This window comes from Cucumis melo, chromosome 11, assembly GCF_025177605.1.
Source record: "Cucumis melo cultivar AY chromosome 11, USDA_Cmelo_AY_1.0, whole genome shotgun sequence".
Lineage (NCBI taxonomy): Eukaryota > Viridiplantae > Streptophyta > Magnoliopsida > Cucurbitales > Cucurbitaceae > Cucumis > Cucumis melo.
In genome coordinates this window covers 15,341,693-15,410,186 of record NC_066867.1, presented here as the reverse complement: position 1 = coordinate 15,410,186, position 68,494 = coordinate 15,341,693, and the positions used below count along the sequence as shown (strand labels likewise).

Below are 68,494 nucleotides of genomic sequence, written 5' to 3'. Positions count from 1 at the left end.
AAATAATAAATGTTAAACGATGACGAAAGACTTTAGATATAAATGATCATGTAAAGTATCTTCAACAATCATCACATATGTACATCTAATCACGTATGTAAGTATAAACGATCGAAAATGATTGTAATGATCTAACTCTTTATACTAAGCTAACGTCATTACTACTAAAGATAAATAAGACTTTCTTATCAAAATGGAAGATAACACTAAACTCTCATTGAAAACTTCGAATACTCATTTATAAATCATAAATAAATAAAAATGTATAGAAAATAGAAGCTAGAAAATAAAATCGTAGTTCGGGCCCTATCTAAGTTTTAAAGAAAAGTAAAATAAAATAATCCATATGTTTGAAAAATTAAATAATACGAAAATACACAAAATCAATACGGTGAAAGTAAAAGCGGAAACAATAAAAAGTTTTCCTATGGTAAGTCGCGGTCACTTCTTGTCATTCGCCAGGTTTTTTCTACCTCTACCTCTACCTCTGTCTGAAAAATTAAACATAGAAAGAGTTAGTATAACCATATACTCAATAAGGGACCTACTACTAGTCCCACTAGGTGTCTGTTAAGTTCCCATTAGGGTCTTGTAAATAAGTACCCCAAAACTGGCGTGTTCCCAAATGCACGCAATCTAGTGTTCCTGTAGGAACACATCTGGTCTTCGGTGAACCCAAAGAAACACCTAGAAGAAGCTGGTATTCGGTGAACTCGAAGGAACACCTAAGAGAAACTAGTTTTCAGTGAACCCGAAGGAACACCTAAGACAATTAGGCCGTAAGTGACCTTGTCGGATCACTCATAAAGTTAATATCATTACAGATTGGTGGTCCCATCGAATCACACAATCAAAAAAAGGCGGTGAATCTGAGGGGCATCCATATGTGTACGACCCTAATAGACAGTTAATAGAACACGCATTCATAACATGTTTATATCATAAACATCATAAACATGGTATGAATATTAATCATAACGTTCTTAATCATGTGATTAATATATCATGCAGCATCACCAACGTAAGTCAATCATCATCATCAACATAATATCTGTAACGACCCAACTTTCCGGACTAAGCTGAGGTCACTACCAAATACCAAAACTCGACCATTCACATAAAATTTAAAACGGACCAGTTACGATTCATTAAAAGCATTAGAAACATTACAAAAGACAGTTTCGGGCCCTATTTAAAATTAAATCATGAAAAGTCTCGAACAAAAACTCAAGTCATCAATCCCAAAAACACAAGTCAAATATTCTGACAAAATACATAGCGGAAGCGATAAGAAAACAGACGCGTCCATATGGCCTTCACGCGTCCTTCCTGCCTCTCGTCGGTCTGCCCCTCGCTGTGCCCTTACCTGAAAAAAAAGAGAAAAGGGTGAGTATAAACATACCCAGTAAGGGACCCACTACTGGGCCCGTTAGGGGACAACAGTTAACTTCCTATTCGGGGGTACCCTACATAACAGTCTAGTGGTCCCGTAGGACGCACATATCAGTCTAGTGCTCCCGAAGGATGCACATATCAGTCTAGTGCTCCCGGAGGATGCACACATCAGTCTAGTGCTCCCGAAGGACGCACATATCAGTCTAGTGCTCCCGAAGGATGCACATATCAGTCTAGTGCTCCCGGAGGATGCACACATCAGTCTAGTGCTCCCGAAGGATGCACACATCAGTCTAGTGCTCCCGAAGGACGCACATATAAGTAAGGCACACTACCCCATAGATGAAGCTAACCGTTACCCCTCGGTCTATACTCAATCGTCTACCACAGTCATACCACAATCATCAATCATTTACATTTCCCCTAAGGGCTTTACTGGCCAGGTAGTATAAGCTTAAACCATTACACCCTCAGTTGCTATACGCGTCAACTATTCGTATACCATTATGGAAGAACCCAAGTCTCAAACAGCTAAATAACCAACTGAACTCACTGTCCTTCCCCGTCTAATCCCATGATCATCGTCCATCAATCTAAAATTTCAATCTACAATTAGCGGTTGCAGTTCAGTTACATCAGACAGAAACATAATAACAGTACTTAACAGTCAACACAGATACACTTATTCAGTATAGTCACTAACGTATAATCCCCTGTGGATTACTACGTTTCCGGCCTCGACCCGAGGTCCAGTAGTAGGAAAACCCTTACCTGATACTCGGTTATGCCCCTCGATCGAATCCATGCTCAACGGATCAACCTAAACGAAAACACAAAGGTTTTAGTTGATGACTCTAGTAGAAGTCGTTTTAAAAGGTCCGAAACGACACCCGTTGACTTACCCAAGGAAAGGAAAGCTATCTCCAAACAAGCCTATTGCGAGACCCGAGAACTCAAACGTCAACCCTGTACTACCTTCAAGGGAGAAAAGTAGGGCCACAACTCATTCCCATATTCAAACTTTAACCGGATGTAGCAACATTAGGGAATTCATCGAAAACAATCCTTACCGAAGACTCACCGTGACCCGGAGCGGAGGAAGGAAGGCTTAGGTGGCTTGGTGAAACAAGGAACTCGGCTCGGCTTGAAGGCGTTCGGCTCGGCTCGGCTTGGCTTGGCTCCACCTCGGCTTGACTCGGCTTGACTCGGCTTGGCCTCGGCTCGGCTCGGCTCGGCTCGGCTTGACTCGGCTTGGCCTCGGCTCGGCTCGGCTTGACTCGGCTTGACTCGGCTTGGCCTCAGCTCGGCTCGGCTTGGGGCTCGGCTCAACACGGCTCGCGGCTCAGCTCACTCGGCTCGCGGCTCGGCTCACTCGGCTCGCGGCTCGGCTCACTCGGCTCGCGACTCAGCTCGCGGTTCGCGGCTCGGCTGGATCTGCTGGTGGCTCGCGGCTCGGCTGGGTTTGCTTGTGGCTCGTGGCTCGGCTGCAAATGGGTCTCGGGTCGGGTCAGCTTGGAACCGGGTCGGGTTTTGCAGCACAAAACGGGCAACACGAACGACGGCTCTCCGGCGTCCGACGACCGTGACGAACGGCAGCTGGAAGGCGTTCGACGACCGGCCCTGCTCCCACGCGGCGAACGATTGACGGAGGGCACACGCCGGTGGCTGGCGTTGTGAACCCGAGAGGAGATCGAAACGGACGGGTGCCGCGGCGGTGAGATCTCGACGAAGGAGACGAAGGCAGACGACTACCACACGGACGGAGACGGAGAGGAAGAGAGATGGTGGCGGAACGGTCTGGCGGAGAAGAGAATGAAGAGGAAGAGACGGCGGCGGCTGCGTGAGGACTGGGACGGAGAAGAAGAAGAAGTCGAGGGAAATGAGGGGGGAGACGCGCGCTAACTTAGGGTTTCTTCTTCTTTTTTTTTTTAAAATATATATATATATATATATATATATATATATATATATAAATTAAATAATAATAATAATTATTAATAATAAAATATTAATATAATAATAATATATTAAATGAAATTAATTAAAGTTTATATTAAAATATTACTATTAAATAATTAATTATTAAATAATAATATTTGTATTTTAAATAAATAAGAAATAATAAATAAAATTATTAATATAAAAAAAAATCCTAAATTCCCGAAAAATTCACATAAAATACTAAAATTTTACCTCGATCTTCGGGGCGTTACAATATCAGTCATAAACATAAGTCATTTACATCAACATATTATGCATCTTAGCTACATCAATGCATAATGGAAAATTATATGCAAGCTCTTAAATTCAGTTCGAAGGTTTAATAGGAGAATCTTTTACCTCGAGATTAGCTTAACTAAATTTATCCCTAACACCAATAGTCAATGCTTTCCAAACTGACAAGTCCTAAACATAGATGAAACTAAATTAATAAAATTCACATCCAACATCCAAGTATTTAATTAGGTTTTCAACTTACCCCAAGGCTAAGGTTGAAACCAAAACAACATTGAATAGAAACAATGCCACAGATAATTCCTTCCTCAAGTTAACCAAATACCTTCAAAGAACAATAATCCATCCTTAAAGAAAATTTAACTTGATCCCAATATTAATTTACTTCAACAAAAAATTTAAATATTTGATGGTCATACCAAAACCCACTCAAAAACTTACCAAAAGTACTAGATGGCTCTAATGGCTTAGGGAAAGGTAAAAAGCTCACTGACGGCTTGGCTTGAAGATGAGGAGGACAAATACGGCTTGACTCGCAGTTGGAGGAAACTGACTCGGGTGGCTTGGTGACTAGCTCGTACAGCTCAGGTTAGAGAGGATCAGCTCAAACGAAAAGAATAGATGGCTCAAGCATGGAAGGGAAACGGTTTGGATGGCTTGCGTGATAGGTAGCGGCTCGCACGTGACAAACTGGCTCGAACTCACTTGAAACAGAGGAGAACGGATGGAAGATGATCGAAGAATGGCTGACTAGAGATGGAGACGTAGGAGCACGATGCACGGTTGTGCTTTAAACGAAAGGAGGCTTCGTGATGGGACTCAAAGCTTGACAAAAGACGATTAGAGAATGGCTCACCTTCATCTGAGTTGGCGGCGAACGACAATATAACAGGAGAGTGAATGGTGTGCGGTAGAGATGGGTTGACGAAGATAATGGCGCTGGCAGGGTTTAAGGTTTTGGATTGAGGAAGAAGATGAATGAATAGTTATTGCACGCTTCACGAGGCCTTAAATAAACAGTAATAATAATAATAATATTTCCCTTTTTCTATTCCTTTTCCAAATAAAACAAATCAAATGAAATATTCCCTCTCCTCAATACCTCCCCTCTTCCCAAAACATCATGTATTTTTCATAAATAATTATATTATCATTAATATAATTATTTTCCTTTCCAAAAATTAATTATATATACCTTTATATATAACTAACCATAATTCCTTAAATCCCACCAAAACAATTAAATCAAATCATAACTCTCATACTTAAATCAAATAACATGAAATTCCCAAATCTTCAAATTAATTAAATATTCTTTGAATAAATATTTAATTAATCCTAATTTCCACAAAAAAAAAAACAATTCTTAAATTATTTCAAATTAACTCCCCAATAATTCCAACATAATTAAAATTCAACCAAGACAATTAAATTTAAAATTACCTTATTTTTTAGGCGTTACTATGATCATCGTACGCGATCGTGTAGACAAAGATACAATTGATACACGATCTTGTAGATTACCATAGATATAAATAATTAGATAGTAAATGCTAACCAATAACAAAAAACTTTAGATGTAGACGATCGTGTAGAATAGCTTCAATGATCGTTGTATATATGCTTGTTCCTATATATAAGTATAAATGATTGTTTAGAGAAACCAAGTCCAATCACTCGTAATTACAAAAATAACATCGAAATCAACGCGCTATAAAAAGGAGAAGGCACTTGCTCAGACTTCTCATCTTTTTTACAATCCTTCTTCTTCTTCACTTCATTTTCTTCGTGCATCTTCTTCGTCAATCGTTTATTTCCTCGTAACTTCTTCAACAAAACTTCTGAAATTCTTCTTCGTCTTGTTCTTCACTTTCCGTTCTCATCAATCTTCAAAAATTTGTTTTCGGTATTCTAGTCGTTGATCAATATTTTAGTTCCACAACCAAATCTATCTCTATCTATTTTGATCTATCTCCATCATTTATCTCTATCTATCACGATCTATCTCACATACAAAGAGGTCTGAATCTATATTCATTATATTTAATTAAATAATCATTCTTATTCTCTGTAACATAACCCTAACTGTTTTTTATATAAATAGATGGTGAGCAAGAAGCAAGCATCATCAATTTTCATATCAATGAAATCTAAAGGAAAGGCAGAAGAAAGAAAAAATAAGAAAGAAAAAGAAATGAAGGTAACAAACTAGAATGTGAATATCTGTCTGTATAGTATTCTATCTTTGTCTATATTTGTGTATTTGTGAATCTGTTAAAACTAGCCCTTGTTTGCAACATACTGTTTATTATATCTTTTCAACAGGTGAAACACCATCCAAATGACATTATTATGGAAGGTGAACAAAAAAGTCTTAGAATTACTTTGTACTATAGTTTTGAAACATTGAATCAGATCAAATCAAATCAAAAATAGACCAAACAATTCTTTCTTAAGTTTTGATGAACAACCCTTTTGACCAGTTCCTTAACATTAAAATGGCCAAAATACCAACATAATTCCTAAATTTTTTAATAAGGAAGCAATGCCATACAAAAAAAAACTCAATGTCCTTACTTTCAACTTCAATGGATATATAGCAGAATTTATGCTGAAATAATTTTTTTTGGTGTATGAATTAAAAGGCCACAAATTCCCAAGTTAAATTTAGGAGAAAGAAAAGAAAATGGTCTAAAGAATGACCTCTTCTCTCATGACGACTTTATAACAAGAAAAGATATAGAAAGAACTTTCAAAGTATTACGCAATGAGGAAGACTCATTAAAGGAAAAACTAGTTAACCTTTATATCTCAGAAGCGTTTTTAATAACCAAGCAACAACACAACCACATAGATCTCTAACATCTAGACATATTGGATCATGAAGAAACTTTCAAATACTATCCATGGGGGAGATTATCATACATCCTAACATATCAATTCTTCAAGAAAGCATCATACAAGCGACAACGATGTTGTATACCTTCAAGGATTTCCCCTAACTTTAGTCTATTGGACTTTTGAGACAATATCAAGACTTTTTAATTTAGATGTTGGATTTGGAAGAAAGCTTTGAATTCAAGGACCAACAATTGTGACATGGGAATGTTTGGAGTCAAGTGATTGGAGGACTCTAAACATGGAACATTTTTTAAACTGAGAATGTAAGTAAATTTAGAGCATGTTCTATATATGTCTATCTAGATAGACAATGAAATATTTCTATCCATGTCTATTTGGAATAGATGATGATAAAAATCTATTACTGTTTATCAATTTGCTACTTTTTCACTAATAATCTAACATTATTTTACTTGTAGTTCTCTATGACACCACTAGACTCAACAGAAGAAGAGTTTCAAACAATTTTGAAATACTTCAAAGATATTGAGGAGCAGAATAGAAAAGAACAGACAGAGCAACAAGAAAAAAAGAAGAGAAAGAAATAGAAACAAACAAAATCTTGAATGAAATAAGAGAAATCAGAAAAAAAAAATGAAGAAAAAATAAAAGTAGAGCAAATTTTATTAAGACAAAGACTATAAGAAATAAAAATGTTGACACTGATTATGGGAAGCTTGAATGTTCAGCTACTATCAGTCAAACTTCAACAACAAATAGAGAAAGAAAGTGCATATCCAAAAGTCGTGGAAAAAAAATAAACCACCTTCTTCTAGCCTTGGCTGTCTTGAGGAAGATGAAGAAGTTAATACAATAGTCAACTATGCAACAACATATTGCTATACAGTTAGTGTTTAATTCATTATCTACTCCTTTGTGTTATTTAAAATTGTTTAAATTCCAAGTAAAAAATATTGTGTTGTTTCTTTTTCTATGCATGGAATTGTTGTTTTTGAAACACAAAGTAGTTTGGAAACAATAGGAACTACAGATTTAGAAACACCCTAAACACAACTATTGCCATAAGTTTAATTCTTTTGCAAACAACAAATCTATCACACATTATCTGGTATAGACAAGGATAGAGGTCTATCTCTGTCTATCTGTCATAGTTAGAGATAGTTTTCTATATGATATTTTCTCAACGTTCTTACTTTACATACTTGTAGATAGATGAAGAAAAAAGAGAGAACAACAAAATCATAAATTTAGAAACATAAAAAACACAAGTGTTGAACAAGTTTAAATTTCTCTAGTATAATGTTGGTTTCATGATCATTTATATATGTTACACGACCATTTATTTATGTTACATGATCGTTAATTTATATTAGACGATCGTTTATATATTTTACACTATCGTTTATAGATCTTTAAACGATCATTTAGATTCTGTATATTACACAATTGTTTACATTTTCTTGCACAACTATTTTAACAGCACATTTTCTTGTTACATTCAGACGGGTGAAGTTCAAGATGGAGAAAAAGAAGAAGCTGAAGATGAACAAGAAGATAATCAAACATCGTATGAAAGTAATGAAGAAGAAAATAAGAGGAGAGAAAACTAAACAAAACAAAGCCAAAAGCAATTGGTAAATATTGTAATATTTCACTATCTCTGACAATTTAAAAAGAATAAATAATTATCATTGCCTACTATTCATTGTTCTTGTTATGAACTTCAACAATTTCTTGCAGCAAATTGTTGAAGAAAAGAAAAAAGAAAAAAAGGATGAGAAAGTTGAAGGTGAACAAAATCAAGAAGATACAAATACTGATAGTGAACAAATCTTGTTTACGACAAAAGAAAAAAAAAGTTGAATCAAGTTGTTGATGTTAATGATAATGAAACTGAAGAAGAGATTGACACTGATAGCAGTGAAGAAGATGCAACGAAAGAAGTGGAAACAAAAGGAAACAGAAGAAAATTAAGGAAAAGCAAAAGGAAAAAATGGTGGCGATGAAAAAAAGTCAAAGGTTTCAAACATAATATAGAGACAACCAATCTCAAAACAAGAAGAAAGAAAGAAGAATGTCAACTCAAGAATGCATTGATTCTGCTCCATCCTTTGGCCTAAATTTTTTTAAATATTTTAGAAACGATTTATAGTGTTTGTAAAGCTTCAAATCTGTAAATCTTAGCTTTTGAACATTTTTTTATTTTATACTTGAGTAATTTGTATTTCTTTCTACTCTTGATATCCTACACCATTGTGTAAAACGTATAACAGGATTGTTTACATTTATTATCACAATCGTTTAGATTCAAAACACTATCGTCTAAACGTATAACTACACCATACTACATGATTATTTAAATAATATTCTACATGATCGTGTAACTTGTATAACAACATCGTTTACATGTAAAATGTATAAAAACATCGTTTAAATAATATCCTACATGATCGTGTAAACGTATAACATGATCGTTTAATATTATATCCTACATGACCATGTAAACTGTATATCATCACCATTTACATGTAGAACGTATAACAACATCGTTTAAATAATATCCTACACGATCGTGTAAACGTATAACATGATCATTTAACATTATTAGCAGCATGATTGTTTAAAGTTGTAGAAGATCGATGGTGTTGATGAAACAGCAACAATCGTTTACATCTGTCGTGACGACCGTATGAAGAGATTAAGGCCATAACGATACCATGCAAAGAGTTTGGTGTTTTTGCGTGTTATAGATAATCAATTCTCATTTATTAGCCTTTCACCGATTACACAAAAAGAACTCTTCATTTTCGAATCATTCATCTTCATTTAAAACCCATGGTCTCAAACCATTACGTTTTGGGTTTCCAAACTTTTTCTCTCGAACATTAGCCTCTCTTAAAATGAGGTTCAAGATGCTACTATTTCAACCAAGAACAACAAGATCGAAAAGAAGAATGAAAAAGTGTGCATGATGCAAATGGATAGGAATGGACGGTAGGTTTAACAAAGGAAACTATAAAGGTGATTCCGAAAATGTTTATAAAAGACTATGGTAAGCTCTTACCTACTTCTTTCATTCTGAATCCTCTTCCAACTCCAGAAAATGGTGTTTCTAGTTGAAGTGTGTGCACGCCTTTTTTCGATGGGTTACACAAGCTTCCACATCCAAATGGAAATGGATGGAAGGTGGGTTTAAGAAAGGAAGATAAAGGACTCAAAACTCCTGTGTTCCTAGTTGAAATAATTATTTACCTTTTTTTATAATGCAATGTATACACACATTTTGTCCATGAACAGTTACATTTCAAGATCCAAATGGAAAGGAATAAACTTTGACAAAGGAAGATAACAACTCAAAAAATCTTGTGTTTTTGTTTCAAAAATTATAGTATATTTTACAAGCTTTCAAATCCAGATTCTGTATCAAACATTTACATGTTTTAAATATGTATTTTACAATATCGTTTACAATAAATGTATAAACACTTTTGAATATTTCTATATATTACACTTGTTGAACATTAACATGTGGCAACATATTGTAAAATAATCGTTTAAAATAATGAGCATAAACATTCGATTAGATCGTTTGAATTTTATTATCAAATCGTTTACTTACATAAACATTCATTTATAGAACACCACATGATCGTTTATGACTAATAAACCAATCGTTTAAATGTTATTAAATGATCGTTTACATGTAATGATAAGATCGTTTAGACCTACTCAAAGATCGTTTTGACATAACTGCACGATCGTTTAACATATATTACCATCATGTAAAACATATAACAGGATCATTTAAATTTACTAGCACGATCGTATAGCTTTAACAACACATCGTTTACATGTAAATCAAAGACCGTTTACATTACAATATATCACAACATCGTCTAGATCATTGCATGATCTTAATCAATTGTTTACCCTTATCTTGTAGTAATACACACTAACATGTTAATGAAAGTGATTTCAATTATAAAACTAAGGGATTAAGGCCGCATGGTAACTATGTGAAGAGTTTAGGTTTTGTGGGTGAAAAAGGTCAATATACGTGTTGTAAATAATCAATTCGCATTTATTAACCCGTCAACGAGTATAACGAAAAAAAAAACTCTTCCTTTTCCATCCCATCATCTTCCTTTGAAGCCCCTTCTGACAAACCATTGGATTTAGGGTTTTTAAACTTTTCCTCTCATTAACATGTAAATGTTTTCAATTAACTACATGATCGTTTAACTTCTATAAGAACATCGCATACATATTGTAAAACAATCGTTTAAAATAATGAACATAAATGTTCATTTACATTATGTTTAAAGATCATTTGGATTTTATTACCAGATCGTTTACTTACATAAACGATCATTTATTCAACACTCATGATCGTTTATGACTAACAACCTAATCATTTAGAGTTTCTATGTAATGACAAGATCGTTTAGACATACTAAAAGATCATTTTTGACATAACTACATGATCGTTTAACATATATTACCATCATGTAAAACGTATAACAGAATCATTTATCATTATTACCTTCGTTTAAGATGTAAAAGATGATCGCTTACACTTATAATCATGATCATTTAGATTCAACATCACTATTGTTTAAACGTATAACTATACTCGATTGTTTACATGTATCGACACGGTCGTTTAAAGTTGAAGAAGATCATTGGTTAAACACCAATGATCGTTTACGTCTATCGTCAAGATCGTATAAAGAGATTAAGGTTACGTGGAGACAATACAAAAAGTTTGGTGTTTTTGCGTGTTGTAGATAATCAATTGCCATTTATTAGCATTTCAACAATTAACACAATAAACTATTCGTTTTTCGATCCTTCATCTGCATTTAAAACCCATGCTCTCAAAACCATTAGGTTTAGTGTTTCCATAATTTTCTTCTCAAACATTTTCCTCTCTTAAAATGTGGTTCAAGATGCTACTATTTCAACCAAGAACAACAAGATCAAAAAGAAGAAGGAAAAAGCGTGCAACATGCAGATGAAAAGAAATGGACGGTGGATTTGACAAAGGAAACTATAATGGTGATCTTGAAAATGTCTAGAAAAGACTATGGTAAGCTCTTATGTCTTATGTTCTTGATTGAAATGCGTGTAAACTTTTTTGGATGGTGCGATGTATACACACACTTTGTCCATGAATATTTACGACAACGGGTTTGACAAAGGAAGAAAATGGCTCGAAAAATCCTGTGTTTCTACTTTAAAAACATCTAATGTTTTATAAGCTTCTAAATCTAGATTATGTGCATGAACATTTACATTTTAGGATGTCTATTTTACATGTTCTGTAATATTTACATATGATGATTTGACGAAAGCAGATAACATTTACATGTAATAACTTTTACAATAAATGTATAAGAACTTTTCAACATTTCTCTGTTTTATACTTGTTAATCATTTACATTTAATCGTTTGGGATTAACTACGAGATCGTTTAACTTGTATAACATTATCTCTTAGATGTTGTAAAACGATCGTTTAATAATTAACATTATCGATTAGATGTTGTAAAATGATTTTTAAAATAATTAACATTATCACTTAGATGTTGTAAACGATCGTTTAAAATGATCAACATTAGACATATTCAAAGATCGTTTTGACTTAAATAAACAATCGTGTAGATTAATTAGCATGATTGTTTTGATATTATTGGGAGATCTAATTGTTTACTTACTTAACGGTCATTTACTTTTAGCAACACGATCGTTTAGAGTGTATCGTTTACGGTCAATGATCAGATCGCTTAGATGTTTTAAAAGACCATTTTGACTTAATTATACGATCATTTAATATATATTGAATGATAAGTGTAAACAATCGTTTACAAAAACACCTGACATGTTAATGAATGTGATTCGACACTATAAAAAAGCACTTGAATTTACAATCTTGCCCCTTTGGTAAAAACGAGCCAAATACATACCGTCTTCTTCATTTTCAGTCACTTCATTTCAAACGCACTGTTTTCTTAGCTTTTCATCTCAAACATTTCCAATTCCCTTAATCCTTTCCTCTCAAACGTCCATTTTCCTCTTCAACATCAAAGGTATGTTTCTGTAACTCTCATTTTTTGTTGCTTAACTATGTTATGACTATTGTACTATCATGTTACACTTCATCTTTTTTATATTTCAAATCTGTACTTCTCAGTTGCTTTTTCTGTCAAACATTTCCAGTTCCCTTAAACTTTTATTGTTTAATGTTTCCACTTCTGTCTTTAACAATAAACAATAAAAGTCTTCTATATATTTGGGAATTTGTTCTCTCGTTAAGCTTTTACTCTCAAACGTTTCCAATTCCTTTAAATTTTTATTCTCAAAATTGTTAAATGTTTCCATTTATCATTACTTGTCAATTCATTTTGTTATTACTAGGTTACTATTTGGATTAAACGATTCGTTACGTCAAGTAAACGATATTTTAACGTAGACTAAATGATCATGTAGATTTGTCTAAACGATCGTGTACATATTTTACACGATGGTTTAGAGTTATCTAGATGATCGTGCACATAGTCTAAACAATGTTTAGCATTGTACAGATTACTTTTAGAGTTTAAGGTTTAGTGTTTTCTAAACGAATGTGTACATAACTAAAATATATTATGATCATTCTTTTTTAGGATGGTTGTACCTTGAGACAAATACTTTCCTGCCACCTGTCTCATGCCAAGTCCACAAGATTGGTACTCTTATTAAGGATAAACTGACCGAGGAACAGTTGCAAATGTTCTATAAAAAAAAATTTGGTCCATTACTGCATGTGAACATGGTTTCCAATGGCCAGTTGATCCATCATTTCTTGCTGAGACAGATACCTAAAGAAGCCAACGCAAATGGAACTTGTTTTCTATTTTCGGGTAAAATTTTCATTTCAACTAAAATGAGTTCAACATCATAACCAGTTTGTGGCCAACCGAAGTAACATTGGATAAAGATTATGACAATAAGCGGGTCCAAAGGCTTCTATTAGGATCACAGGATAAGAAGATAATAACATTCTTGGAAGTTGATAAAGTTTTCAAAAACATTTTGGTTTTACGAATGATGAAGACACTGTGAAGGTTGCCTTAGCCCTCTTTATCGAAACTGTGATGGTGGGGAAATGTAAGAAAACACAGTTCGATATAGATGTTTTAGGAGGAGTTGATGATGAAGAAGTTTTTAAGAACTTTGATTGTTCAACTTTCTTCTACACTCTTTTGCTCAACAATTTGAAGACAATTCTACAAGGAAAAAAGGAAGCATACGAGTTAAAGAGGGCACGGAGTTCCAAAGCAGTCGCATACTACAACATCAAAGGCTACATGCTTGCTTTTCAGGTGATTTTAGTTAAATACAAACTAAACATCAAACATTAACATATTTGTTTAAGTGCTATAAGTGTGGGCTTATGAAACACTCTCAATTGCAAGTGAACACCTACCCACAAAAAACAGTAAGGGATTAATCCCTAGAATATTGAGGTGGAGTTGTACACAAGCTCCATCCTACAAAATGTTGGACAAAAATATATTCAAAAACAAAAATGTAAGTACAAATTCTCAATGATCATTTAGAAAAATTGCACGATTGTTTGCATTGGGAACGTGATCTTGAGGAGGATGAATCAATGCAATATTGTAATAGCAGTGATACCAATACTTCTGCTAATGGTATGAACAATCAGTCATCGGATCACGATGACTTGAATAATTTGCGATCAAGCTCATCTCCACTACTTCAATCCAATGCAAATGTTGGTTGGGTTACTTCTACTGTACAACCATCACCACAAAGAAAAGAAAGATAAATAGTGGTTGACTAGCCTGAAACCAATCCAAACACCAACAACAAACATTCCAAATCCAATGACAAATCAGAACGAAGACACTACAAGAAATCTGGCCTTTAATGTCACTTGGCGACCGACATCTTTGCGAGCGTTATTAAAGGCCTTTAATATCGGTTGGGTTTTCATGTCGGTTTATAACCGACATCTTTGAAGGTGTTATTGATGGCCTTTAATGTCGGTGGATAACCGACATTAAAGATATCTTTAATGTTGCTTATGAGACATCTTTAATGTCGTTTTTCCACCTACATTAAAAATGTCTTTAATTTTTTTTAACCGACATTAAAGATGTCTTTAATGTCGTTTTTAAACTGACATTAAAGAAACATTTAATGTCGTATTTACACTAGTTTTTATGACGGAAAAACTGACATTATTTGACTCGAATTACGTCCAAAAATGTTCGTCATCGTATATTGTAAAAAAAAAAAACTGCTTGCACGCTGGCTATAGAATGCCTACTACTCAATGGCAAACCTTATAACTAGTTCACCTGCAATGCACACAAGAATACCTGAAATTCCAACATACACTTCCATATAGAACTACAACAAATACACATCATCCAACACCTACATATAATCACATATCAATAAACACAACTATATTCAACACTATAAGTCCAACTACTCCAAATCTTCCAATATATCCACTTATATATATAATCACATATATCAAACAACACATGCTGCCCTCCATGGCAAACCAATAATAAACACCTACAATGCATAAGATCCAACACTAAAATACCAGCACACTTTTTCACACTTCCATATAGTACTACAGCAAATACGATCATCCAACACTTAAAATATCAGCACACCTTTCCACACTTCTATATAGTACTACAACAAATACAATCATCCAACTCCTATATATAATCAAATATTTAAATAAACAACCAACAACTGTAAGTGAAAACTAAAAAATATAAAGATAATATATAAGATCGTGATTAATAACCAATGTATATGTACAACATAAAGTTCCTCCACTAACTAAAGTATACGTACAAACTATCTAACAAACAACAATTAGTACGGGACCACCTGCCCTTCCAAAAACTTTAGGACTGCCCGTCCCTACAAAAACTTAACTTAACTTGAGCAACTAGTAACTTAACTACAAAAATCAACTACTAACTTAACTCGACAAAAAAAAAACATTTAAAAGCTTACAGAATTTTGCTAACAAAAGCTGCTCATTTGGTTCGAATCTCGTCAATCTCCTCTTGCCTATATGCATTTTTGGTATTGAACTACACACAAAGAGAAAGATATGGAAAGTATGAGTTTAGATCATAAATTGTAATATGTAAAAAGTTAAAGTAGAAACTTACAAGGCTAGTAATAGAAGTACTAGAATTATGCACTATCTCATGTATGTACTTTTGCACGTAGTACCCACACCCTACAGAATCCAATTGACGAGGGCACTACATGTATATAAATTGAATACAAATTAACCTTATGTTTCATAAAAAATAATTACGTGTAAATGCAAATTACCTTTACAGGTCTCCATTTTGGAGTTGATCGATGGCGTTGTAGATCGTGTTTCGCTTGCCATGTCTTCAACCCTCTAAATATTTTGAAACATTAGAAGACAATAAAGTTAAATAAGAAGTGATAAAGTGAATACACTTACACATTTATGACTCCAGAATGTCTTCATTGACTTTACTCCGAAGAGAGTCCAAAACATAAACACAATTTTCACGAAGATAGATAACATGCAACATCCAATGAAAACTACAATAAACAACATCTTCAATGTGAGTACACATTTAAGCTCAATGAAAAAAATTAATGTGTTTTTCTTCTTTATTTACCCGGTATTATATGGAATTAGCACTTTCTGTTCCAAGTTAACTGCTTCTAGCTGGTTGGCTAAATTTCTGGATCGAAGATCACGATCCTTGATATGTGACGATATCTTTTATTGGTCAATGACAAAAAAATTCCTTGCACAATCACATTCATCCCAAAGATATCTAAGTAAAAGCAACCATAGCTAAAATATCAGCAAACTAACTACAACAGTGGTATTAGAGATAAAGATGAGTAAAAGTTGTCTTATACTTACGTAATATACGCTAGTATACACATATAGCCGATTTCAACCATGCAGCAGTAATGCAACAAATCTTCACGAGCTAAATAAATAAATTTGTCACTTCCAAATATTAGCTCGTTCATTGGGATGTGAATCATGTCTACATCCTTCATATTGTTCACGACATGTCTATTTAAAAGCTTAATAGTCCCGTTAACGTCAGTATAATTTGAAGAGTATACGACATCCTTCCTTGTTGAATGCTCCTACCACAACCAAGGTTCTAAATTCAAAATACATATACAAATAAAATCAAAACTTAAATAGTAAAAAAAGATACACACTTGTTTGTCATTAATCGTAGACACAAGCCGACGAGGTCATTCTATAATGTTACCCAATGCTTGATTTAAAGTCTCTATCTTTTCCTTCACTAGATTGGGTATAGTCAAATTTTCTCCCGTAATCACGTCTACTAGAACTTTAACATTGGGACATCCAATGTTATCCTCAACTATCGTGGCTACTGCAACAATATTATTAACGGATCCTACAGACAATTGGCATGGTGTACCCTTTACAAATATTAAAAACATAGTTAAGAACAATTGATCCTATATCGTCAAAAAACTACAAGTGACAACAAAGTCAATTACCTCCACTCCTTTGTTGCTAGGTGTGTTGACCAGATCCTCATCGGCATCAAGATCTATATGAATACTTCCAATGGATGACCTCGAGTGATTACTTCTCTTCTTGTCACTTTTGCATCTCAAGTCATCCTCTTCTTTATGACATATTTCAACTTGTGGAGTTTTCATTTTCTTCTTCCCTTTTACTGTGTTGAAATATTGTGATTGAGAGACAAAACCACCCACGCCTCTTACACGTCCACCGTGCTCCTTAGAACCCAATGTGTCAGTCAAGATGTCCTCATTTTTATATGTTGCAACTAATTCATCCTATAAAACAATACAAGTATTTTCATCATCAGTTAGGTTAACAAAAGATTATGTATTGTAATCATAAGTATACTTACAATCCGAGAGGCACAATCTCGAATAGCATCATCAAAATAATCATTATTTCTTCCTTTCCGTGCTTCTTTCCAAAGAGTTTAATGATAGGAAACATCATGCGTTATTTTCTACAACAAAAGATAGATATCTAATTAACAACAACATATTAAGATAAATTCTTGAATTTAATTAGAAATACTCACTAGTTCATCAACAAGATTAGCATATCCCTTACGAGACATGTGGTGATTGTATACGCATTTCGACCTTCTTTCCCTTTGAATACGACTATAATCCTATACAACGTATTAGTTTGTAGGTAGATATCAAAACAAAATTAAAGTGAAAATGTAAACTTATTTACCTCTCATTCTTCACTTAGTCTAGCATCCACAAACGATTCCCAATCTTCTTGATTTATACGAGAATAGATTTCAGGAGAAAACTGCAAGAGTGATGGTTAATCCTTAGACGGAAGTATATACTTCTGAGTTAACGTGGTCTTGAAAGTTCAGAACTTTCTTGATGCAGACATAAGTATAGAATGTTTAGCATTGGATTGTAAATCGAACGACATCTACACAAAAAAAAAAAAAAAGCAAAGCGTAGTTAAACTTAGAGTGTAAAGCAAACTACATTATATGAAAAACATAATAATAGAACTCATACCGATATACAATCGTAGATTTTATCTTTCAGCTCATTCGGAACTTCTTTCCAAGAGTTGTATGTGATAGGAATCTGTTATCGAATGCACACACCAATGTAACTTTGCATTTTCTTAGACGTGGCTCCAACAAGTTGCCCATGTTCATTAAATTAAATGGGAAACTTTTGCCCAGAATTTCTCACTGAAGCCAACTCAGACATAGTAGTTGGCCCACGTAGAACAAATGATTTCTTTCTTACTTCTGGAAGCATTTCTCTTTCATCCGCACGCTATCCTCCATCTATGAATCTGCAAAAAATGGAAATACATTAGTAAGCAAAGTCAACATATATAAGCATAACGATTATGTTACGAACTTAAAAATAAATACATTATAAAGCAAAGTAATGACATACCATAAATATAGCAGTTATATTACAAACTTTAAACATAAATACATTATAAAGCAAAGTAATAACATACCATAAGCATATCAATTATATTACGAACTCTAAACATAAATACATTTTAAAGCAAAGTTATGACACACCCTTCTCTACCCATCTACCCTCACAATCATGTCTAATATAAGTTGAATTTGTATCATCAGTCTCATTAGGTGTATCAACATTGGGCATCCTTTGAATGGTTTCATAACCACACTCTTGAAGCATATCTCATATTTCATCTTCAAAGAAATCTTCTTCAATAGTTCTTTTGTGGAGATGTTAAAACCACTGACCATTCAAGATTTGCAGAATCTTGGACATAGAATACTTGTTTTGCTTGAGTGGCTAAAATAAATGAGTCTGATTTATGCCCAATACATTTGAGATCTACGATGGTAAACCCAAGCTCGTCCACTTTGACTCCACTTCTATTGTCAACCCAATCACACTTAAATAAAATAAAAGATAATTGATGGTAATCAATCTCCCATATCTCTTATATTACACCATAAAACGTCATATCTGACATGACAGGGTTTTTGTCCTTAGAACTAGAAACTTGCATCGTAGTAGCGGTTATACTAACTCCACTATTTTGAACTCCTAATATCATCACGCCTTTTTGTGTGATAGTAATAACCATTAATCATGTAACTAGAATAAGTGGCCACATCTAGAGAAGGTCCGTGAGCTATCCATCTTAAAGAAGGCGTGATGGAATTTTTAGGTACTTCGAGAGCAAATGCAACCTACACAATATATTGGATTTAGTTAGATCCAAAACAAACATGAAAGAGTATGATTATAGTGATTACCCGTGTAGACAGCCACCGACTGAATGAGCGATCATGCTCTTCTTAAATCCATTTTTACTTCGAGTTTTACCAGAGTTAAGCTTACGCAAACTCTCCATATGTTGTCTGTCATAAATGACAAGTTATTAAGTAATTACATAACCACTTATATAGAATGAGAATAGATAGGGTTTAGCATGTACTCGACGTATGGTAGAACATCATTTACATTCTGAATGACATAAAGGTGAGCTTGATCTAACTGCTCCTTACTCGGTCTGATAAAAGAAGAAGCTGATAATGCTCTATCCACGTTTGAATCCCTTTTTATTACAAATGAGTTAAGTCCAGTAGAACTAACTTCAGCAATAAATTCAAAACAGAACTCTATAGCCTCTTCAACAATATAATTTTCTACCATACATCCTTCTCGTCGATTTCTGTTTTGCACATAAGTTTTTAGGACTTTCATATATCGTTCAAAAGGATACATCCACCTGTGAATAAAGTAAACGATCGTGTTAAGTTAGGTACACAATCGTTTGAACATGTTGATTGTATTAAATATTGTAAACAATCATGTTGATAGAGGTAAACGATCATATTGATATAGACAAACGATCATCTTTATATGGATAAACGATCGTGTTGATAGTGGTAAACGATCGTGTAATTCAATAAAAATTATCGTGAAAAACTTCAAACTATCGATCTTTATAATAAAATACATAATTTTTTCAGTAATTCTTAAATCTTCTAAACATTTGAAATGAAAAAACTTTAAAATTCTTACCAACAACAAAAAAACAAAAACGATATTCACCATGAAGTATAAAATTCTTAGTTCGATGTAAACGATCGTGAAAATCTTTAAACTAACACTCTTCATAATGAAATACATAATGTCTTAGAGTAGTACCTACATTCTATCTTCATATGGAAAGATAGAATTCTGAACGAAATTTTATAATTAACTAAACAGTTCACACGAAAACGATATTTAGAATACTCACCAAAACCAAGATCACTGAGACGATATTGGCGGAGTAATATAAACGATATTGATTTTCGAAGATGACGAAGAAGAGAAAAAATATTGTTGAAGATGATGAATATGAGAAAGAATGTTATCCAAGATGAGGAATAAGAGAAAGAATGATCAAGATGAAAAATATATAAAAGAGGACATGAATAACTCGAAAACAAAGTGAAAAAATCGGGAAGAAGAAGTATCAAACTTGAAAAATCATTATAAAACAATAAGACTAAATATGGAATTCTGAAAAAATAATAAACTTGTTATACGAGTCGTAAATATTTTCTAATTTTGTTATATTTATGAAAATTTTCATATTTTTTTTTAAGTATTTGAAACTCCTCTAAAAATTCATTAAAATTAGATGGCCCAATATATGAACACGGGCATCGCGGCCCAATTCAGGCCCAATATCCGAAGAGCTTAGAAATGGAAAATTCAGATCAGGAAGTGGAAGCCACCGGCAGTAATTCTTGATTATGCAGAACCACAACTATCTTCTCTTCACTCAAATCTGTGCATGAGATACGAAGCTTGGAATCTTCTCCGTTGGCCTCCCAGATCTCTAACGTGTCCATGCTCTAATGGAGTATCGAAGGATCAAGGATCAGGTCTGATTTGCTCTTCTTTCTGTTTTCTCCAATATCTCCTGTATTTCCTCTGATCTCAATTACAGATCCCCATTTCTTAATTTCCCCTTACTCATTATTGTTGAAGCAGTGCTTATTGTTTGAACACTGAAAGCATTCCATCAGCATTTCAAATTTGGTTGTGAATTGTATGAATATATATTTGTAGGAGAAAGATGGCAATGGGGACGGCAGTGGGGTTGTTGTTGCTGTGGCGGATGACATAGAGAGCTTGCGCGCCGGGAAACCAATTTCAGGTGGTATTTTATCGTGCGGCTCTCTTTGGGTAATCTATCTTTGTTCGAATCGAGAGTCTTCGCATTGTAGTTTGATTTCGGTTTACACTTCTTGTGGTTCTAATGTGTTCCTCGATAACTGCAGGGAGTAATGTGGCAAAATTGGGAGCAAATGCTTTTGATCGTTCCAAGTGGCAACAGAAGTATGATTTTGAAATATGAGGAAACACCTTAGATTTCGATAAAGTCTTCATTTGTTTCCCTTTGGGATAGATTTTAATTTATTTCTTTTTCCAATTAATTTTGTTCAATCAGGTCCATAGTTACGCTTGCACTAACAGTTCTTACTAGTTCACAAGCAATACTCATCGTGTGGTCCAAGAGAGCCGGAAAATATGAATACAGTGTTACAACTGCAAATTTCATGGTGAGTAAAACCAGACACTGATTTTTTGGTTATTATTTCTTTACTAAATGGGTTGTTGTGGCGTATTCATGAATAGTATCCTTTGGCTTTGGTAATAGGTGGAGACTTTGAAGTGTGTTTTGTCGCTTGCAGCTTTGAGTCGAATCTGGGGAAGTGAAGGGGTGACTGAAGATAACAGGTAATTTCGCCAGCTTCCTTTTCTCCTCTGTTATGGTAATTAGATTTAGTTCATAGAAGAGTTGATGCGATATTTTCTTTCCATTTCAAATTAACACATACTGGACAAAAATCAAACGGTCAGATGTACTGGGTAGATTAACAGGCCATCAAGAGCTATAGTTTCTCTTTTATGAAAGGAAACATCTTTTGTATTCCATATGAAGGGATCTTGGTTGTACATCTTTTGAAAGGGTCTCTTTTGTACATCCTTGCATATTTCATTTATTTAATGAAATCGTTTCTGATACCAAAAAAAAAAAGAAAAAGAAAAAAAAAAGAAAAGAAAAGAAAAAAAAGAATAAGAACTGGGTGGATGAAGAAAATGCAGAAGAATTCAAGAATTCAAACTTGAAACAGTTTAGTTATTAGAATTAATCTTTTAGGACAACGTCTTTATCGTTCAGTATTCTTTACTTTTGTGGTTTGATGGGCTAGACAAGAAATGTGAGTCGAGAGGTGGTGGAATAATTCTCAATTTAACTGATCTCAAATTAGATCTCAGCGGGATGGCTATGACCAATTGTGCCGTTTATATTACTATTTATTTACTGTTTTTGGCCAACATGCTTTTGGGTAACATTCAGTTTAGTGACATAGTGAGCATTCTACACTTTTCTTCTCATTTGTTCTACAAATTTGGCTAGGTTGAGCACAACTTATGATGAGGTTATTGTATATCCTATTCCTGCAGCACTTTACCTTGTCAAGAATTTGCTCCAGGTTTGTTTTTGCCCTTTTTAAAGCTGTCCCCTCAGTCTTTTTCACCATTAAAATTCAATGGCCTTGTTTATGCAAGTGTATTCACTTTTATTGTTTATATGTGGCAGTATTACATTTTTGCTTATGTGGATGCACCGGGTTATCAGATATTGAAGAATTTTAATATCATCAGCACTGGTATTTTATACAGAATTATACTTAAGAAAAAGTAAGTCCCATTACTTAGAGTTAAATTCTTTTAGTTGTAGAAAAGAATAATTGACTGCCAAGCTTCGAAGTTACTATTGCATAGCAAGTTTGCTCATACAGCAAATGGAAAAGAATTACTTGAAAGAAAAATTGTGAACTAGGGAAATACGTTTATTTTTCATCTACACATTTTCTCAACCCCACCCCAATGATCCTTTCATGAATGATGAGCTAATTCAGGCACCACGACTGGGTGAGTAAGAAAAATTGCATTTTAAGCTGAATAGGAATGACTGCTGGAAGAGCCTCTAAAGTTGCCAAATCTTCTCAATAGCTTGAATTACAGTTATTGAGGAATATTTATTTGGATTAAGTTTTAACAGGAATCACATTTCAGGTTAAGTGAGATTCAGTGGGCAGCATTTATTCTACTATGTGCTGGGTGCACTACTGCACAATTAAATTCAAAGTAAGAGTTCTTTTCCAACTGTTCTATTGCTTACCATTGAGTTGCAATTATTTGGATCTCTTCCTAGTTCCTATTATATATTCAGGATGCTTCTCGCAACCAGAAATGCCATGATATTTCTTCTGAAATGATATTTCCTCAGAACTAACTTTTTTTGCATTTTCAGTTCCTAACTCAATTCCTCTGTGATGACTGTATCTATCAATTAATAGATACTTGTTCCAAGTTTTATTTTGTGATTATAATTATTGAATGCATTATATATTTACATTTTCTTTGCAGCTCCGATCATGTTCTTCAGACACCTTTTCAAGGTTGGCTGATGGCTATAGTGAGTTCCTATTCTGTAATGCTTTATGAGAGAAGTGTGGTGTGTGTTTTGTGGGAAGAGTGACTTATGTCTTAATGGTGGTTTGTTTTTGTAGATCATGGCACTCTTGAGTGGATTTGCTGGAGTGTACACTGAGGTGAATTACTTGTGTTCAATTTTAATACTGTCACCATTTTTTGAATCATACAGCTACCATTTGTTAAAATTGAAAGGCTCCCCACCCCCGAGCAAGAACTTTCATTATATTAAATATGAAATGTTTCATCGATACTTTGATAGAGAAACCTCTGTAGACTTTGTGCTGGTTTCAGTTTGAAAGCCATGGGACAATTCTATTTAAGTTAATTTCTGATCAGTGCTTTTTTCATTATGCTTAAAATTTTCTTCCGTAGGCTATAATCAAGAAACGCCCTTCAAGGAATGTAAATGTACAAAACTTCTGGTTATATGTGTTTGGCATGGCGTTCAATGCTATTGCCATGATGATTCAAGATTTTGATGCAATTGCGAACAAGTAAGTTTTCGCTTGTGCACATTTTTTTCTCTCTATTTTTCTCTCCATGATTTGAAGAACATTAATTTATGATTTTGATTTGGATGCAATTTCTTTTTTGTTTGGAAAAATGGGCTATTTTCTAGTAATCCATACCCAGAAAATCTTAAATTTTGTTTGCCACCTGAATATTTTGTTCAACTATGCTTTTGTCAGGGGGTTCTTTCATGGTTACTCATTTATTACGGTTCTCATGATCCTCAATCATGCCCTCAGGTATTAAACAATTGCACTCTAAGAATTATTACCATCAATAGTAGATCTTATCTTAGGTTGACTTTATGGAAGTCTTCGTTATTCAGTCAATTAAGTCTTGTGGGTTTGTGCGATAGTGTGGAAATATACACTACAAACAAAAATAGCACCAAGTCTATTTTCTTAATTTTCTTATATTTAGAAAAATATGGTGACAGTATTTGTTTTTCCAGTGGTATTGCTGTATCTATGGTGTTGAAGTATGCAGATAATATTGTGAAGGTATTGCTTATTACAACTACAAGGCCTTAATTCATTTGATGAATATATTTGTACCTTTATCTTACAGAATATAATTACTTATGCATTGCATATGAAGATATCTCTTGCAGTTTTTAGTTTGGAATCAATTCACATATTTTTTAAAATTTATTATCGTTGTTCAATACAAGTCTATATTAATTAAACAATATGAACGCCACGGAAATTTGAATAGTGCCTGGGTGTTCTGTAGAATTTGAACTGGAAGCCATGTTCTAATCTGGATCTTTCGAGGACCAAAAGAATATGTTCTGATAGCTTTGTTGATCACGAAGGATCTCTTAATGAAGATTATAATTCTTCTTGATCTAACACCAACTTTGCACTGCATGTCAAACCCGTTGTTTTGGTTCAACAATTGTAACATCAGCAACATAATTTTTTTACCGTCTATATCAGTTCTTTACTTCTTAGTTGTCAAATAAGGCTCCTATTATGATGTAACTTTGCAACTTGCCGCAGGTTTATTCTACCTCAGTGGCCATGCTTCTTACAGCAATTGTTTCTGTTTTTCTATTTGGGTTTCATCTTTCCCTTGCTTTTTTCCTTGGATCAACGTAAGTTTGTACTTGTTTATAACTGGATCCTACAAGCATTCTCTCTATACCCATTATTTTCCTTGCTAATGTACCTTTATCCTTTTGATTGTTTTGCATTTGTAGTGTCGTATCGGTTGCTGTGTATCTACACTCAATCGGGAAGCTGCAAAGATAGTGACAGCATGGTAATCGAAACAACTATTGTTCCTTTTATATCATTGTATTAGGGGGACTGCTCTCCTGTTGGTTAGCTGAGGAATTATGGATTCTAACTAGAAGCTAGATAACAGTTGATTGCCATATACGAAAAAGTAATTGTTACAGAAAAAGGAAGAAAAAAAGTAAGATTCAAGCCTCAAGTCCTGGTGCGCTGGGGAATTTGAGCTCTGCCTGGTTAAGCTTTCGGATTTATGGATGGCGGTGGGGAGTATCTGATGCACTTGTAGAATGTCGAGTGCTTGGGGTTTGAAATGGTGTTGGTAAAAATCATACATATAGATACTGCAAATTTACCTATTCAGTTTGCATAAGAATTAACTAGACTTACTATAAGTTCAACAGGGTTTAAGACAGACTTTAGCAATTTTTGTTACAAGTTCGAATATTTAAAATTCTTACCTTCACTTTTGTAATGTTTTATCCTTGGAGAAAATAAGGGGAAATTATGTCGCAACAAATCATAATTTAGTTTGGAAGCAACGTTATTGTTAGGATTATATGTCAAATTGTTGATCGGCCCAGTTTTTTTTTTTTTTCTTTTTTAAAAAAAGTAATAATAATAATAATAATAATTATTATTATTATATTTATAATCGGAAGGATGTTACTAAATTCTACAAAATATAGGTTTAAATACTAGTTTGGGTCGTAGTACTTTTGACTTGGTTCATTAGGTATCTCTACTTTCAAAATGAATGTTTGTGTTGGCTATGCTACAACTTGGATTGGATTCATTTTGGTAAAGTGACAGTTTTGGTCCATTCAAATTGAAATAAAAAGGAGATGAACTTATTGAAATGGAGAAGAGTTGAAAATAACATGGTGAAAGTAGTATTTGATTTGAAGAAAAGAAAATTTGAAAATTTGAAAGTTAGATGGGGATAGAATTATTCATTTGTTAGCTTTGGCATATCTGAGGCATCGGTATTTGTCACCATTAAGAGTGATTTCAAGAGCTCCATCTTTGTTGTGTTGGATAACTGCAGTTCCTTCTTTAAGAACCTCCATTTTCTCTTTTTCAAACTCTTCTTTCTCCATTCTCAATATTAATTCTTGTCTTGCAACCTCCGCCTGAATAAATTAAAATCACAACTATCATATTCTTTTTTCCTCTTCTATATTATTACAATCACTATTATGATAATGTTCATACACCTCTCTCGAACATACAATAATGATACAATTTAACAATTTTGTAACAATACTATAAAGTTTTATCAACCCATATGAATAAAATTTTGACTAAATTGTTAATTTTTTTACTTCGACTGAATTTGTAATCTTTAATGCAATATTATAACTAATGTAAACAAAACTTGTTAAGATGTGTGCTCTTGACCATTATGTTCCAATTTCAAATCCTTCAACTCCATTTCCTTTTTTTTTTAAAAAAAAAAAAAAAAAAAAAACCTTCGACTACCTATTGTTGAACCTAAAAGAAAAAAACTTTCATATAATCTAAATATATGCACACGTTAATGAATTCTTAAGCTTCTTTTTATTCGGAAAAAATGGAACCAAATATAAAGGTAAGCAAATTGATTGCTTGGGAATTTTCTTTCGCTTGAACCCGATTCTTATAACGATGAATATAAGTGTAGTGAAAATTTTGGAGCAATTATACATTTTTGGAAGGTGTTTAGACTAAAGCAGAGTTCCCTAACAACATAGAGCTTGGGAAGCTCAGTCTCGATCAAGATCTGAACCACCATTAGACTAGACTATTCGTTTAGGGACTTAGTGGTTCTTTCTATTAGTTGTAATGCAAATAAGCGCTCATGAGATATATGAGTACTTGTATTTTTTTTGTTGGTGGATCACCTACAGCAAAGGAATCCTACTTTTAGGGTATGGAGCCATTGTCGCCAAGTAGACACTAAAAGCATATTGAGAGTCACCACTCTCCATCTTTCCACACCTTCACTGGGTCCCACAGTCTATTCATCTAGACTGGACTACTCATTTAGCCCATGAGCAGGCTTGCAATCGATGTTCTCTTGTATCTAGTTATGCTTGTGAGGGGAGATCACAATATGCAATTTCCTCTCATCTAGCAAGTTACAACAACTTTGAGGTTCATCAATCTTTAAGTCATTTGAATTTGAAACTGATTAGTCGATTCAACCTTTAAGTGATTGTTTAAACATTTTGTAGTTTATTTGAGGAAAGACTATCGTGTATATATCTATATATCTAAATGCTCTAAAATTCTTATGATAGGTGTGAAATAATGGAACATAAACTTAAAAGCTCCTTCTGATTGTACTCCAAAAGGAGGGGGAGGGGCAAAGAGAACATGTTTCACAGATCGACCGAAAGGGTGGGGAAGTTCCCAATAGATTATTGGTGAGTCAAGAACGAAGTCCGTTAGCACCTAGAAGTATTGTTTTTCCAAACCAAAGGAAAAGACTGAATAACGTAATTGATTAAGAACCTCTTCAATAAAAGTAAGCATTTCCCACGAGGTACTTAAGAAAAATGTCTAATAAATGTATAGATTACATCTCTAAATTTTTAATTTGATGCGAAACAAATTCGTGTCATATTTAAAATTTTGTAAGAAGTCAAATATCAATTAAATTAAAAGATTGGTCAAACTCCAAAATCTAGATTTTATAAGTAATAATCATGAATTTTAGAAATATCCAAAACTGAAAATTCAAATCTTATTTAACACTAAATGAAAAGGAAAATCGTTGAAATAACACTAATTATAAATAGCATAGTTTTTGCCTCAATCAGTCTAATGACTCATCTCGATACATCTTGATTCTTGACAAAGATTGATATCAACACCAAAACAAAATTCACGTCCAAATTAACTACTGAAGACCTAAGATTAATTGTTTAATTGTGGTACTAAAAAAGTTAAATTTCATAGCGGATTTAATGAAAATATAATTGTATTTTATGTTTTTTAGATATCTATTTGATGGTAGATTTAGAAATTGAATTTAAATTTAAACAACCATTTAAATTGTGTTTAATACTATATTTATAAATCATAAAATTACCTATAGTTACTTACTAAATACTAATTGACAATAAACTATTATAAATTTATTTATGAAGATGTTTTATGTTAAAAGACGGGGCATTTTGGAAAACAGAAAAAAGTGAACTAAAATATTTTAAAAATATAGAAATCGATATTGATAAACAATTATGGAAATGATATAATCTAAAATTTGTTAGAGTTTGAAAATATTTTCAACTTTTTAAAACTTATAATAAATTTCTTTATAAAAATTACACACTGTCGAATTGAATAATTTTGTTATAATTTGTAAATAATTTCAAATTAAAAATGGTCCATTATTATTCTGTAATATTATAAAATTTAATTTACATTTCATAATACATATTGAGTTTATACCGTGACATTTGAAAGTTTAAAATTCAAATTATGAATACAACGAAAACGGGACAACGAAAACGGGATGATCGTTGTTTTCGATCTTTTCGGATAAAAAAAAAAAGAAAAGAAAAAAACATTATCCAAATTGAATATTTAGTGAGTCAATCTAAAAATCCAAATTTCCCTTTAAACATACCGTAAGCTTTTGAATTGGTTGGCAACAACTACAAAACATGGGTACTCGAAAGTGGCAATTGTGAAAGATAAACTCTCTTGTGATAGTTTCCCCAATCAAAAGCTTTTTTAACTGACGAGTAGAGAAAAAGAAGGAATTTTTGGTATGGATGATCGTCTCCTGGGTGGTTTTGTTGATCGATAACCCACCCCTTACAAACTCTGTATGAAATATAATCTTATGATTATGTTACACTATGGCGGGCGATTAATTTTAGAGTGGTCATCAGTACAAATCGATCGAGAATAACAGAGAGTTGGGCCTTTTGAAAGTACCTCTCGGCGTGAAAGCTGGGCGTTCCATTGTTCCCGGTCACTGAGTTGCTGTTCTTTCTCCTTTCTCATTCTATTTTCAACATCAGCTTCCACCTCTGCCTTCACTTCCTCCACGAACTTGTCTACCAACAATTTTATTTTCCACCACATTTTCAATCTCTACTTCTCACCCCCTGTGTTTCCTATCCCATTAATCCCATTCCACACAAAAACAATTATTATTGTCTTTCTTCCTTTTCACGAATGATGCAATTTGGAGTGAGAATCCAGCCACATCCCATTTTTTTACAAACTTGTGCTTATCAGCTTCGAATCTCCTTTTCATGAATGATTTAAATTTACATCTTTTGTGTTTTTAATCCTTCCAAAAGCCATGCGAAGGGCAACTTCAATCTTCAACCACGCTCCCGCCATTTGTTCTGTGTCGGCTCACTCATTAGTCGACGAGTTCACCAAGTTTTGCTATCAGAGGGATCTTCCAAGAGCTATGAAAGCGATGGAAGCAATGCATAGAAACCGTCTCTCGGCTGATGCAATTACTTACTCCGAGCTCATCAAGTGCTGCCTTGTTCGTGGGGCTGTACAACAAGGTCGGCTTGTTCATGAGCATGTTTTCTCAAATGGGTACGAGCCCAAAACATTCTTGATCAATACTCTGATTAATATGTATGTAAAATTCGGCCTCTTGGATGAAGCCCGGAATCTGTTCGACGAAATGCCTGACAGGAATGTTGTCTCTTGGACGACTATGATATCTGCTTACTCCAATTCCAATCTTAATCACAAGGCGTTGGAGTTTCTGATATTGATGCTTAGAGAAGGTGTTCGACCTAATATGTTTACGTATTCATCTGTTTTGAGAGCTTGCGATGGTTTGTTGAATCTCAGGCAGCTACATGGTAGCATAATGAAGGTGGGTTTGGAATCTGATGTCTTTGTAAGGAGTGCTCTGATCGACACTTACTCAAAATTGGGTGCACAACATGATGCCTTGAATGTTTTTAACGAAATGATTACTGGTGATTTGGTTGTTTGGAACTCCATAATTGGTGGTTTTGCTCAGAACAGTGATGGGGATGAAGCTGTAAATCTTTATAAGAGAATGAAGAGAGCTGGTTTTGTAGCTGATCAGTCTACATTAACTAGCGTTTTGCGAGCCTGCACTGGGCTAGCGCTCTTAGAGTTGGGAAGGCAAGTCCATGTCCATGTTTTGAAGTATGATCAGGATCTAATCCTTAACAACGCACTTCTTGATATGTATTGCAAATGTGGCAGTCTAGAAGATGCAAACCTTCTTTTCAATAGGATGATGACCGAGAAGGATGTCATCTCATGGAGCACTATGATTGCAGGATTAGCTCAAAATGGCTTCAGTGCAGACGCACTCAAATTGTTTGAATCAATGAAATCTAAAGGTCCAAAGCCAAATTACATCACTATACTTGGAGTTCTTTTTGCCTGTAGTCATGCCGGGCTTGTAAATGATGGGTGGTACTATTTTCAATCTATGAAGCAGCATTTTGGGATTGATCCTGGAAGAGAGCACTATGGTTGCATAATAGATCTTCTTGGTAGAGCTGGAAAGCTTGATGAAGCTGTGAAGTTGATCCATGAAATGAATCATGAACCAGATGCAGTCACGTGGCGAATCTTGCTTGGTGCTTGCAGAGTTCATAAGAATGTGGATTTAGCCATATATGCTGCTAAAGAAATCCTGAAACTGGATCCCGCTGATGCTGGGACCTACATATTATTAGCGAATATTTATGCCAATTCCCAGAAATGGGAAGATGCTGCAGAAGTTAGGAGGAAGATGGGAACTAGAGGAGTGAAGAAAGACCCAGGATGCAGCTGGATTGAAGTGAGCAAACAAGTTCATGCTTTTATATTGGGAGACAACTCACATCCAAGAATAGAAGAGATAAAGAGGGAGCTAAGCCAATTAATTCAAAAATTAATGAGAGTGGGTTATGTCCCAGATACAAATTTTGTGCTGCAGGATCTTGAAGGAGAACAGATGGAGGATTCCCTTCAATACCACAGCGAGAAACTGGCAATTGTGTTTGGTTTGATGAGTTTGCCAAATCAGAAAACCATTCATATAAGGAAGAACCTCAGAATCTGTGGGGACTGTCATATCTTTGCAAAACTTGTTGCACAGTTGGAAAATCGAGTAATCGTCATTCGAGATCCTATTCGATACCATCATTTTCGGGGTGGTGTGTGCTCTTGTGGTGATTACTGGTGACAAGACCTTCAGTCTATTATCAGCTATTTGTAACACACTAAGAGCTTCTTTGGAACGACTCTTTTGCCTTGGAATATTCAAGGGTTGTACAATTCCTCAAAGCTAGTTAATCAGCCATGTTATCGAAGTTTGATTGTTGTAATCAAACGCAATTCGTTATCGGAGACTTCATCAGAACTGGGATCAGCAATTACTTGACAGCAGCAACAGCAACAGCAAATCTTGTGAGGCCTCGTTATTGGTGTGTGAACACTGGATACTATTACCAAGAAGTAAGGTAAACACATAACAAGTGGAGAAATCCATAGCCTAATTGCAAGGATGACCATAGCAACAATTTTCAAAACCCCAGACGAGAAGCTATTAAGTTCTTCCGACAGTTGGGGACTTTTTTTTTTTTTTTTTTTTTTTTTTTTTTTTTTTTTTTTTTCCTTCTGCCCGAGACCTACTTGCTTAATGGGGAATTGGGCTTCTTCAAATCCAGATTTGCTCCGGTGAAATTTTTTTAGAGAAAATACTCATTTTGTTATAATTTTAAACAAATATCTTAAATTCTCAAGTAATTTTAGTAATAAGTCTTGGCTATTTTTAGGATTGATTTTACCTTTTTGTTATTTTAAATATTACAATTTCAAAAAGGGTTTTTTTAAAAATTTAAAAAAGATAAAATATTTACACTATATAAAATAATTTCAAAAACGGAAAAACTTAGAGGCAATACCAAAAATGTCTCGTCAACCACGCTGTCAATAACGCGCGAGATTTTATTATTGTTTGATACGCAATCGTTTAAATATGACTACAATTTATATGCGATCGTTTAAGTATTACAATTTTCGAAAATTTATAGATTTTTGTTCCATAAATATTTTGTTATACATTTATTATTTATATTATAATTTACATATTTAATCTAGTAATTATTTAATATATTTCTTTTCATTTAATATAGTTGTAGTCATTTATTATTGGTTTTATGTAAATATGGTCATATTGAATACAATTATGGCAGTATTTTCAATCATATTTCTCTCTCCCCATTTCATATCCTTCCGTTAAATTTAGAGGAAATTTCTTCTAATCGTCTCTCGGTGTCTGATCTTTCTCTCCTTCCATTCTTTCTTATTTTGTTCATCTCATACTAGCTTTTCAAGAAGCGCATATTTTTTTCATCTTATTTATGTTTATCCGGTGAATTAGATGATAGTATAAGGTGACGTTTGTCGGTAAAGTTTTTTGGTGAATTAAATTATAATATGTCGAGTGAAGTTTTTCAATAAACTAAATTTGTTTTATCTTATTCATGTTTGTTTCTAGGTAAATTTGTTTTATCTTACATTAGTAATGTATTTCAAATGTATATTTATTATATTACATCCGGTTTGTAATATTTTTCATATATTTCTTTAATTTCTTATAGAGTCTTAAATTGTTTTTGGTTTAAATGGTTCATTATATACAAATATATATTGTCAATAAATACTGTACAGTGATATATATATTTATTTTCTTTTTTATTAGGTATGGCCAACATTGCAGTATATTATGATGATTTTTTCAATGATTCAGACATCTATATTTGATAGAAATCGAGACATGTGCAGCATAAAAAGATCAAAAATTCTACTCTAATTGTATCTAACTACTTAGAGATTAACATGTATAAATAATTACCCTAATAAAAACTAAAATTAGGGTTAATAGAAGATCATACCTTTGATGCTTTCCAATTCCTCAAAAAACTCCTCACTAACTCGAACGGGACTACCACTAGTGTTGAACTGCTATTCTCCGGACTAAGAACTGGGTTTTGGGACCCATAAGGCAGAAGAAATAAAGAGAGAGATGAAAATTTGGGTTTGAAATTTAGGACAGAAATTGATTTTAGAAGAATTTTAAAATTTTAAAATAATAAAAATTTTCTAAAAGTCCTCAAATATTTGAAAAATGATTTTTAAATAATTTTATTGCATGTAATTAGTTCATCTAAATTCAACACCTCACTTTCCACTTACAATTAGTCGAATTAATCACCATTCTAATTTCTCTTAGTGGACTTAGTGTCTATGAGCTTTCACATAGCCCACTAAGCCCACTAAGAGTTAGTGGAATTATTTAACAAAATGTTGGATTTTCACACTAACTTTAGTCAATTGACAAAATGATCATTTGACCATTCTAGTCAAAGTCAAACTTTGACTTTTCAAGTCAAAAGTCAACATTTTGACTTTTTACCATTTTGTTCGTCTTGACTAATTTTGTCCTCTCGAGCATGAATCCGCATTCATTTTTCCACAACTCAAATCGCATTTGAATATAAAGTCGGTCAAAGTTTGACTTTGAAAAGTCAAAAGTCAACATTTTGACTTTTTACAACTTTGACTATTTCCATCAATTTCCAGCTTTCAAATATGAATTTGTATTCATATTTTTAATATTTAAATCATATTTAAATATAAAACTTTATCTAAAATTGATAATCGACGACTATATCGCATATATTGTTCTAAGTTAATTCCATATAAGCTAGCAGGGAAATCTAATGGACCTATAGATTATGGGCTCTAACAATTTGAGATTAACTAGTTAAACCCTTTTAGACTGAGCTAATCTACATTTGTTAACTAACGGTCATTTCACTAAAGTCTCGTAGTTGCACTCCCCTCACTATAGATATATTTCTGTCCATCTGATATAACCATGATCAGTAGGTTAATCATTCTCTGGTTCTTTGTAATCTCGATTGGGTCAAAATATCATTTTACCCCTAAGATTACATCTTGTTCCTTAAATCCCACTAATCCACCATTGAACAATTGGTTTAAGGTCCAACTTATAAACTGAGTCCTTCTAGGGCCAATAGTCAGTTTTATATAGTCAACGTTGTTTATAACTTAAAAGTGACTATTTCATGGTTCCAGTCTTACGTAAACTCTTAACATAGGATGCCCTTGCTTCCATGTCTCTATATGAACGATTCAGGATCAAATCGTTTGTGCTAACTACAAAGTGGGTCGCCTCCATAGTATTTCTAGAATAAGGCCTTAACCTTATTTGTACACTATAGACCATTTGAACTATATACTAGAACTCGATCCACGTTTATGTCTCTACATAAAGTTCAAATCTACACTAGATAGACTCGAGATCTTAGTTTATTGGATTCAAGATTATTAAGTCCTCAATAACCACTTTATTGAATATAATATAATTTAACTACAAACTACGAGTTTTAGGACATAAATTCTAAAAATATTAGTTATAGTATATCAGAAATTTTAGTGAATGAATGCTTGTTATAATTTATATGCATAAGTTTCTATCGTGGATTTGTCATGCTAAGCTTTAAGTGAGCAATTAATGAGTGACTGAATAGGGTTATGCGTTAAAAGGTACATTCCTATTCATGCGTTGCGAACTTTCTAACAACATGCATGTTATGCAAGTTTTCCTCTCTATCACCCAAGTGTAGGTGAAGAGAGGTTTCCTGGTAAGTTCAAGGTCGAACATAGAGAATTTAAGCTCCTAATTCTCTTATCGCGTAGCTAAACCATGCAGTATAAGCTATACAATAATGTTATGCACATTATACTTTTATCCTAACTATCTACACTAAGGCACTTGGCGGTAAAATATGAACATCACGAGGAAATGATAATGGTAGATGAACTCATTTCTAGGCACATGGCGATGAAGGAAAAACTTGATTATCTAATCACATTGATTTGTGCTTTAATACTTCAAGGCGATACGAAGGATATATTAACTTTGAATTACGGTGAGCTACCTCTCAGCACCTTTTCCATACTTGCTCGCCTCTCGAGATCCAAATACACAAAGTTAAGCTATGATTCATATCTAATCATATTGGATGCATGATTAGTAATTTCTCTTTCATTAAGGCGATTATCTTTCGGCAACGTATGCAAAGGATGAACTTGGTGACAAGATTGTATCGCTACAATCTTCTCGTCACTTGCTTAACTAAATACGTGCTTTCACTTGTTAGGTGATTATAAATCACATCATTGTTCTTCTCTCAAATATACAATGCTTTGATATCCACGTTTGACTCAACAAAACTCATAACACAAACATTATGACTCTTTAGTTATTAAAAACACATTTCATTGCTCGCAAGTTAACTAAACAGATTGAACATGAAAAGTAAAAGAAAGATGAGAGAACGAAAGAAGAAATGCATTGCTTTTCATAAAAATAACTTTAGGCCTCTTAGCCATGATGTACATTTTACAAAACAATACAAGAAAAATATAAAATGGAATACAAAAGAAGATGTTACGCCACAAAGTGTGATTTTTCATACTCTTTGGCTCTAATTTTCGCCTATTGATGAGGGAGAAGATGAAGGGGGATGAACTCTCTCTCTCTCTCTCTCTCTCTCTCTCTCTCTCTCTCTCTCTTTTGTTTTAAACTCTCGTCTAAAACTTAAAGGAAGGGAGAAGATAGACGATGTTTAAGCTTGCTTTTCGGCCAAAAATGTGCACACTTTGTTTTGAAATGAGGGACTCATTTATAGGCAAGGATTGATGTTGATAGGACATCTCACACGTCATTAATGCTTTTGAAAAGCTATATCAACGTCCCACATATGCCGTTCTTTTGTCCTTTTTTGACTTTGCACCTATAAGCTCTCATTCATTTCTTCTTTTATTTATATTAATATTCCCTAAAATGTAAAAAGAAGTTTGTTTTTTAAAATTTAAATTCTTTAGAGATTCGATCTCCTTTTTAATTTTTTTTAGCACTAAATTATTTGGGGTAAAGGATTTAGAAATTTTATTAAGTATGTGGAAAGAATGAAGATAAGGGCAAAAAGGGAAGTTAAATTGAAAGTGAGGACAACATGGTAATTTTGTTTTTCTTCTTTTATATAAGTTTTTTTATAATAATATTAGTAATAATAATAATGAAATAATAATAAAAGAAGAAGGTTTGTTTCTTCTTCTTCATTCTTCTTCTACACACTTTAGGAAAAGAGAAAGAAAAGTGCTCCACACTCCTTTCCATTCTCCTTCTCGCCAACACCCAACACTACCATCGACAAATCGTTTGAGTTGCTTGCCGTCAGCCGAACTAAGTCTTCGTCGCTTGCCTTCACACATTGTTTTCTTCCTTGCTTGTCGTCCTTCGGTCGCCAGCTGTAGTTGGTTGTCAACAGCTATGTTCGACAAAGGTGTCACGAGTCACTTGGGTTGCAGATCTACCAAGCTGAGCTGAGTTCGCTCAAAGTTGCCATGCCACTCCTTATCTACAGCTCCTCACGTCGTTAGCTTGTCGAGTCTGTTCTTGTGGGTAGGTTTGATGCTTTCCGGTGAGTTTTATGGGTTTCTCTTGAAGATTTATACTACCCATTAAGTTTCAGCTTTGATTTTGCAATACCCATTACATTTCGTTGTTAGATGTGGAGTATTGGGAGATTTTAGCCGTTGTTCGTATGTGTTCTTCATTTAAATCCACCACTTAGAGTAAGATCTTTATGGTTTGAGGTTGTCTTTTTGGGTGATTTTGAATACCCATTAAGTTTAGACTTGAGTTTAGACTTACCCATTACTTTTCGATGCTAGATTTAAGTTTTAGAAGAGTTTAAGTTGCTGTCCAACCATTTGAAAGGTCAAAATTAGGCGTTTTAGCACAACTTGGGTAAGATTCTAAGCTTTATGGAGTGAGTCTTGAGTACCCATCTAATTTTAGTGATAATATTGAATAACCTATGGTGTTGGATGATAGATTTTGAAGTTTGATGGTAGTTATGGTACTGTCCATTGAAGTTAAGAGTACTTTGATAAGTTTTGGAATACTTTTGTTGAGTTTTTTCTAGAGTTCTTGAATGCCCATTAAGTTTAAGCGTTAAAATTGAATAGCTCATGATGGTGGATGCTTGTTTTTGAAGTAGAAAGTCATTAGGGTGTTGTCCATTAGGATTAAGGCTACTTTGATAAGTGTTTGGTAAGATTTTGGGTAATTTTAGTAAGTTTCATAAACACCCATTTAGTAATTTCGACAAGGTATCGATAAGGTTTTAGATAATTTTAGTAGGTTCTCTCATAGTTCTTAAATACCCACTTAGTTTTCGCATGAACTTGATTTTACCCATATTGTTTTGTATGAGAAATTGAAGATTTGGAGAACTTGGAAGCATGGATCAACACGTTTAAGGTCATTTTGGACAAGTTTGGATAAGTTCCTAAGTATTTGACTCGTTAAATTGGTATTGAGATTGTTAATGGATCTAAACCTCTAAGGTATGGATATTGAATATAAGAGTGTGGATTTAAAAAAATGACTTAAGTTTGGGTGCTTGTGACATTAAGAAGCACTTGGAGAATAGTTCAATCTAAATCTTAGGAAGTGCTTAAGGTTGTTGGTCTCTTATTGATATATTGGGACATAAATCCCAAATCATCATCAATAATGAAGATAAAAGTGCATCCACATAAACGACCCATTGAGCTTGATGTATCTATATAAAAGACCCACTGAGCTTGAACTAAGTTGCATGCTCATGGGGTTAAGTATCTAGATTTCTAGTCCAAGGGTTCGTAGGTGAAAGACTTAATCTAATCCTAAGCGCTTTGAAAATTTGAGGACCATAGAAACATAAAATGGATTTAGTAGCCTCATGAAGTGTTTAAGGTTAGTTGACTCATGTTGATATAGTAGAATTAAATCTAAATATCTAAATTTGAGGTTTAAAGGTTTGAAAGTGGATTTTTAGTCTAGTCTAAGGAGATTCGAGAAAGTAAGGACTCAAGACATGTAAAATAGCTTGAATGCTAATAATGAAGTATTTTTAGAGATTATTATGTCGTCTTGCTAAGTGAAGATAATCAAGAAACCTTAATGTCTATTTCAAGCCAAATTGAAATGGAGAAAGCGTATAATACTGAGGGATCGAGTCATTGATAGTGAGTGGTTTATTTTCAAGTATTTTCATTATAAATTTATATTTGTTTTTATGGTATGCCATCATTGTGAAATTTTAGAGCATGATTGTTTTATGAACTATGTGTTAGAAATGTTTTTCTTTTAAATATGATTTTCGGTTTCCATGAACTCTTACATTTCAAAATTATGGTTGAACTCGACTTATAAATCATGATTTATATGGTAACTGGTTTAAAGAATACTCGAGCTATTATTAAACGTGGATGGTTTAAATGGAAGGTTATTCTTACAACATGTATTGATCGCTAAGGATTTAAAATGACTTTATGAAATGAGTTTCTAACCATGTTTGGCTTTAAACCTGAAATATGTGATTTTTATGAATGTTGGTGATTACCCTAAAGGCTATGTAAATGTGTTTCCATAGCGCCACCTATGGTTATCAAGGAATTTCGGGGCTGAAAGAGGTCGTGACCAGAGATTTGAGAACCTGAGGCTAGGTGAGGTCATGGATGGAGGATTGTGATATAGCTTCGGGCCTAGCTTAACCCATGGTGGGTGGCTCTATGTGCACATAGGAGCGGGTATGGAGGTTGATACTGTGGTAGGTGGTAAGTATGTATGAGCTTCGTCTGGCTGCGTGGTTCCTTGTGGATATGGATCATGTGTGAGCTATTCTATACCGTACATTTAGTATGCTATCATGGTTAGATTGGATAGAGGTTGTTATTGTGGTAGTGCTAAGTATGTGTGAGCTTCGTTTGGCTGCATGTTTCCTTGTGGATATGGATCACGTGTGAGCTATTCTATACCGTATATTTAGTATGCTATCATGGTTAGATTGGATGGAGGTTGTTCCTATGGTAGTGCTAAGTATGTGTGAGCTTCGTTTGGCCGCGTGTTTCCTTGTGGATATGGATCACATGTGAGCTATTCCAAGCCATGTATTTAATATTCTACCATGGTCGGATTGGATGGAGGTTGCTATCGTGGCGGGTACTAAATATGCATGAGCTAGTTTTGGTCACATGATTCCTTTGTCATGTGCGAGCTATCTTTGGCCGTATATTTAGACGCCTTGGCATGGTTGGATTGGGTATAGGTTTGTTGGCCTTACTTGTGGTTTATGGTAATATATGATTTTAACGTTTTAATTATTATTTCGATATAGATGTCATATTTAAACAATTTGAAAGTATGTTTTATGAGCTTTTAAAAACTTGTCACTCACTGAGTTTTAGCTTACATTTTCAATGTTTTCTTCCCCCCAGGTAGCGGTAAAGGACGAAACTTTGGTTAAGCTTTCCTGTCTTTGATCGTAGATTCTCATTCTTTTTGTATGTATATACTTAATTTTTGTATTGCATCATTTGGTGATTAGAGGAAGCGAGAGTCTCAATGAGGATGTGAGTTTTGAAAGGTCTCTTATTAGAATGTATTTCTCCTATAACTAATTTGTTGTTGAATATAAACTCTGATTAGGACTCTGGATTTGTCTGGATGAGTGTGTGGTGAGACACACTTGATGTGATTTTGAGTCTGAGGTTTGCATAAATGTATGGAAGTGAAAATTTCTTTCTCTTTCAGGTTTGGCTAACCCATATTTTAGGGGAGATGCTGCCAAAATTTTTACATAATTTCTTGAAAATTGTTTTATGAATCTTACTTTTGAAAAGGAATATTTTCTAAGAGTAGATTCACACCACGACCTAGGTTAGAGGCGAAAACCTAGAACATGGTGTGACAGCGCCAGCCAAATTTGTTTGCTAGTGCCTTAGATCGCCTAGTTACTTACTTGTCACCGCGTTGTTTGAATGTGTCTCATCACGTAAACGTTATACCGCTGAGTTGCACTTCTTTTGTCTAAAATCCTTCGATGAAAACACTAAAATGCAATAAAACATGAATGAGGTTCTTTTGCACAATATTATTCATAGGTTAATTAAATCGCCTACTTTTTCCCTTGTTTTCTTCTATTCTTATGCGATTAGACTTCATTATTTTACATAAAAGACTATAATAACTTGTATTTCTACAAGTTATCAATGAATATTTTCAAGAGTTGCACAATAAGCTTTTATCCAAGTTAGACAATTTTGTTCATATGGATAATCTGGATATATACCTTTGCTTAGGTCGGACTTGTCTATTACCAATGATAGTGATGTTAAATGGTTTTACACATAATAGCATCAAATGTGGAGCAACACATTGCTCTCATTGTTCATTCCGTTGTTCGATTAGCTATTACTTTGGATTCTAGAGCTTTGAATTCAATGCAAACAAATATTCATGCAGATGAGAGCTATTTTTTCTTTTTAGATATTGAAATGTCAAAGATTTTTTCCACTTTCAAAGTAAAAAACCATGAGATGTTTTCAACGAAGGCTTTGTTGAAACAATCCTTGCAATCTATTGTTATTAGAGACAATTTTCAATACAGTACAATTAAGTCAAACAAGCAAGTTTTTATTTTACAGTGCGTATTTGAAGAATGTTTATGGTTAGTACGTGCTTCATGTTTTTTCTATAGTGACAGATCTTTATAGGTTGTTACTAGGTTTGATGGTGAACATACATGTTTTGTAGATGTTTCTTTAATAGAACACAAACAAGACTACCTTTTCTATTATCAAGGACCTAATAAAGAAAAAAAATAAGTATAGCTGGTTCAAAGTTGAGCACTCCTAAAGGTATAGTCTATTATATTCGTTCTGAACATGGTCTGAACATTAATTACCAAAAAACTTGGCGTGCACGTGAAACTGTATTGGATGAAGTTAAATGTAACGACCCAACTTTCTGGACTAAGCTGAGGTCACTACGTACTGCTAAGACTCGACCGTAAAACACACAAACTCATGAAAGACCTGTTACGATTCATTAAAAACATTCGAAATATCACAAAAACAATTTTGGGCCCTATTTTGCATCACATTCCCAAAAATTCCAAAATATAGTTCACAACGTTATCAAAACAAAACAACAAACCAAATGTTCTAACCACGACTCCCCTTAATACTCAAAAGAAATAGAAAGTAACAAATATGTTAGCGGAAGCATAAAGAAACTAGACGCGTCCATATAGACTTCACGTACCCTGCTTACCCCTCGCCATACCATTACCTGAAAAGTTTAAAGAGAAAAAGGGTGAGTATAAAATATACCCAGTAAGGGACCCACTACTGGACCCGTTAGGGTAATAACAGTTAGCTTCCTATTAAGGGGGTACCCTACATAAACAGTCTAGTGGCTCCATAGAACGCACACATCAATCAGTCTAGTGATACCGTCGGATGCATATATCAGTCTAGTGATCCCGAAGGATGCACATATCAGTCGAGTGATCCCGAAGGGTGCACATATCAATCGAGTGATCCGAAGGATACACATATCAGTCTAGTGATCTCGAAGGATGCACATATCAGTCTCGTGATCCCGAAGGATGCACATATCAGTCTCGTGATCCCGAAGGATACACATATCAGTCTAGTGATCCTGAAGGACACTGTGCCTGTAAGGTACGCTACCCCATAGATAAAGCTAACCATTACCCCTCAATCCATACTAAACCGTCTATAACAGTCACATCACAATAACGTTCAAGCTAACGGTTCAGTTTATAAGCTTAGCCAGTCAGACAGTTTAGGTATAATCAATAGTCTCCTCAGTCGCTATACGTATATCCAATTCACACGTCATCGTGACATTTCCTAAATCCAATCAACTAGTCAAATCATCACTTTGTAAATCCACCTGACGGTACTTCGTCTCAGTTCAAACCCTAGCTCATCTACAGGTAATCTATGTGATGCATAACGTCTATATTATGCATAATAGTCATATTCAGTCTACAGCACAGTTCAACGACATATACACAATCTACACATGAGGTTTCCGAACTCTTAGTCCCTCCACGACATAACTCCATAACCAGTATCCCGATAACAGACTTCAACTTTACATAACATTAAGATTTTCATAATCCATCGACATTACTATTTCAATTAACAGCACAACCCATCAACATAACTTCAATACTCAGAACATTTGGGCATCTCTGCCCCTCAGCAGAACAACTCGTTAACGTATATAAATACATAGGCTACAACTAACGATCACGTCACCTTTAATCAGTCAAGAGTGCATATTAGTGATGTTTTCTAGGCAAACATGCATCAATCAATTCAGTACAGTTGCTATCATATAATTCCCATGTGGGTTACTACATTCCCAGTTTCGGTTTGAAGTCCAGTAGTAAGAAATCCCTTACCTAAAATGTTGCTAAAATCCTTGTTCAATTCAACGTCCAAACGAATCCACCTAAACACAAACATAAGGTTTAAACGATGGCATTACCAACATCCATATTTAAAACGTTCCAAAGCAACATCCGCCGACTTACTTGAGGAAAGGAGGGCTATCTCCAACTAAGCCTACTGTGAAACCCAAGAACTCGAGCGCCACTTTTCTAACACCTTCAAGGAACGAAAGGTAACCCAACCAATAAGTTCCACGTTTTATTCGAATATCTATACTTGAATCGGCTATAGCAACATTAGGAAACTCATTAAGTAATCCTTACCAAAGACTCACCGTAACCCGACGTGAAGGGAAAGTGGATTAGTTTAGCTCGGGAAACAAGGAGGTTGGCTTGGCTTGGGAGGTGGCTCGACTCGACTTGGCTTGGTTCAGCTCGCACTCGGCTCGGCTCGACTCACGACTTGGATTGATTCAGCTTGCGACTCGACTTGACTTGGCTTGGTTCAGCTTGCGACTTGGTTCGGTTCAGCTTGCGACTCGGTTCGGCTCAGCTCGCAGCTCGGTTTGGCTTGGCTTGCTCGTTTATAGTCGGCGCACACGCAAACGACTAGTTTCCAACTTCACGCGATGACGATCGAAGGGGGACGCACGACGACTTCTGGGCTGTGTCGGGCGGTGTACGGAGGAGGGAACGCGACGTGCAATTGAGGCAGAGACGGCCGACAGACCTGCAGGCAGCGCGAGAAGGAGAGAGAATGTGAGATAGGCTACCGCGTGATTGCACGTCGACGTTGCGAAGCTGCCGACGACGGAGACGAAGAGACTACCATAAAGATGGAAACGAAGGCATACAAACGCGATCGGTTGAACGAAGGAGAAGGTCGGGATGGAGGGCGGCTGTGTGTGTTGAACGGAAGAGAAATGGATGAAGGGAAGCGGCGCCGTCGGCTGTCGGGTGAAGGAAATGAAGAAGAAGAAGAAGACACCGAGGGGGGGCGGCGGCGCACGGGAAGGGGTGTGTTTTAGGGTTTAAAAAGTAATATATATATATATATATATTAACAATAGTAATAATAATAATAATAATATAATATAATATAATATAATTTATATTATATTATTATTATTATATTATATTATATCATATTATTAAAATTTATACCCTTCATTTTCTTTTTCTTTTCTCTTCTAAACCACACAAAATTTAACACCCAAAATTTTAAATTCCCAAAAATTAACATAAAAATGTTAAAACTTACCTCGAAATTTGAGGCGTTACATTAAATGATCTCTTGAAGATTCATACAAAATGTTACTAGCATTTGCGTACATGTTGAATGTGAACAACCCAAGTATATTTGTAATATATACCCATACATAAACAATATATACTTATCATGTCACATTTTATACATTATTCGTGGTATCAATATATCCAATTTTCATGTCCATGGATTCTGTTATTGAATACAAGGTTGATGGTGAAGGTAGATTTCTCTATTTCTTCATGGCATTATCTACTTCAATGTTTGGTTGGCAACATTGTCGTCCTGTTATTTTTATTGATGGTACAAGTCTAAAAAATAAATATGATGGTACTCTTTTAACTGCTTCAACACCTGATACTAATGATTAGATTTTTCCTTTAGCGTTTTGTGTTGTTGATTTAAATGATTCGTTATGGACGTGGTTTTGCAACCAATTGAATAAAATAATAAGTAGAAGGAATGATGTTGTGATAGTATCTAACAGACATAAAAGCATATGCAAAACCATTAAGGTAGTATATCTTAATGTGTTAGGCTATAATAATAAGACACCCTTATTTAGGCTATAGTAGTTAAAAGCCCTAATGTGAATGCCATTTTCTTTTATTTGTTAGTTTTTTCAAGACACTTATTACTAGGGTTTGAATCCATATACTATTGTTCTGGGCCAAATTTTGATAATGTTTAGGAGGTAACCTCATTTGTCCGCTACATCAACTATGGTGAATTCTACTTGAGTATCATTTAAAACTATTTTAAAAACTTGAATGATCAATTGAAAATCAAATTTGGAGCATGAGTTAAGGAATTTGATATTAAAATTCTATCAAAGTTGCAAAAGCTTACTAAGACCTAAAGAGATGTCCTCTCTCTCTTTCTCACCTATACCCCAATTCACCTTACCCAACAACTATATCCAATCATAAACCCTACTCATGACAACAATGATGCAGATAGTCTCTTTGCTAACGATTTCCACATATAAAAAAACACCTCTTCGTAGAATCTGATCATAGATATGAGAGACAAAGAACCAAGATCACAAAGACCACTAGGATTTGCTCCTTCATCTCTAGTAGTCATTCTATTGTTCTTTAGTTGACCATTAGCTTAAAATCTTTGCAACATGCTCCTTGAATCAGCACAGCTACGCTCCAGATTTTGATAACAACCCCCTCATGTGTGTGTATTATCTTCATGGAGAGCTATGAAACTCATGCGCATTCATACTCCCTCCATTTTGTATGTGAGGGCATGAAAACCTAGGTGAAAGAGAGCTCAATCCGCCTCCACCTCTATTTTTTTAATTCTTTCACCCTTCATCCCCTTTTTCAATATCTTGCATTCTTCACTTGTATTTGCCACATTGTGTTGGAGATTTCTTCATGAATAAGAGTAGCTAGGTAAGTTACTTCTAACTTAGGATATATAGGATTGAAATTCATTTTACCTGGTTGTGAGATTTGATTAAACTTCTTGTTGCTACTATACTTTATCTCTTCTTGATTAATATCAATTTCTATGCTTAGAAAACATGTTGGATTGATCACCCATTGTGCTTTTCTTTGATTCCTAGATATTGTGAAATGCTTGTTTTTTGTTTATCTCAAGTTGTCTAGAATAACTCCTTTATAACATTGCATGACTCACCTAAATCAAGAATTTAATCAATTAGTTGGTAAAGGCTTTCCAAATTGCTAATTGTCTTGGCTAGGTTACCTAAGCTTAATGCATATATAAAATTAATATGGACATTTAAATCATATGAGTGGAACATATAGAGTAAGAAATTGATTAGTACATTAGGGCGTTTAGTTATGGGCTTCTAAGTAAATGAGCCAAGAATAAAATTAAGCATGCAACTGTCTCTAAAATTTCTATAAGTAACCAAGTAGATTAGTGGATTCCGAATTTCTAAGCTAGATTTCTTTAATTGAATTTGATTCTCCTTTATATTACATATTTACATTCATTACATTTACTTTCCTTCGCAATCATAACAAGAACAAACACCCTCTTGTGACTGTTCGAATTCAATTATTTGCTTAGATTCTTAGATTTCATGTGGAGATGACTTGGTAGTGTGGGTAGTATAGATTGGAGTTATTACAAATTCATTTGATTGTTGGTCTTTTGATGATGACACTAAAAGGGTGTGGTAAGGGACATTCTTTTCTAAGAAAATGAATTGATTTTTACATTTTGAAGATGGAAGAGCCCATGTCTATCTCATCGACATCCATCTTGCTTGGTTAACCTTTTATAAAGTGACCAAAACTAAGATCAATGTTGATTAAGGTACATCGTCTGTGATGTTTAATGGCAAGATTGTTTAATTTAATATTTTCAATGCTATGAAATCTCGTCCTTCTGAACATGTTTATTCTATCTATCAGATTGATGTTTTTATTATCTTGAGCAGGAAGTTATATGAGGTGTTTATGATGACGAAGATGATTATTGAGGTTACTTAATCCCCCTCGATGAACTCTTTAGTATCTCTTTTATTAAGGAGTAAGTTTTCCACCTTTATCTAGGGATTCTTCTGATCTTGTGCTGCCATTGTTGTGCATGCACCAAAGGTCGAGCTAAAAGACCTCCCTAGCATCTTAAGTATGCTTACTTGAGAGAATTTAAGACATTTTCAGTGATCTTCTCAAAGAACTTGAACGAGGATTAAGAGGAGTAGTTGGTTGAAGACTTTAAAAAGTATAAGCTCGCGATAAGATGGAAGTTGGTCGATATAAAGGGGATTTGTCATGTTGTGTGTATGAACCAGATTCCTTTAGAGGGTAGATCCAAACCATGTATGCAACCCCACTATCGTCTTAATTTTATTTTTGAAAGAGTGGTAATGAAGGAAGTCTTTACGTTGCTTAACACATGTATTGTCTACTCTATCGTCGACAATGAGTGGATTTTAACCTTATTCATGTCACCTAAAAAATTGGTGTGACTATTTTTAAAAATGATGAGAGTGTTATGATACCTGTGCGTGTTCAAAATTGTTGGAGAATGTATATTGATTTCAAAAATCTTAATGCTACAACTAAGAAAGATCCTTTTCCAATTTCGTTTATTGACCAAGTGCTGGAAAGATTGTTAAAGAAGTCTTTTTTTTTTTATTAATTTCTCAGGTATCTATCAAATTCTTATTTGTCAAGAGGACCAGAAGAAACAACCTTCACATGCCCATTCATGACTTTTGCCTTCAAGAGGATGTTTTCTGGTCTATGCATCGCCCCAAGTACTTTTCAATGTTGCATGATAAATATTTTTTTTAGTGTTTATAGAAAATCGCGTTGAAGTGTTCATGGATTCTTTCACTATTTATGGTGACACATTTCATGACTACTTGATTAATTGTGTGTTGAGTCCAATTTAGTCTTGAATTTTGAAACATGCCACTTCTATGGCTTCTTATTGGATTGTCTTGGGTCATGTCATTTTTTAAAACGGTATTGAAGTTGATCTTGCAAAAATCAAAATCATTGTTAACCTCTCTTACCCTAAAAATGTGAGGGAGGTTCGTTCTTTTTTTGGTCATATAGGTTTTTATCACAAGTTTATTAAAGACTTCAGTAAGATTGTCCAACCTATGACCTCTCCTCTTCTTACTTTGTGTTCAGTGACAAGTGTAAAACTAACTTGATTTATCGAAGGGTTGTCTTATCTAGTACCTTGATCATCAAGGCTTCTTGTTGTGACCTTTCCTTTGAGATCATGTGCGACGTTAGTGACTATACAGTTGGTGCTATGTTGGGCCAAGAGGTTAAGAAGAAACACCATGTCCTTTATCATGCCACGAAGACTCTCAACCCAATCCAACCTAATAAATTGACACGACGATTAAGAAAGTTTTTATATCTAGTTTTTGCTCTTGAAACATATTGTCCTTATGTTGTTAGTCATGAGATTTTTGTGTTTTCTGACCATGCAATGTTTTGTTACCTGATGTCAGAGAATGAGTTCAAACCTCGTCCACTTTGGTGGGCTATCCTCTTGAAGAGTTCAACATTAAGCTTAAGGAAGAAAAAGGATCCGAGAACGTTGTTGTCAATTACTTGAGCAAATTAACTTCTATTGAGGGATGCCTTCAATTAGATGAAGACTTTCCTAATTGATGCACGTCGACAGTATTCCTACAGCACCTTGGCATGCATACCTCATCAACTCTATGATAATTGGCAATATTCCTTATGATCATAGGCAACATAAATGTAGTAGGATTAAGAGTAAGGCTAAACATTATGTTTGAGAAGAACCAAATTTGTGGAAATTTTACATCGACCATGTAATTAGACGACTTGTCCCGAATGATGAGTTATTTTCTTTCCTTGAGTTCTATCATAAATATGCATTTGGTGGATATTTCAGTCCATTGGACTGCAAAAATAGTCTTAGACTATTGGGACACTTTGTTTCATGATGCATATTTTGTATGTAAAACTTGTGAAAGGTTAAAAATTTGGTGGTTTGACTTTTTAAGAATGAAATGTCTTAAGTTCCTCTATTATTTGTGAAATATTTGACGTATGGGGAATTGATTTTATGGGTCCCTTTCTCTATTCTTATGGGTTCAAATATATCATGTTGGTCGTAGATTACGTTTCTAAATGAGTGGAGGGAAAGCCACCTATATCAATGATGCTAAAGTGGTTTTAGTGTTCTTAAAACCTAACATTCTTAGCAGGTTCGATTTCCCTAAAGCAATCATCAATGATAAAAATCATTTTAAAGAAAGTTGTGAAGCTCAGAAGGAAGGATTGGAGTCTTTACCTCGATGACACTTTGTGGGCCAACATGACAGCCTACAAGACCCTATATAGATGACTCCCAGTAGGATGGTCTTTGGTAAGGCATATCATCTGCCTATCGAGATCCAACATAAAGCATACTGGGCTGTTAAAAGTGCAAATAGGATCTTGACTAATCTGATGAGGCGTGTCTCTCACAATTGCAAGAATTAGAAGAGTTAAGGTTATAATGCCTTGAAATATTCTTTGATTTATAAGGAACAAACAAAAAACTTTCATGATCGCATGATTGCATTGAAAGAATTCCAAATAGGAAAAAATATGCTTCTCTATGATTCTAGATTGAAACTGAGGCTTGGTAAACTCTGCTTTAATTGGGTTGGACCTTTTGGTGTGGCTAATATTTTTTCCTATGGTGTTGTAGAGATTTTTAATCTACAGACAAGGAAAACATTCAAGGTGAATGGGCATTGACTTAAAGTCTCATGAGGGATATTCTTTGGAGTTCTTTGATCCTCCTACTGGTTGGATACATTGATCTACCGCTTGAGCAAGTTCATCATAGTTGAGCAACTGACCCTAAAAATTTGTGTTTCTTAGAGAAAACCATGCTTTAATCCTTTATTGCATTCTTTGTTTAATTTTCCATTATGCACTTTTCTTGTTTTACTTGATCCTAATTCTGGTCAAAGCCAAATTGGGGTGTTAAATCCCACACCTTGAACCAAATAATTCTTTCTATTTCTTATTTTAAACCTAATAGTAAAGGATAAGTTCAATGTCGATCTAGAGGGAGCCTTTGAAGATTTCTTTGATTAAAGAGCTTGTAGCCGGTAATCGTAGGGGATAGGGTTGTGAATGGTGATAAAATGTAAATAACGGTGCATGAAAGTAAAATTTGATGGTGAGTTGGTGTGAATAAGTGAATTCGATGCATAGGTGTGTGTAAAATATAATTTAAAGAATGCTTAGTTTGGGTATAATAGGATATTGCTTTCTCATTACATTGATAATTTATCTATCTAATTAATGTATTATGCATACTCTAATTACTAATTTAGTCACTCTCATTTAAAACCTAAATGGACGTCCTTAGATTCACATTAACATTTAACTAAGTGAGGACCCTCTTCTAGACTCTCCACTAACGAGCATTAAGTTCTAGGATGCATCAAGCAATTAATCTATTTCCATCATCTAACCGATCAATTAGTTGAAGTTTATCTAGGTTAGCTAGAGAATTACTTATTGATTGGAACACCTAATAAATTTTACATCCTAGCTTAACCTTTTGCCTCTAAGTGATTATCTCTTTGACAGTTACGTATTAGATGAAGAAAATCTAAGTTGATCAACCTAACTAACATGAAAAATCTGTCAGATCATCCAACAAAAGAAAAATGGAAGAAGGAACATCAAGGTAAACATTCATAAAAAAGAATCTATAGGATGATACCTCTGAAGAAATCTCATTAAAGTGAAAGAATAATGCAATAATCCCTAGACCTCAAAACCAATCTCTTAGCCAAGCAAATCCATGAAAATCATCAAGAATCTTCAAGTCTAAGCCTAATTTAGTAAAGAAGTTTGAATACATAAAGTTCAAAAAGGAAATTAAGTTCTAAAATGCAAAATAGAGTTCTGATCTTCTTTATAGAAATTTAATAGAAATTAGGTAGGTGTCGCAACACTTGACACTTCTTTATAGAAATGTAGGGTTGCATGAACAGAGCGCCACGATGCCTCGTAAGTGCATGACAGAAACCAAAGAGATTGTTGAATCCCACTACTCGAGCCAAATTATTATTTTCCATGCCTTACTAAAAACTTAAGACTTAAAGAGTAAGTTCGAAGTCAATCCATAGAGAGCCTTCAATTTAGTTTAAGAACTTGTACCTAATAATTAATGGGGGTGGGAGGGGGGTTGTGAATGGTAACCAATATTTTCAAATAGCAATTTATGAAACTAATGATCTTAGTGTGAGTAATAGTGAATGTGTTGCAACACTTAGCTTGGGTGTGTCGAAGTATTGTTTTTTTAATTCAAATTATTGATTTACCAATTGATGGACCATGTTATCACAAGTTGACACTTAGAATCCTAAGTGAATGTGGTTAAAATTACACAAAAAGTTGGACCTTCTCTAAACTCTCCAATAGTAGTCTGTCACCGGCAAACGTCGCCCACCATCCATCTCCGGTGTCTATTTTCTTTACAACTTTTAATATTTACTCATAGATCTTAAAGATTTTGCTTTATCTCTCACCATTTTCCTTCTCCCAATTTTTCGTTCTTTTTAGTTCTGTCCACGCGTCTCTTGATTCTCCTCATTCTCCATTCTCCCTTCCTTCTTCTTCTTATCTCTCTTCCTTAACCATCTTCCATAGCCAAACCTTTTCAATGGCGAATGAATCAGGCAGTGAACTGGTTTGCTTCAAAGTTTCTCCCTCAACTGCTTGGTTATTCAGAAGGGTGACATCACAAAGTGGTTCATCGATGGTTCTTTTGACGATATTGTCGATAACTCTATCTTTGTCTTCTACTCTGACTAGGCTATTTTATTAAAGGGCTTATTGGGTTGCTTTTTTGTTTACCTGAAAGGAAAGTGTGGTGAGATGTAATCAGTTGAAATCTCATAGTTAATAGTTTAGGTTAGTTAGAAAACTGTTTCTTAGTTGAAACCCATAATCAATATTACATCCTAAATTAACCTTTATAGATATGGAACAAGTGTTGCAACATCTATGGGAAGAGTCGCAACACTTGGCAAATGTTATCAAAACGTAGGGTTGCACGTCTTGGAACATCACATCAATTATTTGCATGCACATTTGTTACATCAAAGTTTAGAGCGTCACGACGCTTTGGTCTAAAACCAGAGCACCTCTCTCGGGTTTTTGCATCGGACAAGCATTGTAGCACTTGATATCACTATTTTCTTGTGAGTTTTCTCGCGACTTTTAACTGCTCACAATCGAGGTAGCCCTCGAAAGTTTAATAAATTGTTAGCAAAAGTGGGTCCCTTAGTAGAAAAAGGGCCTACGATGACAGTTAAATGCTGTCATTAAAAGCTTTCATGACAGTTTTTTTGCAGTCATTGATGCGGCAGTGATGGAAAGTATTTTATGACAGTTCTTCAAAACTGTCACGAAATATGATTTTTCATGACATAGAATAAATGTCATGAATTCAATATCTTATGACAGATTATAACTGTCATTATTTATTTTCAATGACAGTTAATAACTATCATTGTTTATATTTTATGACATCGAATAACTGTCATTGTTTACATTTTATGATAGTGAATAACTGTCATTGTTAATATTTTTATGACAGATATTAAATGTCATTATTTATCTTTTATGACACTTATTAACTATCATTATTTCACTTTCCGTGACATTAATTAACTGTCAATAATACTTTTTCGATGACAGTTTTTTTTTTTACATTTAAATGTCATAATTTTGTTTTTAGTCACTATTTTTCTTGCACTATTTTTTATTGAATCTTGTTTTCATGTTGCCCTGCCATTACACATACCATTACAGACCAATACAATCACATATGAAAAGAAACGGTCAACGCTTTAATATAAAGAAACATACACTTTATAATATCGCTTTAAGTGTTGATACATATATGGTTTGTTACGAACAAGCTATTTAAATAACTACATTTAAACCAGAAATTTTCCTACCAAACCTACAAAATTGCCTATACATCAATGAATTGCCGCAAATATGGTTTCGTTGCTCCAGTGGATTCTAGTAAAACCTAGTAAGAAAATAAAAGGAAACAAAATTGATTCAACAATACAGCACATTCACTTCAACAACAAAATACACATTCACTTCAACAATAGTAATTTCTAAGCTTGGCAGTAAATTGTTCTTTTCTATAACTTCTAAGCTTGGTATTGGAAATGTAGAGGGTATTCAAATGAAAAGTCTTACATATATGGATCACAAAATTATGCTACTGTTTAAGTACACAATGCACAATTTCATCACTAAAAATGAAATCTACAAATTCATCCATATGAAAAGAAGAAAAACAGAATCGCAAATATCAAAGTCAGCCCACAAACTCAGCTAAATTAATTACAAAACTTCACACAAAGTCCAAAACCAACAACAAATAACAAAACTCAAAGCTAAAAATGGGCTTTGCATAATTACGAGCATGTATAGCCGGTAAAGATGAAAATTTGAGTGTCACACCATATTTTTCACAAAAGTATTATGCAACAGAGACTCGGGTTTTCTAATCATCAAGAGTAAACCTAAAAATAAACTAAGAATAGCAATAAATTTAAAAAGTCAAAACAAAAATGTCATTCATTCCTTGCTAGCCACCTCAAGTTGAAACTATAACACAAATAGTTTTAATTTTATAGCTTCTTCAAAGTCTTCTTTCTCAACAACCTTTACATTATGAGGCAATAAAACAAAACTACATTATAAGGCAATAGAACTACAACACAGTGAGAGGTACGTACATTTGCAAAGGATTTAAAAGCTCATTGATGTGCACTAAAAAGTTTTATGCCCAACACACCTTGATACATATAATGAAGTATGAGGAAGAATTACTCGCTATCCTTTACAAGCACTAACTTTTGGAAGAAACTCTCCAAAAACATTTACAAGGTCTCTGCAATGAGAAATACCCAAATTAAATCACAATTCCTTGATCACAACTTCCTTATTCTAAATCTACTAAAAATAAACCAAATTATCACTATATAATATTATATATAATTCCACAGAGAAGTTTCCTACCAAAGATAGGACTCCATGTTTAGTTGATAGCATCAAACAAACTGAGCCTGACCTACAATACATAAACATATATATAATTCTCAACAATCCACCCCATAAGAAGATAAGGCCTTATCCATATGAAGAACTAATGTAATAGGTGTTGAAATTTAGCAACTCATATTTTATTTAACATCACTCCTTATTGCAAGAATAATTATGACTATCTTAAAGTTAAAAAGTTAATACTATATCGCAGTAACCTATTAATACAAACTTTAGCTACTTAAATTTAAGAAAAAAATATACAACTTCAAATTTGTAGTCATAAATTCCTGCTGGTAGATACATACAGCTTCTAGATAATTGACAACAAAATCAATAGCAACAATAGCACCAAGGCTTGATCCAACAATTGTCATTGGCCTTTTAATATAAGATTTCCAAAGCTATAGTTAACATAAGGGAAAACTTAATTAGCTTCAACATAACTGGATAAGATATAGCTCTGATTGACAATAAAAAATTATTCAAAAAAAAAAAAGACTTCAAAAAACAGGATAATAATGATTGATGAAAAAGCTTATAGCAATGATGAAAAATAATTAACATGATTTGTGTTGTTTGTTTCTATTTTGTTCCACAAAACCAATTTCAACATTTTCATATTCATAAACAACAAGATTCTTCATCCTTTAAGCTCAAAGTTTCTCAACTTAGTGTAGACAAACTTTCAAATTTCATATTCATAAACAAGATCAAGATTCTCATCAAGTACAAGAAAATAGATTACATGATTTTTGTATAAAAGCTAAAGCATGAACTCAAAATTCATAAGTGGTGTTATTAGAGTGATTTTTGTGTAAAAGCTAATGCATCAATTCAAAATTCATAAGTTACATTATTTCCTCCCTCTAATACCAAACTCTTAACAAAAACAGTAGCAAAACAACTAGCTGAAAGCTTCAAGCGTCGGCTTTTAGTATCATTATACAAAATCAATCGTCCTTCGTTGACCTCTATAAAAAGTTCATCGGAGTTCACAATCAACCATCCCTTCTCAATTCCAAAAATAGACCCAATTGTCAATATCTTTGACCAAGAAACCCCACCAGATTCATCCTTCTCCATCTCCCGCACGTCGAATAACATTCTATCATATCCTTTATATGGATAAGTAAACAGAATAATGGATCCATTAAAAACCCCTAAACACTTATACCTGTTAGCCATCACATCGAAATCCTCTCATATAGGAATTTGGCCGAAAACCTCACCACTCATGTCGAATGTGTCTAGAGTCCCTGTACCTTCTTCACTAAGCCCCCACCAGTAACATGTTCCTTCGTGACACATCTTAAAGGAAGGTGTCCAGAATCTATTGCCAAGAAAAAGGCTTTCAATTTCTCTCCATCTATCTTTGCTCAAATCATAAATTTCCACTCTTGAACGGTAATAATTCAGGTTCTAATTTTACAAAACCCACGACCCTAACCACTTCAAAATCCATAGATTTTGAATCGTAGCCAAATCTAACGGTTCTCATAAACGAATTGCACCTGTCACTGTTAGGAGGATCAGTGAGGAGAATATTGATGGGGGAAGTTTACGAAACTCTCTAATCAAGGGATTCTAGAGGTAAATGTCACAACGACGACGAGTGAGGCTAATTAAGCCGTGAGAATGCCCAAGGATTTCTACCAACCACAAATCGTCATTCAATGGGAAATCAGTATCGAAAAAGGACACTAATGAATTGAGTGAGAGGGGTAATTTGAGGAAGGAGAAGGTATTTATCTCTGTGTCGTTGAAACAAACTGTGTAAACTCTTATAGTAAATACTTAATGTACGTTCGATAAATTCCATCAGAATACTAAACAAAACATATAAATCCCCAAAATCTTCACCATACCTGAAATCCTCGTATACGTATTCAACGACATAGATCCCGCCACTACATTCGAAAACACCGTTGTCGTCTTCAGTAACCGATCCGCCATAATCGTCATTGTGATATTCATCTCCTTCTTCTCTCCTGTGTCGATCTTTCCAGCCATAATCAGCACTTCGACAATTCCCCTCTATAATTCAAAAACGTGGTGTTGTTCTTTGTAGTTGAATTCGACCTTATTAGGGTTCGTGATTGCGATGTTGGCAATTAGAGTAACATTGATGTCGACAGAGACTCTAGCTAGGTTTACCGACACGTCGAGATCAGCTAGGGAAACAGAATTGGAGGTGGTGATTAGGCGTTTGGCTTTGAAGACCGTGAAGGAGACAATGATTTTGAAGGAGGAGATGAGAACGAGAGGTATTTTGAAAAGGTTTGTGAACACTTAAGAAATTTTTCCAAAAATCTCAATTTTCATCATCGTAAAGAACACAATCAAATTGTGCATTAAATAGCTAAAGTACATACAAATCATATTTGCATAACAATTTGACATTTAACAAACTATTAGATAGTGGATTAGGCAGAAGAAATGTTGATGAGCAGCACAATAGGCGCATATCAGCTTACTCATCAACAATGAGATAATTATCAGCTAATTCAAGATCAAAGTCAACCTTTGACTTCTAAAGGTCAAAAGTCAACATTTTACCTTGACTTTTAAAAAAAAAATAAAAAATTTCTATTTTTCCTTGTTGTACTTAATTAATTAATTAATTTTAAAATAAACAAATTACATTAAACGATTTGATTAATTAAATTCCACTTAATTTCAACCAATCTCTATTTTAATTTTTAATATTGGAATCTTATTTAAATATTATTTCTCTCGTTTTATAATCGTTAATTATATTGAATATTACTAACGACTCATATTTCTCGACTAATTTGAACAATTTGAATTTCTTGATCACTTTGTTCTAAGTTCATATCCATAATGAGTTAGTAGAGAAGCCTAATCTACAGAACCTGAGTTTCAATGATCCGAGATTAACTCGTTAAATTCTTTTAACCGAGTTAATCAACATTCGTTAGCTAACCAAGACTGTCCACTATAGCCCGTAGTTGTACTCTCACCACTGTAGATATATTTGTGTTCACTTAATATAGCTATGATTATTAAATCAGCCCTTTACATGCTTTTTCATAATCTCGGTTGGGTCAATTTGTCGTATTACCCCCGAGATTATATCTTGTTTCTTTAATGAACCAATTGGCTTAAGGTTCAACCTATAAATTGAATCTCTCTCAGGCCAATAAGAGGACAGTTCCTTTTGTTCAAGACTTGGATTCAACACTTAAGAAACAACTTATCTACTAACCCCAAAAGCGGATAGGAGTAAATTTCGTCTTACACTTTATGTCTCCAACTACCTACTCAACCTTACCTTTGAAATGGGAGGTCTATTGGGCCACCGTTGATGAGTTGCCTTCACTTATGTAGATCTAAGGATAATCTCATGTGAACGGAGGTTCATAGTTAGATTAAGATTAAGGTCAAGTTTTATAGGTCATCATGAAGTAGAAATAGTCCATTTTAAACAGTAAATGATTTATACTGTAAAAGTGATTATTTCATGGTCCAATCCATACAATCTCATTGCATAGGATGCTTCCACTTGCTCGTCTCTACATGAGCATCTCGAGATCACTCCGCTCATACTAAAACAAAGTGACTCGCATCCATAGAGTCCCCAGATCCAATAGGTGCTCAACCTTATTTTTATACTATAGACCATTCAGACTATTACTCAAACTTGATCCATGTTTATATTTCTACATAAAGTTCAAGTACTCATACTAGAGGAATTGGATTATGAGTTTTATTATAAGCCAATTTCTTTATTTAATGACAACTTATTGAACAATAATTCAATAAGTTTATTGAATTATAGAATAGTTTAACAATCGCAAATCACAAGTTTTAGTATATAAAGCCCAACAACATTCTTCAACCCTAGTCTTTATTTTTCTTATTTATTCTCTCTTAATTATATCTTTTCTTTCTTTTATTTTTTATCTTTTTTTTAATCATTATTATTATTATATGTGTGTGTATGTTATATTATTTTTTTACTTTTTGGTCGTCGAATAAACACACTTTTCCTCCCTAGTATTATATTACTACCTCTCACAACAGACGCTGAGTTAGTAGTACCTTTCGAGGTGACAACAAAAGTAAAACCCGATAAGATTACTCTGAGCATGTCAAAGCTAAGATAGATAGATGAAGAACTACAATATGTGTGAGTGATGGAAGAGAGAATTTTTAAATATGCTCAGAATCATACTTATTTTGTTCCTACAAAGTCTCACATATGCACAATTCTAAGAGTGTATCATCGACAAGTCATTATAAGGCACCAGGCAACAAAACAAGTGATAAACAAGCATGCAACAACCTCAAATCATTTCATATCAATATTTAGATCAAAATCAAAAGAATCTAAAAATCCATTCAAAATGCCCAAACAGATAAAATCCAAACACAGCCAAACATAGCCAAATTCGAATACCCCACCCCCAACTTTCAAAGGACACTTTCTCAATGTGAACATGATAAGAATAGAAGGATCAGAAAAACTCATTGAATGATTGGGAGAAGAAAGGATTTGGCTCCTTAAGAACTCGGATCAACAAGCAAACGAGAATGAAGGGAAGAATTAGGGTTGATTAGAAATGAAAAGAACCTTAGAATTAACTAATTAATAAAACACAAAAAGTAATAATATGATCAAATTCCATGCATAAGCCAATGAATTAGTGAGAATAATATTCTAGACTTCTCGGTTTCAAAGGTGACAGATTTTACTATTTTTTGCGAAAAATTATATTTTTGAGGTATAGGCGTAATTTTTTTTCAAAATAGTTAGTGAATGTTGCAATTACCCCATAAGTTAATTTATTTGGATTACATAACATAGTTTGTAAAAGTAAAACTATAGGCGGGTGGCATGACATACTTTTATTCGGTTCTCATGGATATCCAAACAAATAATACTAATTAATTTCAAATTCTTTTACCCCAATGTTATGATTTTGGATGATTTCATATTTTATGTTTGGATAGCTTAAAATAGTAAAGATTTGAATTCAGGAAGATTTCAAATACTGATTTTGCTGGATTTTTTAAACTTTAAAAACCATGTTCCCAATTTCACCCCCCACCGGATCTCGTTAACAAACCTAATATATTATATTATGATAACTAAAATTATCACTTCTTTATATTATCATTTTTTCTTCATCTATATTAATTTTCCAAGTTACTTTTTTTCTTGTCTATTTCATATTCAGCTTTATTAGTTGTTGTTTCCCATTTTTCTTATATCGTAACAAAATTTTAAATGTTTTCAAGATAGATTCTTCGTTTACTGATTTTTCATTTGACCATATATGCAACTAAAATGGTTGGTTGATTCGAAAGTTGTTTATAATTATTAATATAATTTTCCTGCAATAAATAAGAACAAAATAATAAAATATTATATTCTTTCTCCTTTCATAAGGGGAGGTTTTAGTTTAAATCATATAGAGAGGTTTTAATTTAAATGATTTAAAATCACTTTGGCTCAAACGCAATCTTAATACGAAAGGAAGCATTAAAATTTTGGAATTTAAAATCATTTATGTTTAAATCTAACGCCAAAAGGACCTTTAATTTCCCTATACTAAAATTTCGAAGGAAATTAAACACTATGGGTGACAAACAAAATATTAATTAAACTAGTTTATTTACCATGCAAGTGAATTAATTGTCACTCAAAGCAATTTTATTTCACTAATTTCCACGAACTAATTCCTCCAAAATTCCGAGGTTAACAAATGGGTGGACAAGGAATAACAAAATTAGTGGTCTACGTTGCATAGATGACAATTTTATTTTTAAATTGAAAAAATAGCAAAACAGAAAATTTTTAAATAATAAATAGGAGAACAATGCCTTAAATCTCTCTACCTAATTGATAAATGTGAATTCTAAATACATTTGTTTTACAAAATTCACAAATACCCTATAATTATTAGGGACTATGCACCCACCATTTCACATCCCATTCATTATTTGGAGTTTGGAAGCAATTGAAATCCCTAGCATCTCTTTCTTCACTTTGGAAGAGAATAGCCTACATGGCTCGGTTAACAAAGAAAGTAGCTCGGACGGCTCAGTAGGAAGCAGACGGCACAAGCGGCTCGGGTAACTAGGAGATCGGCTCAGACGGCGCGTGCGGCTTGGGACATGACTGCTCGAGGACGCCCTGGTGCGGCAGCGTGCTACGGAAAAGGATGGATGGCGCAACAAGCTCTACGTGAATGGGAGATCGCGACGGCGGCAAATGAGTTCGTGGAGATGCGGTGACGACGGTTGGAGCTTCACGGACAAAAATCGGTTGGAGCAGACACAGTCCACTTGCTTCAGATCCGGATGTCGCGATGCAAAAGAGATGGCTGACGAAAAGGGGGAGTGGCGACTTGGGCTAACGATGAAAAGGAGCTTGATGGAGAACTAAGGTGACGGTGGCGACTTCGATGGATGGAGGGAGATTGTCGCAGGAGATCTCGGTGGAGAGAAGAAAGCTAGGGGCAGCAGCGGCCGTGTGATTTCGAAGAAGAAGAAGATGAGAGTGGGGGGCTGCAATTGAGATGAAAAAGATGATGATGAACTTCACGGACAAAAATCGGTTGGAGCAGACACAGTCCACTTAGTAGTAGTAGTACTAAGTTATATTAGGCATAGTCACGGATGACTCAAACATTATATTAGGCATAATTTTAGAGATTCAAACTAAGTTAAAACCAATTTGTAATTTTATGGTGTGATATATAACAAATACTGTTGTTGGCATAATTTGAAAGATTTAAAGTAATAATCTTAATTAAATTAAGGTGTACAATTTGTATTTTACAAATTCAAACATTATATTTCTATTTTACTCCATAAAATTTGTATGTAGTACAATTATGATGGAAACCATATCTTCCGTGACTTATGGTTGTTGTATACTCCATAGATTCAATAATGATTATCTATTTTTCTTTTTACTCTACTATGCGTTTTCTGTAGCTCTCGGAGTTTAGTTTGATGTAGCGGTCGAGTATTAAGAAGATATCTATTATTTTAGGAATAGTTTAAAGAATAGAAAATGGTGAAATTAATGGATATTGTATTATCTTTGGCATATTTTAAGAAGGGATTCACTTTGGCATGATTTTAGAAAGAGATTCAATTTTGAATCTATAATTCAAAAAATAAAAAATTAAATATTTGAAGTTATTTTTCGTTAATTTCTTGATTTAGTTAACTATTATCATAAATGAATGTATTTACAAATACACACAATTGCACAAGGGTAATTACGAGCCAAAAAAAATTTAAAAAATTATTGTGACAATTAGTTTTGCAATAAATCAAAATAATTTAACAGTTTGCTATTTTTCTTTTTTCTATCTATACATTTGCTATTTCCACGTAAAGTTCCATGCATATATCCACCCACCAGAAATTGGCTTTGTAAGCCCATACCCATTTTCACCCTTTTTACCCACAGGCACAAACCATAAGGGCCACCAAAAGTTTATCCGAAAGCCAATTCTATTGTCACTTTATTTGATAGAAAATTCTGCTGCCTGAATTATTATATGGTACTTGCAAATAAAGCACAACCAAAGTTCAACGAAGTAATGTTCCAGTAGATTAATTAGGGAACAAAATCATATCCCTTCCCACCCCATGCTCTAGAGTTGCCTGATCCCTACGGAACCTCGTGGCTGAATGCTCGAAGGATAACACTGCCTTGCTGCTTTCTTATAACTCATCTTTGAAGCTCTCCATCCGTTTGTCACCGTCGTAAGAAGCATAAGCCTTGATTATTGACTCATACACCTCAATGCCTTTCAAATACTCAGCTTGGTTTAGAAACTGGAACAGATGAACATGTTAATGACTTATACAACAACGCAGTTCAATGTCAAGCCCACAAAAACGACCAACCTGATCCATATCCAAAAACTCCAAAATCTAAAACGAAGGTAAAGGAATACACTGGTTTAGCTGCTCAGTTTATCAATTAATTTACTATGATCAATCAACATCTCAACGTACGGTTAAAAAGTTAAGCGAAGGCAAACTATGACCAAAATTTATGCTACCATCCGACTTAAAAGTTTCTGCTTCAACTGAAGAACAGAGGAATAAGATTCTCACCTCATTATGGTCATGAAGAAGAATAGGAGTGTTGACCATTGGAGAGAAGCCGATTGCAGGGAGGCCAAGATTTCAAAAGTATCGAGCATCCGTTGAAGCAGGAAAGATTTCTGGGTTTGCAAGTTTTCCATTCGCATTTCTTACAGCTTCTTCAAGAAGATTCCACCACGGGTTGGATTTGTCAATAGCAGTAAGAGCTGGTTTACCAAACTTGTCGTAAATAGACTCCTTCTGCTTAAACTGAGCAACAATCAAGCACAAGGAAAGATATGAGAGGAAAAATTTACATTGTAAAAGTGATAGTGGAATAGCATAGTCCGTAATAAGGTAGCCCATTAAACTCTTACAAAAACAAATATGTAAAACACATCAGAAAAACCCTTTGTATCAGACTCTGTCTTCCTCATCTTCACTCTATCTTTCTCTGTATTAGGTTCTTTTATAAGTGATACTGGTTAGAATTTTTAAGCAGATATTTTTGAGTTTGAATCCGCTATGTATTGGACATCCATCACTCCACCATTTGTTGGATAGATGTTCTACACTGCATTTGTAACATATTTTATCATTTTAAACATAGAAAAATGAATTTATAATGCAAAATCATTGAAAATTAGATATAATAACATATATATTCGAGTATATATGTCCATATTTGTGTCTTTGTTCCTTAGAATACATGCTGTGATTGTATTCCATGCTTCTTAGGCCAGAATCAAAAGATCCCTAAATTATTACCTCAAACGTCATATTACGAGAAGCTGGTGCCCATTCCTCTGCAATTCGTCTCTCAAGAGACTCCGGATTTGTAGTTGGTGGGAGGCGAACGTCAAAACCAGCCTCAGCTTCAGATGGCTGCAGATTCATGACAAAGCCCTGGTAGAAAATAGAGTAAGCCATCAGGTTATGTTGGCAACAGGGTTTCATAAGCAAAAAGATTCTTTTGTATGACACAGAATACAAAATAGTCTGTCATGACCGCAAACATGATAAAACCAACATAAAAAATTCAACTCGCACATTCTTGATTGATATAATAACCCAAATATTCTATTATTTCAACTGTCTAAGCCATTGCTATTGAAGTTCAACTTGGAACTCAAACGAAAAATAGGACAATACTAATAAATTCTAGCCAAATTGCCAGATACAATGATGGAACTAATACTCAAATGAAGAATGATAGTTTCATCTATTAGATGCTAGAAGATTCATGGAGAAACAAGTTTCAAAGATGAGCTCACAGTAGGAGATGGAATGCCAGATTTTAAGAAGACCATGTTGACAGAGACCACATCTCCTTCAGTCTTCAAACCAGCTTTGATCAAATCAAACTGTGAAGCTCTAAACCTTCTGACAGTCTCAATGCTTTTGAAAAGATTCTCCAAGGCAGTGTTATCGTAAAGCCTAGCTCCATGACCTGGGGCTCCCACCGCCTTGATCACCAGCCACCAGGGGCTCTTTTCCCCATAAAACACCCTATAATTCTCACCCGGAGAAGGCAACCCTGATGATTTCGAACAACATTAGTCTAAACATGCGAAGCATACAAGGATGAAAGAAACTCACCCATCAGAAAAATCAGCAAAAACGGGTTCACTCGGAACCTTCATCAAGCACAATGGCGACATTCAATTTCTTGAACTCATCGGATTCAGCAAATTTCTCAGCACCACCATGGCCACCAATTTCTTCATCCGGGACAAAAGATAAATAAACAGAGCGCAGAGGCTGAAACCCAGATGCCTTCAAACGCCGAATAGCCTCAAGGTACTGCATCCCAACGCACTTCATGTCCTGAGACCCTCTTGCATAGATATTGCCATGGGAATCGATATGAGCTCCAAGAGGAGGGTGCGTCCATTTGTGATGCTCAGCTGGAACAACATCGGTATGCGAATTGAGGAGAATGGAAGGAAGATCAAGGTTGGAACCAGGCCATTTGAGGATGATCAGAGGCTTGCCCTCGACGAATTCAATTGTGTGAGATTCAAGGGAGAGCGATTTGGCCTGAGAAATGATGAAATCAGCAGCTTCATAGTATTGGGGGCTGGGTTGGACGGTATTAATCTGAAGGTATTGTTGGAACCTGGATACGATTGCAGAGGGAGACGATGGGTCTTGTTCAGAAGTAGAAATTGATAGAAAGAAGAAAAGAGTTATAATGGAAAGGAGAAAATGGAGAGATTTGAAATTCATGGCTCAGATTCAGAAGCACTTGGTACAATAAATTACAATAACTACTGACAAGTTGAAATGGAGAAGAGAAAGGGAGGGTTAAGAGAAGACGACAGAGGTCCATTCCGCCATTGACATTGGGGAGATGGGATAATGATGAAATTTGAGCTAAAAGCCCCACTTCAACAATAACCAAAAGTTGGGCCATCGATTACCGAAGAAGAAAAGATGAGATGTTCAGAGCAACAAAGAGCTAAAAGCCCACTTCCCCCTTCCCAATGGATGGGGCCGTTTGTATATAAATGATACGGCAATCTTAAACCTCGCCCCAACATATAGCTACGGCTTGAATTCAGATACGGGGAATTGGATGAAAGACAAAATTGTTTTGGTTAACCGAATGGAATGCAAAATTGGTTCGACTAGAAGGAGAGATGCAAGGCTCAAAAAATTTTGAGAGGAGGCTGAATTCATAATTCATCATTCCACTAATCCCTCCATTAGAAGTATTAAGATCGAAGGAATTCCACTAATTTTGGAGTCTGAAATCTACTATATTCACATTAACAAAAATAGAGGACGTATATCATTCTTTGAGCCTTCAGGATAGGTGGGAATCTAATAAAGTAGTAATCCCCCCTTTGGCAGTTGAGAATTTAGTAAAAGTACACCAAATAAGTTTTTTAGCAAAATATTGACCACACAACATTTATGACTTTCTTGTTATTTTCATTTTGTCCCCGATTCTGTGATATTTCATGGTTTTACATATATTGTATTTTAAATGGATCTAACATTGACAAGATCATCGAATTTAGGAAACACAATGTATTTTACAAATCATTTGGCACCATTTAGAAAACACAATATATTTTGCATTTATTGGTTTTCATCATAATTAAATCTAACATTTATTTGTTAATCCCTATCCTTATATCCTAACTTAATCTAACATTTATTTGCCAATCCCTATCCTTAATATCTAATTAGTTATTGTATTATATCCTAACTTAAAATATATCTCTAATAAATATTTATATATATTCATTTACTGACCTTTCATTTTGAAAATATATATTTAACTGTGATCCATAATATCTATTTTTACTGAGATTTCGAAAATATTTAGTTTTAATTAGATTTCCAAAATATGTATTTCTAATGAGTTTTTAAAATAGGTTTGTTTATCTTTTGTTTTTCTTTTATATTATTATTTTAAATTGGAGTCTTTTAAACAATATAACAAAGCGGTATTTAATTCCAAAAACACAAAAAGCCACGTGCCCACAATGAAAAATTTTAAAAATGTCCTGTCAACAACGTGCGATTTATTTTTTCAATTCTATCATTTAATTTGGTTATTTATTTATCATTTGAATTTGGCTACATCATCGTTTAGATTTGGCTACCCAAATTAGCCAAATCTAAATTATTTTTTTTTTCAAAATTGTGTATATGATTGTTTAGATTTTGCTAAATAAATTTTTTCAAGATTATTTTGATACATGATCGTTTAGATTTGTTTATACGATCATTTATTTTTTCAAGATTCTTTAGTACATGATTGTTTAGACTTGGCTAAATATTTTTAAATTTTGGTACATGATCGTTTATTTTTTTCAATCTAAACGATTTTTTTCATGATTATTTATACATTATCTTTTATATTTGGTTACCTTAATCTAAATGACGTAAAAAAAGAAAAGAAAAGAGAAGAAGAAAGACAGAAGGGCAAACCTGAAATATTTAAAAAATGGCTAAGACTTCGTTATATAGTTTGTTATATGTACGAAACTTTCCCTTTTAAATTTTTATTAAACTCATTATATTTATCTTTAATAAATTTTTTATTTACTTGTTTTCTAAAAATATCAAAATATTTTATTAATCAACTTTAAAAACAATAAATATTTGTTTTTTTTATTGTTTTAAAACCTTTATATTAGATTCAGTTTAATTTATCTGAAATATCAAAAGAATTTTTTCATTTATTTAAAAGTTTTGATTATTTTGGAAAACTACATATTTCTTGACTAAAGTTCAAAATAGTAGCAAAATTTTTATTCTTCCTCATTTTTACAAACTAAGATTCTGTCTTCTTTTTCAATTTTTTTTCTTATTTGCTATGACTCTGCAAGAAATAAGGTTGCTAATGAAAGTTCACAATATCACAATTATCGTTTTGTCGAGGTTTACATTTCATTCAATTCTTCATTCCAACAATTTGTTGATTGTATTCATGGTAAGCTTTTTCCCTCTTAAGAATCTTTATGTGTCTTTTTAGACAATTTACTCGTTTAGGTCCTAATCTTATTTGAATTGTTAAAGATAAGGATTCTCATGACGTATGTCGGTTTTATCAAAATCCCCTTAAAATGATTTATGTATTGTTGTTGACTCCATGATGTTCGACACTTCAAAAAATACAATGTATTTAAATTTGATTTAGCAAAAATAGAACATTATGTCAAGCATAGTTGAATTCCAAAATAATTTATTTTGAAGCTTTTGAATCCTCATAATCTGATATCCTCTTTAAAGAAGGTGTACTTTTTAGAAGCAAATCTGTTCGAAAAACCTATCCTACTACAAATTTGGCCTTCTTTGATGTACAAAACATGTCAAAAAAATGTTTACGTTGATGGTCTTTGCCCATCAAGTAGGTAGACATCAAGAAAGCACAATTTTTTTTAATGGTCAAAACATGTTATCAAAAACTCTTTCTTGATGGTATTGGTCATCCAGAAAGGGGACTTTGATGTTTTTTCCCCAACAAGGAAATTGAAAAGCTCATCAAGAAAACAATTTTTTTGATGGGCAAAACATGCCATCAAAAACCATTTCTTGATGATATTGGTCAAGAAGACTTTGATGTTTTTTGCCTATTAAGAAAACAGAAAAATCCATCAAGAAAATCAGTCTACTTGATGGCCAAAACATGTCATCAAAAACCTCTTTTTTATGGTATTGGTCATCAAGAAAGGGGACTTTGACATCTTTTGTCCATAAAAAATTGAATCAGTCCACCAAGAGAACCCTTTCGTTGACGTGTTTTCAAGATAACCCTTCTATTGACACTTTTTGCCCATCAACAAAAATCTATTCTCAACGTTTTTCGCCTATCAACTATAGTAGCTTTAAAAAAATAAAAATAAATATGGGTTATTATTACCACCCTCTCATGTATGTAACTTGTAATCAACCTCAACAAGCTCAAAAAACCTAAAAATATCAAAACGTTACATATGCAAAATCCATTATATACAACCAAAAACCAACTTCAAACTAACTCCTACAAATTATTTTCAACTATACAACTCCGCCACAACTCTAAAACTTACGGAACTCACACAACTCAAGACCTCCAACAACTCAAACTTCTAACTTCACAACCAAACAATTCATGCAAAATATCAATAATCACAAATATAAAATCCATACCATCAGACCATATAATCTAAACGCACGTAACATGTATTTCATAAACTTACTAGACATCCATCAATAAACTAATTAATTTTCATTAATCAACTGTAAGTCAATGTTTCTACAAAAAAAAAAAAATAATAGTATTTAACAAATAGGATCGTATAATACATAAAATTAACATCGTATCACAATATACCTAAACCTATAAATATAAAAACTATAGGTTCATTGCAACAAAAAACATGTATCATATGTAGCGTCCTAGAAAGTCACAGTAATCAACTCTCACCGCATCAATTCAGATTAAGTATAAGGTGCTTGTCTTGTCAGCTAGAAGCGAAATAAATATAATGTAATAACTAGATTCTACTAAGTGTAAGAAAATGATAGCTATAAGAGAGATGGTGTAAGAAAATGCATACCACATATGTAACTGTAACGTTCTTTTGCCTTACTATGTCTTGCATGAATTTCTTAACATACTATCCACATTCTGTACTGCCTAGCAGTTGAGCACACTATACGCACACATATATTTCAAATAATGTGTTAAAATGAAAATAAATATTTAAACTCAACGCATATTATCATTTAATTGGAATTGAAATATTCATACCTTAACAAAAACTTAGGGAATTAGAAGTTGAGCTCTTATGTTTGTTTAAGCATAAAGCATTCTTAAGGCTCTAAATTAAAAAGAAAAAAAAATATACCAAATTGTAATTTACATAATAAATATACACTAATGTGAATATAACTGTTAAATACTTACATGTTGACCAATAGATTCCAACTCGTCTCGAACACCATGTCTTAATGAATTGAGTGCATACATTGTATTTTCCCACAATCAGATAACAAATAATATCTAATGCTATCTATCACACTCCCTCCCGAATCACCTACTCTCAACCTGAGAGACGACGTGATGTCAACTGGTGTCGCTTTCCTTTTGAAACAACACCAATTGACCCTGACTTCTGAATCTTTTGTCAAGTTGAAAAAAACTTTGAGTAAATTAACTTATACAATGAATTAACATGATAACACAAATTAGAAAAACTTTATTACATAAAGCTTAAAATAAGTTAAGGCTAAATGTCATTGTTTACAGACGACAATTCTAAACCAAACAGAAACTAGCAACTGAATTTAACCCTTAAACATGACCTATGCACATAACATACATAAATCTAGAACTGACCCCAACAACAAAACTATTAACAACTTTGCATAG

General features: G+C 33.9%; 3 protein-coding genes and 1 long non-coding RNA gene across 5 annotated transcripts; 2 read left to right on the top strand and 2 right to left on the bottom strand.

Annotated features, from left to right (window-relative positions):
- The first annotated feature begins 20,811 nt into the window (after positions 1-20,811).
- On the top strand, positions 20,812-25,922 carry LOC103490445 (CMP-sialic acid transporter 4). Its single transcript, XM_008449939.3, has 15 exons — positions 20,812-20,980; positions 21,168-21,255; positions 21,380-21,437; positions 21,550-21,661; positions 21,760-21,839; positions 22,525-22,600; positions 22,708-22,808; positions 23,187-23,258; positions 23,541-23,589; positions 23,684-23,725; positions 23,982-24,103; positions 24,299-24,358; positions 24,571-24,619; positions 25,121-25,215; positions 25,321-25,922. Exons 1-15 carry the CDS (start codon positions 20,954-20,956, stop codon positions 25,370-25,372), a joined length of 1,083 nt encoding a protein of 360 aa, XP_008448161.2. The 5' UTR covers positions 20,812-20,953; the 3' UTR covers positions 25,373-25,922.
- A 3,022-nt stretch (positions 25,923-28,944) lies between these two features.
- Positions 28,945-32,107, top strand: LOC103490447 (pentatricopeptide repeat-containing protein At2g03880, mitochondrial). Its single transcript, XM_008449941.3, has one exon. The coding sequence runs from the start codon at positions 29,658-29,660 to the stop codon at positions 31,530-31,532; it is 1,875 nt and encodes a 624-aa protein (XP_008448163.1). The 5' UTR covers positions 28,945-29,657; the 3' UTR covers positions 31,533-32,107.
- A 21,136-nt stretch (positions 32,108-53,243) lies between these two features.
- On the bottom strand, positions 53,244-53,574 carry LOC103490444 (uncharacterized). The gene is made up of 2 exons (XR_001762780.2): positions 53,518-53,574; positions 53,244-53,389 (listed from the first exon to the last, which is right to left on the bottom strand). It is a non-coding gene; the product is annotated as an uncharacterized LOC103490444 (long non-coding RNA).
- A 7,446-nt stretch (positions 53,575-61,020) lies between these two features.
- Positions 61,021-64,007, bottom strand: LOC103490443 (uncharacterized). 2 transcript variants are annotated; one of them, XM_008449936.3, is made up of 5 exons: positions 63,258-64,007; positions 62,895-63,157; positions 62,389-62,526; positions 61,651-61,890; positions 61,021-61,365 (listed from the first exon to the last, which is right to left on the bottom strand). In XM_008449936.3, the coding sequence occupies exons 1-4, from the start codon at positions 63,847-63,849 to the stop codon at positions 61,723-61,725; spliced, it is 1,161 nt and encodes a 386-aa protein (XP_008448158.2). In that variant the 5' UTR covers positions 63,850-64,007; the 3' UTR covers positions 61,021-61,365; positions 61,651-61,722. The 2 variants fall into 2 exon arrangements, with proteins under 2 accessions (XP_008448158.2, XP_050947587.1); XM_051091630.1 differs by having other exon boundaries at positions 61,651-62,194; positions 63,258-64,006.
- Between the last annotated feature and the right edge of the window lie 4,487 nt (positions 64,008-68,494).

Coding starts and splice junctions, on each gene's coding strand:
- LOC103490445 (XM_008449939.3), top strand. CDS start 20,954: ATGGAGTATCGAAGGATCAAGGATCAG. Junction 21,256..21,379: donor CGCCGGGAAACCAATTTCAG/GTGGTATTTTAT, acceptor CGATAACTGCAG/GGAGTAATGTGGCAAAATTG. Junction 22,809..23,186: donor AGAATTATACTTAAGAAAAA/GTAAGTCCCATT, acceptor ATCACATTTCAG/GTTAAGTGAGATTCAGTGGG.
- LOC103490447 (XM_008449941.3), top strand. CDS start 29,658: ATGCGAAGGGCAACTTCAATCTTCAACCACGCTCCCGCCATTTGTTCT.
- LOC103490443 (XM_008449936.3), bottom strand. CDS start 63,849: ATGAATTTCAAATCTCTCCATTTTCTCCTTTCCATTATAACTCTTTTC. Junction 63,158..63,257: donor CGCCATTGTGCTTGATGAAG/GTTCCGAGTGAA, acceptor CGAAATCATCAG/GGTTGCCTTCTCCGGGTGAG. Junction 62,527..62,894: donor CTGGCATTCCATCTCCTACT/GTGAGCTCATCT, acceptor ATTTTCTACCAG/GGCTTTGTCATGAATCTGCA.